The sequence below is a fragment of the Tachysurus fulvidraco genome, chromosome 2 (assembly GCF_022655615.1).
Source record: "Tachysurus fulvidraco isolate hzauxx_2018 chromosome 2, HZAU_PFXX_2.0, whole genome shotgun sequence".
Taxonomy (NCBI): domain Eukaryota; kingdom Metazoa; phylum Chordata; class Actinopteri; order Siluriformes; family Bagridae; genus Tachysurus; species Tachysurus fulvidraco.
In genome coordinates this window covers 5,819,595-5,891,683 of record NC_062519.1, presented here as the reverse complement: position 1 = coordinate 5,891,683, position 72,089 = coordinate 5,819,595, and the positions used below count along the sequence as shown (strand labels likewise).

At 37.2% G+C, this 72,089-nt stretch overlaps 1 long non-coding RNA gene across 1 annotated transcript; it reads left to right on the top strand.

Annotated features, from left to right (window-relative positions):
• The first annotated feature begins 31,392 nt into the window (after window positions 1-31,392).
• LOC125139808 lies at window positions 31,393-39,419 on the top strand. Its single transcript, XR_007138924.1, has 3 exons — window positions 31,393-31,493; window positions 36,177-36,336; window positions 38,752-39,419. It is a non-coding gene; the product is annotated as an uncharacterized LOC125139808 (long non-coding RNA).
• The last annotated feature ends 32,670 nt before the right edge of the window (window positions 39,420-72,089 follow it).

Sequence of the window (72,089 nt, the reverse complement as noted above, 5' to 3'; positions counted from 1 at the left end):
GTCCACTCTTTTTTCCCCTGATGAAGTATTTTGTTGTGTTTGCAGTGTGTTTTTGGTACAATTCTGGTAATTGTCTTGCCAGATGATGAACTCCCTCCCAATTTATGTATTTTTCAGTAATTTGCAAACAGACTCTTTCTGTAAACTGAATTCCTTCTGCTGCTACCATCATGATCATCATCATCAGTAAAGATTAGTGAGAATGTCTGATTATTAGAGCTTATGTTTTGGATCATGAACAGATCCTTGTTTTCTCCACACTTTGGCCTTTCCGTTATTTTATAGATTTTCATCTTGTTTCCAGATTATTTGTAGCTCCTTTCTGTATACCTTTGCAAAGTCAAATCAGATCTTCTGATTTTTACTGCTGATGAGAAGTTTGCATCTTGCAGTATGGCATCTGTATGGCATATCTACTCTAGTCTTGGAGTCTGCTTTGAACGGTGTGTGATTCATTTACTCCTGCCCTTTGGACATTGTTGGCGATGTCACTGACTACCGTTTAAGGGTTTTTTCTACACACCTTTCACAAGGTTTCTGTTGTTTTTCTGTTTTCATTTCACCTGTTTGGTATCTCTTACTCAGTACACCAGTTGTTTCTTGCTTTTTCAGGGCAATTGAGATTGTTGTATTGACCAGTGTGCCCAGTGTTTGTGCGATGCCTCTGATTGATTTTTCCTCTTTTCTCAGCTTCAAAATGACTTGCTTTTCTTTGCTCTCTGATCTTTATGTAACCTTTTTAATAACAAATCTATCTTCACAGATTAAACTAAAGGTTAAAACCAAGAGGGAATTTTCAGATTTTTTTTGTTGTTGTTGTTTAAATAATCAAAGTCAGAGGACAGACTGGATAACAAGAAACACCTCTCAGGCACATGTTCCAATACTTTTGCCCACTTAATAACTGCGTGATATGGGTGATACAAAATGTGTAACAGGAAATAATAGCAGTCATTTAAATGAAAACTATATAATTAAATTATAAATTATTTTTAGATTCACAGTAAAGTTCTGGTTTAACATACAGTTAAGTGCAAAGGTTTGCACACCCTTAGGGCGTAAGACATATAGTTTGTTAGATTTTCTAGATTATCCTTTATTAAGAAGCAAAAATAGCAACATTGATCATTGTGATAGCACAAAAAAATAGAACAGGTTGAGTTTGCCTTATTTGTGTGCGATATATTAACTAAACTCTCATGTTTTCCTCCATAACAGCTTCTACTCTTTGATTTGTTTTGTTGCAAGATACACCTACGATATAATCATATTTAACATCTTAGATTTCTAAACGTTTTAATTAATATAAATAGCTAAAAGTGCAAAGTTAAAAAGCTTTAAAAATCAAATCCTACAATAAGAATGTCCAATAAATCTAGTGTACCATTAATGTTTATTGGATAAATAAAATAAAAAAAACTTTGATATATTTCATTGCACCATAAAAACAAATTTTTGTAATGTTTTATTAAGGAGGGTTTCATGTTTTAACCCAGCTTAGAAAGAAAAATCACTAACTAGCGCACCAGGTACAAGTTTTCTAAAATTCTCTGTTCTAAAATGGGTTGTATTGCTTCAAAAGAGCTTTCCTGTTGAGATACAAAACCCAAGTGCTGTTGTTTGTGACTACAGTGCCCTGCTGTCTTTAAAAGCCAGCTTGAGTACTGCTACTAACATCCCACTAACAGACCTAGAACAAAGTCACGGTGAGGAGGAAAATTTTGAGAAAACTCAATATGTTGCTTTCTGTGATTTTATCATCCTTCATTTAGTTAATGAATTGTTAATAATACCATTAGCATATAACAAAAGGTAGCAAATAATGAAAAATAGAAAAGAGATCTCCTTTTTTCCTGTGACCTTTTACATTCAATGATCTAATCTTCCTTAAGCGCACCTGTCAACTGATTGTGGGAAGCCCTGGAGCGGCCTAACCTCACAGCGGAAAGCTGCCGTGCTGCACTGTGCTTTACTTCCCACAGTGCATGGAGAAATGCAGTAGACAGTGATATCTATATGTGCTGTGAATGAAATTGCTATAAAGCATACAGTGATTGCTAACCTCATACCTCATTGAAAGACATGGAGAAATAAAGTTTCCATGTCTGGGGCAGTTTGTAACGATCCTGCAACAGTGTTTACTTATTGAAGAACGTTCCAAGCAGAACCTATTAAGTCTAATAATGGGCAATTCCAGCATTATTGATGTGACATTTCCACTCTCATATGGTAACAGCAGAGACAAGCTTGGATCAATGACTCATTTTGTGTGTGTTTAACCTCTTCAGGACCATGCAAAAAATCATATAAACTCATCTATGTATGTAAAGAAGAAGCCTTTATTTTTGTCACATATACGTTAAAGTGAAATTCTTTTTTTCACATATACTAGCTTTAACAATGACAGGTCAGGGCACATACAGTACAGAACCTCTGTAGCATAGAGGGTTAAGGGATCTTCTCAATGGCAACTTTTTTAAGTTTTCTTTCAGTGCTAACTTTATTTTTAATAGTACATCAGAAATAGTATGGCGGAAAGCATAGCTGTTCCCTGTGCAACCTCGCATTCTTTCTCTTGCTTGGGGTTAATGTGAAAAATCACAAAACTCTTTCACAAAAGACCTGAAGACTTTCCTGTGGTGGAAAACATACTGACTGTTACAAAGGCCTGACATGGGAACCTCCTTCTGAAAATGTTGAATCAATGTCTACTCACAAATGTCACCATGTCAATAATATATTTGTCTATTCTTTCCCACCGCAGTACACCTGTCCCTTATGTTTCTAATTGTTTTCAGTATTTAGCCGAATCCTTGTCTTTTGTTTTGTCTGGGTTTGGTTTTGTTTGTTTTATTTATAAACCGTGTTTTTTTTTTTTTTTTTTTTTTTTACTATACTATACAAATACAGGAAAAATCTACTTAGTGCCTCTGTTAGAGAAAATGAATCATCACGTTGTGTCCTAGCAAACACAGACTCAAGCTCAGTCTGTTGTGTCCTAGCAAACACAGACTCAAGCTCAGTCTGTTGTGTCCTAGCAAACACAGACTCAAGGTCAGTCTGTTGTGTCCTAGCAAACACAGACTCGAGGTCACGGTGAGAACACAGTTTTAAGACAACTTCTCGGTACAATGTTGTTACATATCTATTATAATATAGAGCATGAATTTAAATGTATGAAAATAATTCATAGTCCAGGCTTTTGCTTTGTATACACTATACACCAGTCAGCAATAACCTCTGCATAATATTGTGCAGATCCCCTTGTGGTGCCAAAACAGTTCTGGTCCCTCAAGACATGGACTCCATAAGATCTCTGAAGGGGTTTGTCAAGTCAAGTCAAGTCAAGAAGCTTTTATTGTCTTTTCAAAAATATATATTGTAGCTGTTGCAGTACACAGTGAAACATTGAAATGAGACAGTGTTTCTCCAGGATCAAGGTGCTACATAAAACAAAGACAGGGCTAAGGACATGTAAGTAGTCTTAGCCACATAAAGTGCAACTGTGCAACCTGGTGCAAACAGTGCAGGACAAGACAAACAAGACAGTGCAGGACAAAAAACAGTGCAGACGTAAAATTACAAGACAATACAAAAAGTACAAATGCAATACACAAAAGACAATAAACAGTAACAGAAACAGCGCCGACCGACCAGTGTAAATACTGATTGTTCAAACAATATTTCGTGCAGTAACATTAGAATGAACACAGTTTCTTAGCAGCAGGTTTTGTGGTATTTGGCAGTGAGACATTAGCAGTAGATCATTTTAAGTCATGTAAGAGGCAGTGGTGGCTCAAGCTCTGGGATGTTGATCAGTGGATCGTTGTTCAAGCCCCAACACTGCCAGGCTGCCCCTGTTATACCCTTGGGCAATACCCTGAACCCTCTCTGCTCCAGGGACACTGTATCTTGGTTCATAGTGCGCTCTGACCCCAACTTCTAAAGTTGGGATATGAAAAGGAATAATTTCACTGTGCTGTAATGTCGATGAGACAGAATAAAGGCTTCTATTTTATTCTAAGATGAGAGATGGGCATCCATGGATCAGACTTGTTTTTCCAACACATCCCACAGATGTTCAATTAAATATCTGGGGAAACACATTTCTTTGTTTTTTTTTTTTGTTTTGTGATGAATTTTTGCAGTGTTGCAGGGATGCCCACTGGGAATACCATAGCAATGTGTAGCCTGTGTGTAAGTAACATTCACTTGAATGCTAGGACTAGTACATTGACTAGAGCATCACACTGCCTCAACTGACTTACTGTACCTTCTACGCAGCCACTGTACACAGCAGGCTGTGATGTACTGTGTGTTCTTACACCTTTTCTGTCATAGCCAGTGTCAAACTTTTTCAGTTGTGTGTGCTATAGTAGCTCTTCTTTGGGAGTGGTTCGACCAGATGGGTTGGCCTTTGTATCCCACGTGCATCAGTGAGCTTTTGAAGGCCAATATCCAGTCACCAGTTTAGCTGTTGGACCAATAACCATTGTTCATACTGGGAACACCATTTTTGGAGATTATTTGATCCTAATTTTGGTAACGGTTCAAAAAACAAAACCATATTAATTTTGCACTTTTATAACTAGTGAGAAAATTTGAGATCGGGATAACGTGCTAAGTTGAGACAAGCCGTTCAGATAAAGATCCGAATAAGTAATCCTGGAGATTGAACCTCAACATGACACAATGGCTGTCACTGTGAACCCGTTTCTTATAAATCATGGTAGTTTTCCTCCCAACTTTTCTGTGCTAAGTTTTTAAACTTTTCTCTCAGTTACAATACAAATGAGTAAAAGGGAGGATTGGTGTTATAAGCAGTTTCCTGTTTCCAGTTTGCTTCTAATACTACACTTTATACTAAACTGTTTCCTGGAACCAAAATAACACCATATTTGCATTCAAACAGAATTCTTCAGCTGCCCTGTAACCAAATTCAATCAACCATCTGAAACAGCCTTGAGAAAATTTCTCTTGGTAATGGACATATGTTTTACTTCTGCTTTAATAAGTGTGACTTTTACTAAGCATCAGAAAAACCAAACGGAGCATCTAAGCTTTTGCACTGTAATTACTCTAAAATACGCTGTTAGTACATTTGTGTACTCGGGCAACAGTTTCTCTAAAATTATTCAAAAGTTCGGATGAACTTAAAGAGATTCGAGCTGCAGTGTGTGCAAAGCTTCACTGTAGGACACACAGCAGTGCACGAAGATAATGACGTGCCTGCAGTGCAAGATTATTTGTGAATATTCTCTTTTTTACAGACTCATCTTCATTTGGGGGTCGTTACTCTCCTCGGTTGGCATCATTTTGAATTTGGATTAGTCAAAGAATAAGCAGTTGGTGCTCTGCATCCAGAATGGACGCTACTGTGTTACTATTAGAGCCACGTCCAGGTGATTTAAGATGATTTACGATTAGTTAGTTTAATCAGTATCTCATCTTACAGGTCGGTGAACAGATGCAAATAGACTTTTCATTTCAAATTGATATTTGATTATTAACTGAGGAATAAAACATAATGAGGTATGCTATGATTAGAAAAATAATCATGGATGAGGCTGTCAGACGTGAAGTAGACTTTTCATTCAGTTAATAATGACACCTCATACATTTTGTCATTGCCTCATCACCCACTTTTGTTTTTCTATCTGATAAAAATGCAAAAATAAATGCGAAGGCCAAAATTTCATTATGTTGGAAAAAAAGTTAGAGCTTCCCAAAGTGCTGACTCTGGCAAATCTTAAACATCTCTTTACGGAAAGCTTTACTAGATCAAATTAAATACTTATTCTTTTTCTTAAAGAATGTTTTATTTTTTCCCTATTCACCTTAGATGTAGTGAAGCATCTACTATGATGTACTGAGATGTACTATGCAAATCTGTGAATGCTTTACTAGAGAAAAAATACAAACACAGATACTAAGAACAGCATTAAATTTAGATTAAAACAACATGTACTGCTGAAATGCTGCTGTAAGAATAAATTAATCAGCCAATCAGCTTTGAGAATCAACAGCAAATTGTCAAAGCAACAGAAAATACCATGAATTGTTTCTTTTGAAAATGCAAGAATTTAATGTACACATCCTTTCATTTAAAGCAATATGCTTTTGCTCAGCCTTTTTTTCTAAATGTCGAGTTAAAGTTTCTCATGTCTTTGCGTGAGTTTCCGAGCTTTTATGCAGGGACTGATCATTTGCTTAAGCAGCTGCCTGCTTGACAAGTCAAGGAACAGGCACCTTTGCGGCAATCCCAATTAGGTATAGCGAGATACGACAAGAAAGATGAGCCTGCTAATTAACTGCTCTTGGACGATTTGCAGAATCGTTTCCAAAGAACTTGCAGATGTTCAAACACAGAGTTAGAGTGTCTGCTCAGCTTCAAAATGTTTCCAGCATAGCTTTTTTCTCCTTCTCTCAGTTTGCACATACAGCTAGTTTTCCTGCCAGAGATGCTCAAAAACCTGAAATTGGGCCATATCAAATCCCATGAGTCAGATGGGAAGAGATTTATCATTTGTAATTTTGTTCACGTTTCCTTAAGCCTTGCATTTTCACAGATCAACTCAACACCCTTCCATCTTTTTGCGCATTTTTGTTTGTATTACTGTATGTGTTTGCTTGTTCATTCATAAATGTTACATGCACCTGTGACAGTCCTGGAAAGAAACATGGATGTTATTTGCTCTGTATTGGATGTTGTTTAGACCTGAAGGCTCCAGTTACACCCACTGAAAATAGTTTATTTTTAATCTTGAGGCGTCACGTTGGGAACAATATAACAATAATGAATTAGTAGATTTAATTAGAGATATCAAGACAAAATGACTTCCTGTGAGGTCAGGAATACAAATTCTAACAAAATTGCTTTATAATACGGAAACCTCCATTTGCAGGGATTTGCAGAAGTTATTTGGTTGGATTTTATACAAATCTGATTTTATACTAAATCAGCATGCAATTATAACCCATAACTAGTTGGTGCTTTGTATAGCAGTAGGTATTAAGATTCCACACGACAAAACAAAGTAGAAACGTTACTTAGGAGCAGTGTTCATAATGCTTTATGACACCTGTATAAAACAATCATTTCAAAAAGCAAAAATCTCAATCTCGGTGGCTTATTTTCTAGAGTTCAGTTGCCATAAAGAAAACATCACTACGGTTCCTTCCATGTTGCTTTCTTTGTCTTGTATCCCGATCAATTTCCTGATTGGCTAATGTTCTCGTCATAGCCGATAATAAACTGTTTGCTGATCTTTGTGTTTTCCGTGGTCGCTATCAGAATATCCTCCACCTTCAATTGCACTGGGGGATGTGTGACTTTAGTGGTTAAGGTGTCGGACTACTGCTCAAAAGGATGCTGCCACTGCTGGGCCCCTGATGAAGGCCCTTAACCATCAGTTGCTAAGTATAAAACCAGAAAAAAATGTAAGTGGATAAGGGAGTCTGTCAAATGCCATAAATGTAAACTTACACTGTCATATGCATCAGCTTCCTTGTACAATAAAATGCTCATCATGTTATGGTTTTATGTTTGTTGGTGACACTTTTAACAACTCTTTACAGCCATATTGAGCAGAAAAGTATGTCTGACTTTATATATAGACTGTGATTTTGAATGGGACCATCCTGGAGACTGCTCTCATCGAGTGAGGTTGATTGGGTAATGCAGGGGTGGTGGTGTAATACCATACATTATTAGATATTGATTTGTTGTTGTGATAATCTCTAAAGGGGCAAGTGGGCCAAACGAAATTAATGTCACTTGGGCCTGCTTACAATTTTTATCCATGTCAGATAACATGGATGTTAATTGCATACCCCTGTTCGGAAGCAGCTGCACTCTTCATTCGTCCACTCTTTAATTTGTCAAGCATCTGTAGCTCATGTGCTATTTATTTTATGAGCATACACCACATAATACCACACACATATTGTAGTTTGTGTTTAATAGCTAGAAATGATGTCAATGTGTGTGAAATAGAAGTCAAGGGAAGAATTATTCATGCTGTGTGTAAAATGCAACACTGATTAAAATGGCCACGTATTGGAGGCAGTGATGGTTCACATCTGCTGTAAAACAAGCCAAACACATCTGTACAGGTCCTGAAGAATTCCCAAAGGCTGTATGTTGTGCTAAAGGGACATCTCTGCGATTAAATTAGATTTGGAATGGTCAATTTTATTCAATAAGGACTAATAATCTATGAATTGATTAAGATACAGAATCAAACGAAGCTGGATGCCAGTATGATAAGAAGGCAGCTCTCACAGTTACAAATTATCTGTGACTAGCCTTTGGTTCCCTAATAAGGCTCCAATTTGAATATCTACCCCCCAAGATCATTACAGGCTGTCACAAAACCCTACAGATACAAAGAAATCTGATAGACTTTTTTTTTTTTTAAGGATAAATAAGTGCATATTCATTTCCCCGTGGACATTGTGCCTTAATGGGATAAAAGGTATAATAAAAGATCAGGTACTAGCTGTTAATATCATGAAGTCCTGGAGGTAGATCAGTGATACCTCGGTTTCATCGTAGACATAAAACTATTATATATACCTCTTGTGCTTCCTAATATTTAATGTGATGTAATCTCATCTCATTTGGGAATTTCGTCATTTCTATTTTGTTTATGATGTATGCTTAAGCTTTTCACTTCTAGTTTCTTTTCCAAAAGCATTTTGAAAAATGAATTAGAACGAGAAAAATCTCAATTCATTTTAATTTATTTCTTTCACTATTGTGCCTTCTTATTCACCAGGATTGACCTGTTACCGATGTGTCAGCAAAGCGTGTTTAAATAAAATAACCCCAATACCAGGGCTGCATTTTACTTTATAAACACCTGCCATGTGTGTCACTGATATCACCGGTTGTGTGATGCTACAGTCTGGGCTAGATAGAAATCAGCTCCAGCCTCTATTTATATACAGAGTGTTCTTGAGTCAATAAAGTAATCCACTGTGGAAAGTGATGTAGCTTCTAAAAACATTATTTTAATGCATTTTTTTCGCTAAATAAGGCAGCCATGACAACCTTTTTTAGAGTATCTCTCTGATAGGACATGCCTTAATTTTTTCAGCCGTGTGACTTGTGGCATGCAAGTTGAGAAATTAATGAGACAACAGACTCAGGTGTTTAACTGATTAATCAAAACAGGAAGAATCCATAATCATTAAACGCAGTCAGGGTACAGAAACACAACTGCTGTCACTTAAGCAAGACTGATACAAAAGAGTGCATTGCTAATGAATCTATAAGCTGGGAGCAGGTGTAAGTGATCACGATTGGGCCACAAGCAAGCTGAGGCCTAATCTAAAATGATTACTCCTAAATGTATGCTCTAACTACTTTCTTAATTTGTCGAAAGGTACACTTCTATTATGTTCAATCGTATCGCATTACACATAATTATTCTTCCAAACACAAAATGAATGTAATAAATGCAGCTGATCAGCTTTACCGATGAAGATGAAATTGACAAATGATCACCGCATCAGATCTTCCAGAGAAACCCGCATTCCAGATGTAAAGGCTTCTGTCTCCATTATCTGTGATCAGAAAATACATTTTGATGCAGATGTTCAACGGGACAGAGCATGTAGATAAATTAAAAGCTTTTACCACAAACACAGATATAAGATCCAGCCACGTTTCATCAAACAAGATAATTCATTTTCATTTAATGGCTATTAAATAAAACTTGTCGAAAGGCCATGTTTAATAAGTGTGCAGTGCATGAATAGTGTAATTATTATCTGATGTTTTTAACAGTGGGCCAGAGGCAGGCAAAGCAGCAGAAAGGAAAATCAACAACATCAACCCATAACAAGAGAACATTAACCACAAAGAAACTCTTTTATTCGGAAGATGTTGCATTTAAGATGATGTAGACAGTCCCAAAGAGGAATATTGAGTAGCTTTGGGATAAAAGAGGTAAATTTAGGAAAAATAAACACATGGCATAATTGTTTTTTTGTGTTTTTTTTATACAGAAAAAGGTAAGTTCAGCTGTACAGAAATATATTTATAACTAATGAGCAATCCAGAGCTGATGATGGTGATGGAAAAACCCCAGGAGACAATGTAAGGGGGAAAACCTTATGAGTTACACTGGATAGTGTGATTCTAAATAATTTCCCTTCAATAACTGTGTGCTATATGGTGGTAATTCATTCACTCATTTTCTACCGCTTATCCAAACTACCTCGGGTCACAGGGAGCCTGTGCCTATCTCAGGTGTCATCGGGCACCAAGGCAGGATACACCCTGGACGGAGTGCCAACCCATCGCAGGGCACACACAATCTTTCATTCACTCACACACTCACACAATCACACACTATGGACAATTTTCCAGAGATGCCAATCAAACTACCATGCATGTCTTTGGACCGGGGGAGGAAACCGGAGTACCCGGAGGAACCCCCAATGCACGGGGAGAACATGCAAACTCCACACACATAAGGTGGAGAATCGAACCCCCAACCCTGGAGATATGAGACAAACATGCTAACCACTAAGCCACCGTGCCCCTATATGGTGGTTATGAAACCAAGAAATCGGTTTTAACATGAAGTTTGTATTGTTAAAGTTATCAATTGTGCACTGATGGACTTGGGTGCAGAAATGCTCAGTCACAGTCATCCTCATGGTTTCTAAGTGGTACCATCCACAGCAATCCCATGTAACACCAGGACGTCTGTGTGGGCTCATTCCCAACAGTGAGGAGCCTCCAAGTGACGAGACTTCAACTAGAAGGGCAGTGGTGGCTCAAGTGGTTAAGTGTCTGGGTTGTTGATTGGAGGAACAGGGTTTAAGCACCAGCACTGCCAAGGTGCCACTGTTGGGATATGTGAAGAAATATTTTTCACTGTGCTGTAATGTATATGTGACAAACTAAAGGATCTATTTACAGGTAGAAGGATGTATGGCAGGTCTGCCAATCGGTATGGGGAAAGGATCACTAGTATCTCCAGAAATGCATGTGTAGCATGCAGCATGTGCTTTAGAGCTTCAGGACTAGTGGATTATTCAGATTCAAATTTGATTGCTCTTATACACAACCATACATGTGCAGTGAAATTTAAGGGCAGGTGAGGAAGCATGCTGAGCCAGCCAAACTCACCAGGCACCATCTTGTTACTGTCTGTGTGAAGTTTCTCATGTTCTCCAAATGTCCACTTGAGTTGTTTAACTAGTTTCCTGGCTTAACTAGTTTCCCCCCCACCTCTGAAAAACATGTGATAGGCAAACTGATGCTAAATCATCCCTAGCTCTGTGTGTGTGTGTGTGTGTGTGTGTGTGTGTGTGTGTGTGTGTGTGTGTGTGTGTGTGTGTGTGTGTGTGTGTGTGTGTGTGTCTTTTGCAATGGAGTGGCAATGAAAGGTAATGTGTGAAAGTGTAAAAAGTTGACTTCGAATATTCTTTGGCCTTGGCATATGTAATCTTTTGGCCTTAACTCTAGGTCTAAAATACTTTTTTTATAGATTTTATTTTGCATTACAGAACTTTTTCTTGACAGCAAGCCACATCAGCGCATCTTTAATACAGGCAAACCAAGTCTGCTTCAAGGGGGTGTCCGTTAATAACTGAAAGTTATACAACTGTCAATCATTCCAGATTCATATATTGATTAGGATAGTTCACAAAGTTTTCTATGCAATAGGACATTTCAGATGAAAGTCCTTCATCAGCAGTTCAGTACAAGCAAAATATATAGATATAAAGATATACAGTATATTTGACTTGTCCTTCATTTGTATTTAGCCATTTAGAGTGCATCACTCTTCTATCCACCCCGTGGATATTTCTGTACCCTGAGCAGACTGCCCTTTACATAGCCCTTCATTTTCTTTCTTTAATTATAGCTCAGTGTCCTGTGTACCTGACCCCTTGTTAGTACTGTAGGATCCTAGACTTTCTGCAATCTAGAATCTGATTGATGTGCTACTATGCCTAGAGTCATGACCGGCGTGACTCGCCCTTCAATCTATCTCAGTGAGCATTCCAGGGCGAATGGTTAACAGATTTATATGACACATTTCATTCTGCAGAGTGTGTGCGGCCACTCGGGTTTGCAGTGGGATGATGGCGCCTGTTTGGCGGCAGGGTGTTTGCTCACTGGTCAGGCTTGGGTGACCTTGTGAGGGGTGGTGGCACCTGAGAGCCTCCAGCTGTCACTGCTGGCTCTCATGATCCCTTGGCTGTCCAAGTCAGGATGTTATCTTAATGATCCGGATGTGAAAGCACTCAGATGTGCAAACTCATTAGAAAAGAAGATTGTTTGGGGTTTGAGGAGAAGCAGAATGTTTCTGAAGTTATTTTTAATTGCTCAATTTTCAAGCAGTGATTTGAGTGAAAATGGTTTATAATATTCAGTCATTATTATGAAGTCTGGTCATGTCAAATTCACTGAGAGAACCTTTATCTGAACCTAAGATTGCTAAATACTCCATTCCTAAAAACCCTGCTGAAGAATACACTGAAAAGAGTACATATAATATATATATATATATATACCCTTTAGTTCACTTTTGAAACTTTATAACTTTCCTTTCCACAAGAAATCACTTTGCAAACTTCTCTACAAAACGGATCTTTTCAAGATTGGATGTTTTTGTTGTTCAAGTTCAAAAACCCAATATCTTCAACACTCCTTGAAAGGTCTGCCTCTATGGTGCTCTAAAAGGAACCTGAAACAAAATCTCCTATTGCATGGAAGCTTGAGTCACTATGGTTTCAAACACCTCCTCTCTGATTGAGTGGAAAAGTAAGAATAACAATCAGCTGACTCGTATAATAAATCGGAAACAAGACTGGAGAGTGCACTTGGGTCTTCGCTGTATATTTCATGGAACTTGTTGTACCAGGGAATCATTGAGCTCAGATGATTATAGCCAAATGTATTACTGTATATGACAACTGCTGCCTGTGGATAATGGCACAAAGGTGCACACTGAAATCTCTGGGGTCAATTTCCCTACTGTTATTCTTTAAAAAAATCATTTTCAATGTTGTTTGTAGGTTAAATTGTGTGCAGAAGGGTAATTCCTGAGCTTTTGGTAGGCTGCATCTAATAAGCATAGGCAATTGTGGATTCCATCGACAGTTATATTCCCAGTCTGGGCCATCGTGGCAGGTGGTGGAGATTAATCAGATGGCTAATCAGTGCTGTTGCAGGCGAGCAGCAGGGGAGATGCCTTTGGTACCAACAAAATGGCGGCGCCTATTAATTCTGCCGAGAGCTCAGCCTCAACAATCGTATTTATGCAAATCAACTAATACAAAGGATAGTAAGAGCAACAACATGGCTAATACACTCTACTTCATAAGAACTCACTGCATCAGAATGGGATTAATTCAAACTTCGAAACCTTGCAAAAACAAACTTGAACCTATTTGCTTGTACCTTTTTAAAGATCACTTTTATCATCATATAGTATTGTTATGTGGATTTTTAAAATGAAACTAATGTTTAAGCCTAATAAAAATCTGTGTAATTGTATAGCAAAAACTTTTTGAGGACCCTTAAACTGGGTAGTTGCTGACAATCCAGAAGGCAAGGTAGTATAGAAAAAGCCAAAAAGTTATAATAGCTGCAGTACAAATTATTTCTTATTTCTCTTTGGCCTTATGTACATATTTAAAATTGTATTTGTCAAATCCACAATCATACACAGAAAATAAATTTAAAAAAAAAATCAATGTAAAAAGAAATCCAGATAAAGATCTGTATTAATCTGATCTGTAATACCTTATTGTATAAAGTATTTAAAATAGTATAGAATTTTAAAATGAAATAAAATTATATAACAAATAGAATAATAAAGAAATAAATGCTACTAAATCTACTGTACAAAAAATTTGTACAAAACCTTTCTATCTGGAATTCTGTAAATCTGATGTGTGACAATGTCCATGGTTAAAATCACTACTGTATATAAATCAAATTGAATCAAACTGAATATGAAGAAAAAAAATTTCTTGTTACTACAACAATTTATTTTGTTTTCTGGAGCTTTTCATGAACCTACCATGTTTTTGCCTGTTAGCATTTTGTTGAAATTCACTTGGAAATTCTGCACTTCATTTAAATATGTTGACCTAAGATTTTTTTTTTCAGAGTGCAGAAAACCTGCAGAAGGTTTATTCTAATAATCTAATTATCATAAAATCTGAATGTCAAATGCACTGCCATCACCTTTAATCAGTAACTTGGACTTCTAAATGCTAAATGCTGTTGCCTTCCTTAAATGGCTATTGTAAACTATAAGGTTCCTTCTCATTTATTTTACCAGCAAGACTTTTGCAATATACTGTATATCCTAAATGTATTTTAAAAAAATGAATAGGTTAAACATTGTGTTAAGCTTATCCAGCAGGCTTTTATTTGTCAGATGATGGATAAGTTCATTAAGTTCGGGGTTATTTTAAGTATGCTAATAAATGCTAAGTATGGCCTCTGGGTCTTTATTTGTCAGGAGATGGATACACAACAGTTCCTTTAAGTTTACTCAAGATTTAATATTGTTGGATCCATGCAAATTACAATTATTTCATGTTTCTCTGCATGTATGACTTTGGATATAATTGTCTTTGTTTAAATAAGCATGACCACTAGGGTTTTATTCATCAGATGATGAATAAGTTAATTAAGATCAGCTTTTATTCCCCATGCATAATACAGACTACTTTTTACTTTAGGCCAAAAAGACCAGTCATGATTAACACTATTACTTTTTCCTTTTCTGTTCTTCTTTTTATTTTATTTCTTAATCCTTCTCATTTTTCTGTAATTTCCGATCTAGCCTCAGAGCACCAAGAAGTAAGCAACAATAATCATAGATATAAATCTCCCCATGTGAATGGACTGCATTCATCTGGTCCAGAAGAATCACACTGATCAGAGCAATGAAGCTAAGGTCTTCTCTAAAACCTCTCGTAAACCATGGTTCCAGGCTGCTCAATAGGTTTCAGCAAATATGTTTACTATATTCATTCCTGACATTTTTTGGTCATATTTTTATTTATATTTTTAAGTATTAATTCCGATTTTAGTAAGGGAATATTCATGTATTGTTATTGTAAAATGTTCACAGGGCATTGTAACACACACAGAGAACAGGACTTATCTACCGACTTTCATATACATGAATACCCATGATTCCATTCTATCTTTCTTCCAACATGCCACATGCCTGTAAAATAAATCTTACAAATAAGACAACAAATAAATCGACATCCTTCTGTTTCAAAAACTAGTTCAAATCTATACCTGGTTTCAAAATCTATACATAAGGATGAATAACATTTTTAAAGGTATCCTAAACCATAGTGTTTGTTAGTTATTAGTATAATAGTAAGTGTATTGAAGTTGACGCTGTAATTTTAATCCCTAAATTCCCAAAGAAACTGTGACCACGCTCACATAAACTCTTGAGATCTCCTGTCTACTTTTTTGTACCTGCCCACTATATTTACCAGTAAACTTTGCTCCAATACCCCAAGAATAAAATCCTAGAATGGAAAGAACGTGGGAACTTAAAAACAGGAATACGCCACTGGCAGCGAATCGTTTCCTTTTGCACAGGATTTATCTACAGTAGGTGAACTTTGACATCATGAACTTCTGGAAGTTGAAAGCTTGAACAAATAGAAAACAAGTGATTCAGCTGTGACCTTTCTGGAAAAACAAAATGTTCATATTTCATAGCAAGTCCCTGCTTTTCTATTCGTTCCTGACAGTTTTTGGTGCTTGTTTGATTTCTCTCACTGACTTCACATTAGGACATTCAGTGTTTCATCCAGAGCACATACTTGTACTCCAGCTGGATTTGATGAGAAATGGATGGAGGATGAAGCAAAAGGCTTAGAGATGCAATTATTATTATTATTGATATTATTGATTGTCCATCTTTCTACACTGTAAAACACGATCGCCTGATTAAAGGCAGGTGATCTCGACGCCTGATTTTCTCCGTTGTTTGAAAGCCAATGTTGACATTTGAAATCACCAAAACAAACACGCCCCTAACCCAAATGGGTCCCACCCCTGTATTGATAGCTCTGCCCACACATACATACATAACCCAGGCAAATAATGTAAAGAAATGTGTCTTTATCATAGCAGAAGGGAAAAACAATATGATTGAAGATAAACAAACAAGCAAAAATGATACACAAGCATAACATTCATCGGCATTTATTAGTTCTGTGAAACAAAGCAAAACCAACGTTACTCACCTATCGATAAGGAAAGAAGCAACCTCAGCGTCTTAAGTAAAGCCGGCTGCATATTCACAGATTAGAGTTTCCCGAGTCAATAACTCTTGAGCTAAACGCTGTTACTAGCAAAACACGGTTGTAGCTGCCTCTCTACAATACTACGATAGAAAAGAGGTGTTATTTGTGTAGTAACAGTGTTTAGCTCAGGAGTTATTGACTCAGGAAACTCCAATCTGTGAATATGCGGCCATCTTCACGCTGATTCAGTTCTCTCCAGTGCAGGAAAGCTGATACTATATTAACACGGGTGCTACTTTTTGTTTAATCGTAAGCCTTCCTTCACTTCCTTTCTTTGATTTTATCCTCCATGTCAATATTAAAATCGCTTTCTGCTAATGTCACACATGCGCACTGAACACTCTCTCTGCCGCATATTGACAATACCCGCCCCTTTCCTCTTATTGGCTACACATTTGTTTTGATTTTTGTTTTGTTTGTTGTTTCGACTCAGTTTTCTGAAGCATTTCTCAAACAACAGAGACCCCACCTTTAATTCATGTGAAATCATTTCTTTCAAATAACTCTATTTGTCATGACAGATTTTGAATATTAAACTCAAGTGTATATGCTTGCAGAAATTAAACTTACTTGTTTGTATATTGAATGTTTACTTGACTACTTGTGTGTTGAAACAAAGCTTATCTTCAAGTTGAGATCACGGTTCAAGTCACTTTTTAAGGAAGAAGGTGAACGTTAACCCTCTTGAAATGTTTAGTAAGAAAGATCAGTGTAACTTCATTTGATGATAAGCATCATCTAATGATGTTTTCTAAAACTTTTCATTTACTAACATGTACTTAAGCTGGTCGGTAATTATTCATGAGACTAATGTGCATTAACCCATAATTTGGTCATATTTATATGTAAGTATTATTTCAGATTTTAGTGCAGAAATATTCTTGTGCTCACAGGCCAGTGTAACACACACACAGAAGAGGACTCTATCATCCTCCATATACATGAATACCCATGATTCTCTGGTGCTCAGACTGACAGGAGAGAGAGTAAAAAAGAAATTCCAACCAGACAGAATAACCATCATCAGGATTCAAACTCAGAAGCCCAAACAGAACCTAAATTATTAATGTGCATATTAAACACACCTATTCACGTGTAAACATATAAGAAATATCATTTAAATGAAAAAACCATCACACTGCTGCATTGTGATTATTTTACAACAACAACATACTGCAACAATATTTTTTTCTGTAGATAATTCATCACAAGCTTACTTATTAAAAAGCCCAGAATTTATTGTTTAAAGAAAGTTCTCCCCTTTCAACTCAGACTCTCCTCAAGCTTTCTTCTTTCCCCCGGCCCAAGGGATTTTTTTCCTTGCCAGTGTCAACTCAAGGCTCTAAGCCCAGCTTTCTGTAAAGATGCTGTGTGAAGCTTCTGTGTGAAGCTGCTGCATGAAGCTACGCTGTACAAATAAAAATGAATTAAAATGAATTAAATATAAAGCCTGGTCTGGTATGGATGAATGTCACCACTAGCGGGTTTACAGCGATGAAGAAGAAGCTGTTCATCTCTTTTATATCTTATATCTCTCAAGGGCTGTAGCTGAGGTTGAGAAACTGTTAGAACTGAGAAACGCTAGTGCTGCCGTTGTTGTCCAGTGTTTCTTGAAAGCAGTGGACGGTTGTTTAATTTGAAAAGAATTGAATAATGGTTAAGGTCATTGCCAATAAGTGATAAATAGATTAAGATATATGGACCCGTAGACAGTTAAAGATAGTGGCACTGTGTTGCAGGCATCATGCGTCATTAATTGTCCATCATTATGTAAATGTTTACCCAATAAATGTTAAGCCATGGAAAAAAAAATCTGTCGACTTGACAGCTTTTCTGTGATAAGAACCCAATGTTTCCTTTCTAAGAAAAGAGCTTATGATTTGGGATAGGACCAGCTTTATCCAGTCGTCTCAAACTCTCGATGACAAAACCAACACTTTAGCTTGCTAAAGTCCATCAACCATGAAGGTCTGTGTTCCCATCTTAGCATTAGCCAGCATGGCTTTTCAGTGGACCTCCAGCTGATTGACCATGTCTCTCTGAGGGCTTTATTTAAAAGGAGGTTATATGGTTTGTGCTTTCGCTCCGAAGCGTGTAATGAGAGCTGAAAAAACATCACCGGTTCAATACTTTCGAGACTCCTGGCCCCTATTCTTTCCACCCTGATTTTTGGGAGCTTTTTCAATAAAGGACAAAGTATCTGTCATTGTTTGATACTGATGCAGTGTCTCACAGGAGTCTTCTCACTTTCCATCACTTCCCTCTCACATACAGCTGAATACATGGAGCCTTGAATAGTGTTTCATGTTACACTGTGTTTATTTTTAATTCCATGCCTTTCCTGTGCTACTCAGTCTGTGTTTTGCCGAATCTCATGTCTGTTTTCTATGCTTGCGGTGATTCATACATTATTGCAGGTTTATGAAATCATGATGCACAAATTTCATAATCTATATTTTTTGAAACCCTGAACTCACCTGAAAGGTATAAAGAATTTATCATTATTTCCGTCAAAATAACAAGTCAGAAATAGTGAAGAAAAAAGTCAAAATAATGAGATACGAAGACAATATAATGTCTTAACTTAGTAGCTCGTTATTTCTTACTAAATAAGAAATAACGAGCTACTAAGTTAAGACATTACTTGGTGTCTTATTATTGTGACTTTATCACATCATATTACTAAGTAAAAATGACAAGATATCTTGAAATAATTAGTTAGAAATTTCGAAATAGTGGGATCACGATTAAAAAAGCATACCCTGCAGTTCAGGGTCTAAGCGTATAAAAGGGTGTTTTAAGCATGAGATGTAAAAGGATTCACACATTACTGCACAATGAATCTTTTTGAAGAGTTAAATAATTATATTATAAGGTATAGTGCAAATGGGATGCTGTGAAGGACATTTTACTGATGTTTCAAATGGATTTTACTTTTATTAATTCTATATGTTTGTAAATGTCCGATCATAACCTTCGGACCATTTATGTTTATCAGCAGTTCAAGAGGAAAAAAAGGGCAACGTCACTCACACTGAGATTTAAGTCTCATTAAGTCTCAACCATTTTGTACTACAGTAATGAAAAGGGAGCGTGCAATTTGATAGCACTGTTCTGGTGGATGAGACATTCATTTGATCAGAACAGCTCTGTTTTAGATGGAGGGCATAATTAACTCTGAGAGATTGACCAGCACTGCCCCAGCTTTTCCATGGCACCTTCTGTTGTCCATTCTTCCAGAACCAATGGATTAATTCTACGGGTGGAGGAACACAAGACTTGAACTATGGGTATAATTAAATACTTACACTAGAGTCGGATCTTGACTTTCAGGAAATTGCCTTCTTTTACATGCTTTAGGGATGGGCATTTGCTTCTGAGAATCAATCTGTTGGATGAGAGAGTATTATCATGGGTTATGCTGAAAAAAAGAGGGGGAATGATTAAAAAAGAAAAATGTTTGAGAAAATGAGGTTTGTCAGTAAAGTGCAAAGCTAAACATAAAGCCGTCACAGTCTAGCTGAGCTGTTTGAAAACATCCTTTCTATCCTTCTTCTAAAAAAAGCCTCATGCCTGTAAGATACAACAAATAAATCAACGTTCCTTTGTTTCAAAAACTAATTTAAATGAATAAGGGGGGCACGGTGGCTTAGTGGTTAGCACGTTCACCTCACACCTCCAGGGTCGGGGTTCGATTCCCGCCTCCGCCTTGTGTGTGTGGAGTTTGCATGTTCTCCCCGTGCCTCGGGGGTTTCCTCCGGGTACTCCGGTTTCCTCCCCCGGTCCAAAGACATGCATGGTAGTTTGATTGGCATCTCTGGAAAATTGTCCATAGTGTGTGAGTATGTGAGTGAATAAGAGTGTGGTTGTGTGCCCTGCGATGGGTTGGCACTCCGTCCAGGGTGTATCCTGCCTCGATGCCCGATGACGCCTGAGATAGGCACAGGCTCCCCGTGACCCGAGAAGTTCGGATAAGTGGTAGAAGATGAATGAATGAAGTTGTTTCAAAAATAAGGATAAATAACATTTTTTAAAGGTATCCTAAACCATAGTAAGCTTATTGGTTATTAGTATAATAGTAAGTCTATTGAAGTTGACGCTGTAATTTTAATCCCCAAATTCCAAAAGAAACTGTGACCACGCTCACATAAACTCTTAAGATCTCCTGTCTACTTTTTTTTGTACCTGCCCACTATATTTACCAGTAAACTTTGCTCCAATACCCCAAGAATAAAATCCTAGAATGGAAAGAACGTGGGAACTTAAAAACAGGAATACGCCACTGGCAGCGAATCGTTTCCTTTTGCACAGGATTTATCTATGTGAACTTTGACATCATGAGCTTCTGGAAGTTGAAAGCTTGAACAAACAGAAAACAAGTGATTCAGCTGTGACCTTTCTGGAAAAACAAAATGTTCATATTTCATAGCAAGTCCCTGCCTTCCTTAGAGTAAAATTTTTTTTTTGTCATACAAAATATGGGTTGCCAGAGTCTATGTTTTTGTGCTTAGATTTGGAACAAGCTTGTAGGTGGAAGAGCAAACAATAGGATTTAAATCTAATCAATGTCTGCAAGCATATATTAGAATATGGAAAACAAGGGAACAATGTGAGAGAAGATTGTGTACAGATGTGTGGGAGATGATGTACAGAACAATTCTTGTTAAAAGTTACAGTACATTGAAGTGAATACCATCCCCGGGTGGTGGGATTGCAGATACTTTGAATCAGAAATCCATGTGCACCATGTTGAACTTGTTTCCTGACACAAAGAAGTAGAAAAATGCATCTCCATTATTTCTGGGATTTTTTTAAGCTGACAGTTTTTAAGCTGTAGATCTGCTGTAAATTCTGGCATCTTAAGTTCTTTATTCTGTTCTGGAAATTATACGTGGATCACTGGGTGAGAAATGGGAAGACATCCTGTATGGGGTCTCATTCATCTATAAACATGCTCATTCACATCTATGGCAAATTAGGAGTGTCTAATCAAATTATGTTTTATCAAGGAAACAGAAGTTCCCTTTTAGAGCGTTGAGGATGGACAGGATTAGGAACGAGCATATAAGAGGGACAGCTCAGGTTGGCTGTTTTTGGGACAAGGTCAGAGAGGATAGATTGAGATGGTTTGGACATGTACAGAGGAGGGAGATGGTTATATTGGTAGAAGGATGTTGGAGATGGAGCTGCCAGGTAAGAGGTTAAGAGTGAGGCCAAAGAGGAGATAGAGTAGAGGAGGCAGAGAATAGAGTTAGGCGGAAACAAATGATTCACTGTGGCGACCCCTAATGGGAAAATCCAAAAGTAGTAGAAGAAGAAGAAGAAGAAGAAGAGGAAGAAGAAGAAGAAGAAGAAGAAGAAGAAGAAGAAGCAGAAGAAGAAGAAGAAGAAGAAAAAGAGGAACCAGAGAACAAAGAGGAAACCCATGCAAACAGGAAAAGCAGTCAAACTCAAAAATGATATAAATATGAATAGCTGAAATAGCACTATTCGTTTATTGTCTCTCTATCTAAAGATTTAAATATGTATTTTCAGAAGCTGCACTTATCAGTAATTTAATATGCCTATGCCTCTTGTTGAATTTTTTTTTTATTTTATTTATTTTTTTGCATTTGAAATAAAAAAGAATATTGTTATAATACTCATCTTTATGATGGTAGGCATACATAGCATTTAAAAGAAATGCAGACAGGCAGCTTTCTGATGGTTTTCTATTGGCCAGATCAGATTCTCTGTGCTCTCAAGGGTCTTACAATAGGTTGTGCACTATTGAAGCAGCAGTACTCAGCATTACAGAAAGATTGAGAGAGAGAGAGAGAGAGAGAGAGAGAGAGAGAGAGAGAGAGAGAGAGAGAGAGCGCTCCATGGCTTGCTTTTTCCTATACCATCTGCGATGAATGAGCAAGTCTAATCTAAAAGAACCCCTGACACACTGGGCTAACTCAAGCTTGTAATAACTCTGAACTGAAGGAGAGACTTCAGTAATACAGTGGTGAAAGCTGTGCTGGCCCTGGCACATTGTGTACCCTAGGCAAGCTGTACCATTTCTATAGCCCCATTCCGCACCATTATTATTCAAACTTCCACAGCCATTTGATTTCATAGCCACTCACGTTGACTGGTAATGAATTATATTCTAAAGTAATTTGGTCTAATGTAGTTTTTTTTATTTTTATACTAGCTAAATTGAATAACTTATTATCATGAGTAGATTTCTTATTCTGGAGTCTTAAGAATATTTTAAATTCAGTAATACACTTTTAGACCAAACTCTGAAAGTCTCCCTAAAAGCCATATTAGCCCTTTTTAAATAAACAAATTTATACAAAAACCAAAAATGAATCCATGTTACACCATACAATGCAGGTAATCATCTCCTCTTAACCAGATCAGCAGCTACATAGATTAGTCAATGATCAAGTTGAGCTGGAGAAAATGTCTGTCTATCCTCCTGCCGTCTATCCATCCATCCACCCATTCATCCATCCATCTATCGATCTATCCATCATGCTGTTTATCCTACACAGGATTGACAAACCTGTCCCAAAGAATCTGGGTACAATTTGCAGAGTACCATGGATACGCATGTTGTTGAACTGAGAGAGGAGGCCAGAGTCAGTGGAATACCCTGAAAGCATGGGGAGATCACCCAAACTCCACTCTCACAGGGCAGAGCCAGGAATTTAACCCCCAATCCCAGTGGTGCAAGACAAATGTGATAACCATTAAGCCACTGTAATCCCCTTGTACAAAATGTAATTTTGTAAAACAAAAGACATGCCATAATGAGTACAACCATTGTCCTGGGTTTTCATAGTCGGCACTTATTTAGGCCCTGTGATGGGTTGGCACCTTGTCTACATTGTACCCCAAATGGTCCTGCGAGGTCTTTGAGATAGATTCCAGGTTCCTCACGATCCTGTTTAGGATAAGCAGTCCATGTAAATAAAAAGATAAATAAATGGACATTATTGTCTAGCTTCATGAGTTTTTGGTTGGAATGAGTGGAAAAACAGTACACAATATATGACACTGAACAGCTCATACGTATTGAATATCATCACACCCCAAACTGAGGCATAAAATATGTCCAGCTACACAGTGACAGATGAGAAACATTATCTACGGTAATCAGGGGAAGAAGAGACTATGAGACCAAAAAAGGAAAAAGGATTAAAAACAAATGGACTTGCTGAACATAAGCTAGTGAATAATTAATCCCATTGTAGAAATGGTATAATTACCCAGTTGTGAAGGCTACTGACTGACATGTGTTTGTAACCTGTTGTTTTTCTGCTGTGTATAGAATGCTAACACCTGTATTACAAGAGATAAAAACACTCAAATACACACAGAATGCAAGCAGAAGTTGCATTTGTTCTCTACACCTCTCTTCTTCACTAGGTAGCTAAAATAATTAACTTTTTCTTAATACGTTGGGCTTTGGGATGCCAAAAGATGTGAGCATACCCAGCAACTCTAACTGATTTGCACAATTAGTTTACTTTTTTTTTTTTTTGCATAATATCTCTATAATACTCAGAAAATTGTAAGACTTTCTGATATTCTCATGCCATATAACACAAAGCTGTACCAGTTTATCATTTATGTCACTGCTATTTAGAAATACTACATAGTGCTCATTATGCGGTTTGGAAAGCAGATCTGAATTTTAATGTGCATTGACAGGGGGATTTATCTGCACACTGTGTAAGAGTGCAATTCAACCAATGTTACAAAATGCACTTCTTCAAATAGCTTAACGTAGTATTTCTGTACCATGGAAAATGGTGCGTTACATCCTGTGGCTTTAAAATAAAACTGAGTTTTTGGTGGATCAAAGGGCTTACAGTATAACACCAGCATGTTTCCTCAGGGCTTGTATGCAATAGCATTCTTCTTAACAGGAGTGGAAAGCACCTGTTTAAAGCACCTGCTTCATGCAATCCCCAACTACATGTGAGCTTAGGATTTCAGCATTTTAAATAACTCTATGGCAAGAAAAAGGTACATTCAATAAGAAACAGGATTAATATGTATTCCTTTTTGGATGCTCAAAATTGAATTTACTTTAAATGCTGTATGTCAAATAACAGTGTTGGTGTAAGGAAAAATAAAGCCGTGTCAGTATAGAACTAATACTGTGACAGAATCTTGAGGGACATGGAAATTCAAAGTGACATAAAGACACCCATAAGACAGTCAGGCAACAGAGTGACTGACAAGGAAAATCAGAAAAACAGTGTTCACTGACAGAGCAATTCCAGATGATTTTGGGTTTCCAGATGATCTTGGGACATCTTATTCAGGAAGTAGAAAAATATCAAGACTTACAAGTAAAAAAAGAAGTACAAATGACCTGCCCAAGCATTTCAAGTGTTTCTTAGAGCTCTAGGCGGTCATTTTCAAGAAACATCTCAAACACCTAGGGGCTGTTTAACACAATGTAGTCATTGTAAAAGTTTTAATTCAGCTGTAAATTTGTAGCTTTGTCGGAGGATCCTTACTTGAATTTATCATTCTCATAACTACAACCAATATTAGTTTCTCTGTAATTACTAAATAATTCACCATAGCTAATGAATAAGAAGATTGTCAATACTGTTTAAAATAGAGGATGTATCCCTTTCAACTGGAATCAGCGAATGGAGGGTTAAACCATTCTGCACACAAAACTCTAGTTTAAAACATTTAAAAAATGATCATTATTTGGCCAGATCATATACATTTGAAATACCATACACACTGCTATCTATCATGTCACCACACATCACATGCTCTGCTTCATCGCCGACTACAAACATACAGTCACATACAATCACCTGTGTTTTATTATGTATGCTTGATTGAAGACTGTTTATAAGCATCTCTTTTTCAGTTTGCACTTAGAACATAGTGTACATTTAGTTCTCTAAGCATCCATCCATCTTTACCAAGCCTGTACCATTGCTATCTGGATCTGTCTAGCCTGTTTGGAGTTTTGAAAGCAACCAAGGTTGTCTTTTTTTTTTTTGTCAAACCTCAGCCATAGCTTCAGATTCCTATATCTTATGATAACCCGTTAACCCACTGACATCTTGTGCATTCCAAGATGCTTTTTAGCTCACCAGTGGTAACGAGTACTTATTTGAGCTAACGAATATTAACTGACTCTCTTTTTGCAATACCTATACTACCGACAAATAATTCCTAATTAGCTGTAGTTCTGTGGAGTAATCTCACAGCCAGTGATAAATGGACTACAGTGAATATGTATTTTCAAGAGATGATATTAGCACTTGGGTCTAGATCAGATTAAAGGGTCACTATATTTTCAAATGATTTTATGATGGCTGTCATGCTCTTGACTTAAAGTTAGACAACATTTAGTTTTCAGTTTATAGTTTTCATGGTTTGTGTTTGTAAATAATTCTTGGGGGATATTGATAAAATTCCATCAAATGTCTTTCATAAAAAGTTTAGAAATCAAACATGTAATTAAGGATTTTGCAAAGATATTTTTTAACCATTTATTTAAAAAATAAATATTCTTTTAACTCTTTTTACCAGAGGCCAAAAAATGTCCCACATTTCGTGGCTTAACTGAAAGTAGACCTTTTAAGAATATATAATTTTTAAAATGTATTTCTGGTTATTCTTTTGTTTTTTGTTTTTTTTTTTGTTTTGTTTTTTGCCTAGATTATTAGTGGCTTCATCTGAAACCTTTCTCCACAAAAGCTAATATTCTGTGTAAAGTCATCCAAAAAGAGGTAAAATGTCTTGCACTGATATCCAACAATGTTCTGACTAATTTTATATCTGATACCTGACTTGTGGTGATAAAATAATTCATTTGCTTACATTGATTGAAAAAATCGATTTCCAATCCACCGGCGGAATAAAACACCAATGTACTGGTAAAAAAAAGTTAAACATGTAATGGTCTGTGAGCCAACTAGAACTGGAGCTGTATGTCATACTGATGCAGTTTATTCCATGTTATTTAAGTTGTATCGTAAAAGAATAACATGGAATAAACTGCATCGATACACGCATCAACACGGAATAAATTGCATAACACAACAAAGTTACTAACCTTTAGCACTACAAGCAACAAATCAAAGTGGACGGAAGCAATCCTGCTGTGTCAAAATGGCACATGTTAATGCATTGCTACAAGACTCTAGAGTGATGCTGTGCCAAAGCTTTGGACAGCCAGCATGTGGCATTTAGTCAGCTGGTTACTCCTTCTCTCAGGGTTTGTAATTTAGAGGTCACAGTTCTTCGTCTTGTTTTTGTTGGCCTCAGAGCTTCAGAATCCTCTACAGCACTATGTTTGGAATTCTTGTTCTGTAATGTACCAGAACTTTGTGCTCCCCTGGTTATGCTTATTGGAGACTATTCAAATTGATTTTGACACCCATATTTATCAAGCAGCTCGGTGGATTCATGTGCAATTATTTTTAATAGAACATAAACTATATAAAAAAAAGTAATGCTAGAGAACAATTAATTAGTGATGCTAGTGAGTATACTACTTCTGAAATCTAACATTATTATGATAATAATATTATAATGGGGTGCCATTTGTGTAAAGGTAATATATAGAAATGCAGTAAATGGAATATCAATAAAGCTATCAATAAAGCTATTACATTTTAAACATATTTAAATATTAAAACATATTTCACAACAAATCTCTGTCCATATTTCAGATAAATAAGACAAAAAAGTGAAGAAAAGAGCTTTTTTTTTTGGTCCCAGCCCATTACATCTAGACTTAACAATAAAATAATATATTAATACACAATTAATAGACTGTTTATTTAAATATTTACTTTAATGCGACCTCATTTAAAATCTCATGCTTGAAATATCCTTATACAATCTATTAAAGAATCTGTAACATGTACATGTTGTTTCTTCCAGCAGTCAGATTGCATCATCTGGAACAAGGAGACCACTGAATTTATTCATTATTTTCACTGTAATTGTAAACCGTTTAGAAGGCAAATTATTATTGGAAAAGTTTATTTCCAAAGGTCCTCATATCATCAACCTGGATGCTGGTAAACAACATTTAGTGTTTTTACTTATCATTTTACATTCAACACTCAACGAACAGCAAAATATCAACTTAAAACCGTGAGTTATTGTTGCCTAAGATATAGATTTAATTTTTTATGATTAAATGCATGCTTTAAAAAATAATGGTTTATTTTGAGGAAATAAATGGCAACCTTATTGTGAAATCACCCTACCAGTGATCTGTGTCTACACAAATCCAAAAGTGGGTTGAGAAGCAAGTGTCGTGTCCCCTCTGATAAATGACAGTAATAAAATCAGGTTATTGCCAAAGACTCTTCTATTTCCATCTCTGTGTTTTTCCAATCACCACACTTCTAAATAGCATGTTTAGTTCTATAGTGCACACAGTGTTTAACTCTGGGGGTATCACAACCTGCAGTTATTAGTGTTTAATCACTGCTGTATCTACTATCAATATTTGATGTTCATTCAGCACAGAATGTGCTCTCCTTCACTGTAATCTTTGCTATTGGTCATAGCTCGAAAAGGACACATTTTTTTTGTTTTATACTGATCTTTTAACTCGATTGAAACATAGAGGGACAATAAAACAGTGTGGAAGATTGATGCTTTTTCGTTCGCAGCTCTCAGCCTCGCTGCGACTCGCCACATGCCAGAGACCTAGCTTGACAGATGGGGCCCTGGCTGCTCTGACCTTGCAGGACATTGATATTTCATGCCAAACCCAGTGCCTCCTGCATGTCCACGCACTTAAATCCCACACCTTGTCCAATTTGAGAGCTGCGTCAGTGGGTGGCATGGCAGATTTTGACATAATGGCAGCAGACAGATTTTGGGGAGGCTGAGTCACGCTGGGTGGATGAGATGTACTGTAACTAACAATAACATTATAATAGCGGTAGACCGTCCCACATTCTCCCTAAGGGCTCTGTGCTGAGAAAGTCATAATATAGGTGGCTGGTTACTTGGTCAATAATATTGTGTTTGCAGAGAAAAAATATAAAAATGTTCAAATAAGCTACAGTTATTGTTAACTGTTGCAATGTGTATGCTGACTCTGCGATCATTAAAATCACAGTGCACCAATATTGTTCAGGCAATAAAGCTGTGATTGGCAAGGACTGCTACAGTTTTTGCTTCCATTAAATTTGTCAGCTTCTGGGCTTCTCTGTGGTGTAGCAAAAAATTCAAATTGCTTACTTTATTCAGGAGATGGCAAGTTTAGATCCCAAAGAGGTGAGATGGCATACTCCCTCTGCCCTGCCAATCACAATACATCATTAATACACTCGTCTGTTTAAACTCTAGACACTGTTGTGTGCAAAGTATACTCACGTACTCAGACACATACACAAGCTCAATCCGATTGAACGGAGACCGTTGACTTCGGAGCATTGTCTGGACCATTCTGACACATTCAGGTTCTTGGATTTGAAAATTAAGTATATGTTTTTTTTGTTTTTTTATCGTGCTTAAGGTTTTTGTCCTCTTAAAAGGTAAACTTCCACCATTTCACCCTAGTCTCAACTCTCTTGCAGACTGGAACAGATTTTCTTCTAGCATCACCCTGTATGTTGCACACAACTCTGCCCAGTGTTTACAAAACAAATGCTACCGTCACCATGTTTCACTGTAGGGATGATCTCGAATTTCTATTCAGCCTAACAAAAAATGTTCATCATATCAAACAAAAAAACTATAATGAAATGATTATATCTTTTTAATCTGTTTAATATTTGAATAGTTGGGTTATGGTCACAAAACAAATCTGTGCTATGTGTAAAATATTTTTGTTTTACGCTGTGAGGAAAAAAGTTTGCACAACCCTCTTGAGTCAAAAACAAACTTTTTGTTGACTTCACAAACAGTATTCATGAACAGTGATGTAAACTTTTTTGTAGAAACATACATTCATGCATATTCTGTTTGTATATATATATATATATATATATATATACATATATATATATATATATATATATGTATATATATATATATATATATATATATATATATAATTGATGGATTTGGGCTCCGTTCTTACAGCCTCTGGTACTTACACACAGGAATTTGAGAAATGTGGCATTCTGCATCGAAACACACCACCTGATGTCTGAATGCTGCATTGAGGAATGAAGAATGAGTGGGCGAGCACCAGCACACACATACGCACACATATACACACACACAGACACACAGGGAAGCAGAAATATGTTCGGTTACCAAGCAACCCAGCAAATTGGACATCGAGCATGCTGTAGAAGGTCCAATGTGAAAACACAGCAGCCGTCCTGCTGATGTGCCGTCTAATGACAAGGGTTCCATGTACTAATGGCTATACCACAATATTGAATCAAATGTTAGGGCTAGGTGAAAGCCAATCCCACAATGCCCAAAATAAGATAAGAGCATTTTTCATCCCTTAGGATACATGAAAGAACCCTAATCAGGAGTCAAGATGAGGACATGTCAGATTCTTGCAGCATAACAGAGACAGATAGCCCCCTATGCTAACCTGTTACAGCAAAGTACAGGGCTTTGGTTAATATAAGATGTGCAAATGAAACTCCTTATGTATCCAAACCATTGTGCGACCTATTACAGGCCCTGTATGTGTCTCATTTCTTAGACCTCTAAAGTGTTCCTTGTTTCCAGTAAAACAAATGAATGCATAGTTATTATACTGTAAGTTTCATTTGTGTACAGAGACTTTCACACAACACGTCTGGCAGCACTGCACTATCATCATTGATGCTCTTTAATTATTTACATGTTATTTTAAGAAATAACTACAGAAGGGAAATGTATTTTATGGGAACCAGACCATTTCCCAACAAACAAATATAATGGATAGGTGTTGAGCAGAAAATAGCAGGTGTCAATAAAGCATTCAGACAAAACAACCTTTCCCAATCAGAGTCATTGATCAAAATTATAAATAACCAAATCCAAGTCAACACCTAATTTTGTATTTTTTTCCACTAATTACAGTATAATCTTTCTTGTCTTCACAGGTTTGCTTAATGAAACTGCTCAAAGCTCATTATAACCCATTCCTTGCTTGTGTGTGCTTGCTAACCAATTCTCAGACAGAATTATTTTCAGTCATAGGCATACTGTGATTTATAAGTGCAATTATATCTTACCACAACTTTTGTACAGCATTCATTTAGCATCTCAGGGAGCTTTTATTTATTCGTTTACTTATTTTATTTTATTTATTTATTTTTATTGTGTGTGGAATTTTTTTTTTTTGCAAGATATAGAGCGAAAGGAAGAAAAAACCGAAACAACTTAAGACTTTGGCTTCCGGCAAGGGTTTCCTCTGGTGGCCGTTGATTTGTGCTATCGTTACAGGCCCACCTCTAGAAACACCTCTTGGTGCTCTCTTTCAGGGATGGCCTCTGGGTCTGGGTGCGGAGGGGTTGGGGTGGGACTGGTGGAATTATCTGATGAGTTTAGAGTCTAAGCAACGACCCTAGATTGTTTCTCCGGCCTGTGTTCCTTCCCAGTTTACTAGATATTGCATGCGTCCCCCTATTCGTCGCCAGTTGAGTTTGGGGCTCACTAGGTATGCCGGGGTAATATCAATCTCTAAAGGGCTACAGTTGGTCCTGATCAGTGGAGGTGCTGGAGTGAGCGGGTTTGAGGAGGGAGGTATGGCAGGAAGGAGAGATGCGAAGGAGAGAGCTTTAGGCGGTTCTTTGTTCCTGGTCGTTTGGAAACCATGAACTGGAAACGGGTGAAGAAGAGGAACCACCGTGTTTGCTTGGGGTTAAGTCTCTTGGCACTTTTTATGTATTCAAGGTTCTTGTGGTCCACTAGGACCTAAAATGGGTAAAGTGCCCCCATGGGAATTGTAATCCTCAGAGGAAATCAAAAGATTGTCTATGTAGGCTATGAGGCAATGATTCAGGAGGTCTCTGAAGATTTTGTTAATGAATGATTGAAAGAACAATAGTTAACCCGTACGGTGTCACGAAATACTCTTTGTGAGGTCAAGAATGCCATCCATTGGAAAGAAAAAATAATAATATATACCAGCCCTTTAGTGTCTGTCTCAGTCAGTCATTGTTTTGTGTTTGCACGGCCGGATGTAGGTTCCTATGTCATTGTTATATTAGAGTTGTCCCATGTTCGGTGTAAGTATAACTGTATTTTATTTATGTTACTTATTATTTGATCTTTTTGAATCTGAGTGTTTAATATGAAACATTTATATAGATGCACAACACAGTTAAACTGAATTTGGTGGAGTTGATTGATTGTAATTGCAGCCAAAACTTTTTTTCAAAATGTTTGATTCAACATGTTGAGCTCTTGTGCTTTATTTTGGCGAAAACTACCTAAATTGGTGAAAATGCACAGAAATTATATGAATTAAAAAATAATGATTTTTTTATGATGGTTGTATATCACTTTCTGTCATACTTTATTATGTTTGACGTACGTGAATCAGAGGGCTTTGAATGAACGTGGGTTGTGATGACATTGCACAGCCATGTAAAATTTGCTCGATTCTGAGTTTATTTCTGAGATTCCAAAGTCCTGGAGAGACTGGAACTTTATTTACAGAGCTGTTCCATTATTTAGGCACATGTAAAGAAATTCTGTAAACTAATGATGAAAGGATTCCAAGCATCAAATTAACTCCTCTGTTGAGCCAGTGAAAAATATCGAATAAATAAATGAAATAATTCCTTTGTGTTTAAAATTGCATGAATTCTCTGCTAATTATGAGGTAGGTTGTTTCAGTCTTCTTAAAAAACATGTTACACTTCTTCTGTCTTAAATCCCAGACTGTCGTGACATTTATTTTAATCAGAAATGTGATGGAGTGCTTATGGCACGGCATTACAGGTGAATAGAGTCATTTATAAATCAATACAAGCTCCAGTTAGTCAGTTGATTGCCTGTTGACATTCTTACAAGTTTTTTTTTTGTATTCTACTTTTTTAGAACTGTACAAGCATTTAAGCAATTAGGCTTTGTCTAATTAAATATGTATACATTTCCATATCATGTCTCTGAAAGCTGTTACAATTGAAATATTTATTTCACTGTGAAGACAATCTGGAGAGGAAGACTTCCACAGAGCAGTTTGTTGGAATATCTTTTTTTTTTCCCATGCACTGTTATAAACTGTCTATTTAGTATTTCTATATATTAGTATTTAATCCCAAAAAAAAAAAAACCCACTAATTATTAAAGCTTATGTCCTTGTTTAGGGGGGGCACGGTGGCTTAGTGGTTAGCACATTTGCCTCACACCTCCAGTGTTGGGGTTCGATTTCCCGCCTCCGCATTGTGTGTGTGGAGTTTGCTTGTTCTCCCCGTGCCTCGGGGGTTTCCTTCGGGTACTCCGGTTTTCTCCCCCGGTCCAAAGACATGCATGGTAGGTTGATTGGCATCTCTGGAAAATTGTCCGTAGTGTGTGAGTGTGTGAGTGAATGAGAGTGTGTGTGTGCTGTGATGGGTTGGCACTCCGTCCAGGGTGTATCCTGCCTTGATGCCCAATGACGCCTGAGATAGGCACAGGCTCCCCGTGACCCGAGGTAGTTCGGATAAGCAGTAAAAAATGAGTAAGAGTGAATGAATGAATGTCCTTGTTTAAATATTATATTATATTATATATATTATATTATGTTGCCAGACCTCCAGAGGTGTTTTCTTATCACCACCTTGTTATTGTGTCCATGTACACAGTGCCACTCTTTTCCTATCCTCTTTTCCTAACATCTCACCTGTTTCTTGTTTACTTTGATGTACTGCTTTATATATGCCTGTCTGCTGTCTTTGTGATGGTGAGTCATTGTTCTCACGCGCGAGCCGTAAGGTCGGACATTGTTCTAGGTTTTTATGCAATAGTTATGTTTTGTTCATGTTAACTAGGTTTTCATGACACAGTGGTGTTTTGTTTCTGTCATGTTTGAAGTAAGAATCGTAATGTTAATAAAGCAGTGCACATAGTGAATCCTGCAATAGGGCCTGATTTGATGGAGATCCAGGTTCGATCGCTACCGCCGGTGGGATCCATCCGCAAATGTAACAATAATGTGGGGGTCCAAAATAATTAAATACACCACTTTTTTCTTTTGACAATTTAATACTTCAATTGAAGAGAAATGTTCTATTTCGTTAGACAAATAATACTGATTTTCACCCTATATTCTGTCCCTGTATATGAAAGGGTGTGTCACACACTACAGACAATTTGGAGATGCCAGTCATCCTGTGCTGCATGCTTTTGGACTAAGGGAGGAAACTGGAGTATCCAGAGGAAACCTCCGAAGAACAGAGAGGCAGCAATCAAACCCCCAACCCCAGAGCTGCTAATCACAAAGCCACCACGCCCCCCCCACCACCACCACCACCACCACCACCACCACCACCACACCCCATCCACATATAATCCAGAATATATTTGTGTATGTATGTAATGGAGGAAAAAGTACAATTTTATTTCAGCAGTGCTTCATATTAATGAGACCTATCAGCATAAGGAATGGAAAGAATTCAAATGAACAATGTGAACAACTAAAATATTGATATTTGTAGTAAATCATTGCTCTTAAAACTCTGTCAGCATTTGTTTGGGGTTTAATAATGCTATTTAGAGCAAATCAGTCACAACTACCCTCACAGTGACTCATACATCAAAATGTCACAAAACAAATCAAAAACTTAAAAATGGCTTGCAGGAGTCGATCAGTCAAGGCAATCCACAGTTCAACGTGTGGCAGTCTATAAAATATTCCCTGTGCCTCTTCCTGCAAAACCGTTTTGATATTTTTTCTATGGGCGATTAGGAGGTGAAGCATGAATACATAATACACATTATCTTAGACATGTGCCAAGGTTTTGACAAAATCTTTCAGGATGGGGTTAAGTCAAATATTAGCAGGCAGGTATTATCTGGTAGATAGATGCACGGAAGTCCAAGGATATTGCCAAGAGGGTAAACAAGAAGAAAATGAGAAGACAGAATATAAATAATCCTCAGTGGCCGTTTATGAGAAGTGACCCTGGGAGTTTAAATCTGGAGGCTTTATTTGACCAAATGATGGGAGGCAGATAACCTACTGCAGGGAAATTGGGATTGACTGAGCTGTTCCTTGTCTCAATCATGAACAATTACAGCTATTAGAGATATCTTCACAAACATAAAGCTTCATGATCAATAATTCACTTGTGTTTCAATACAACTGCGTTAGTCAATATTCGGAGATGTTTGTCAAAAAAAAAAAATCTTTGAGTCTATTTCACATTATCTTGAGGCACAGAGACAAAATGATACAGAGTGATTCAGGGAATGTGATTATTCATCAGGTCAGGTGTGTGAAATCCGTTAGTCATGAACACACTCATCTGATTTCACAGATGGGCCTGGTAACTTTATGCATAAAAGCACAGAAGGGAAAATTTGGCTGATGTATAGAGAACGTTTGGCGAGAGACGAGCAAAAAGTTTTATACATGGTTCGAGAGCACTTTGAATGGAAATGCAAAATGCCACAAAATTGTACTGAAGCACTTCTAAACATTTTACTCTGGTACTTTTCAGTACACAACAACACCAAACCCAATTTACTTGCACATGTGCTTCAATAAAAAAAAATTATGTTTCATAATAATGCAGAGCAAGTGAGTGGTGCATGCTTTTTGATCGATGGGTTGGATGTTTGTGAGGTCAAGAGTTTTTTCTTCAATAGCTAACTTCCTGTTTGTCACACAGAAATGACTACAAAATGTACTTACACCTTTATTTTGTGATATACTGTATATATATACAGTATTATAGTACAGTGAAATTCCTTCTTTTTGTTGCGGTCAAATCGCAGGGTCACCCATGATACACCCCTGGAGCTGAGAGGATTAGGGGCCTTGCTTAAAGGGCCCCAACAGTGGCAATTTAGCAGTGCTGGGGCTTGAACCCCCTAAAATCATGTGAGCCACCACTGTTCCAGATCTTCAAGAACTCAAGGCCCATTTTCTGTCAGTCACAATTTTTGCCATCTCCCATCCCTGTATCTGTCCAAGATTCTCATTAATGCAATATCTCAAGATCAAGTGGATGAATGTGTGTAGGATTTGATTTTAGGATCTGACTGGAATTCTAAACAGGTTCAAGGCCATAGCAAGGTCATATGTTTGTAATAGTTCTCTAAGAATTTTCTTCCTGTTTGTAGTATGTTAAAATGTATTTCAGGGATACAAATTAAACGAGAGCAATTCGACTTGTTTAATTTTTATTAAGGATTGTTTAATTTCTATGCACAAGCTAACAGCTACCAGACTCCTAATCCAGGCCAAATTTACACTGTGTAGTATATATTTAACCAAAAAAAGAGACTTAAGTTCTGGATTATTCATTATTTGAAAAAAGAAAGCAACCATGGCCTAGTAACAGAAATAAAAGCAATACAGTACATTGTAAAAAGCAAGCTACAGTAGTAGCTAGCAGCTGTTCTTTGACATAATGCAGAATTTACTATATAAATATATACTATGTAAATATACTGGTTTCATTGTCTGTAGATTTTCAGTAGATTTTTAGTATTTTTGATTAGTATTCTATTTCTTAGACATTTTTTTCACTGTCTAATCTGTGATTTAGTGCCAAATATTCACCTCAAAGTGCCAAATCCAAACTGTCCCAAAGATCCATATCATAAAAAAGTCTCCCTGTGGAAAACTGTTATAAAAGATTGGTCAGAATTTATTTCTATTCTGATTATTTTCAGTTTGTTAATGAAGTCATTAATTATTTAGATAACTTATACTTTAAGTTATACTTGAATAAATAAGTCATGTTTGTTTGTCTCAGCTAGCTGTCTGGCACTATCTGACACTGACGTTTGGAAAACTGAAGCTGATTTCCTGATAACTAGCTCACGATTGCAGGAAATCGAGACACGACTCCAGTTTCGAACACACTACTCCAATGGGTGACTTACTGCTCTTGGGCAGCAGAGCTGTCACAGAAGGTAAGTGAATAAAGATGGAAAAAGTAGCATTTCCCAGATAATGAGTAAAGGCCCAGTGGCTGCCGACACATACAGTCCCACTCTCATTTGGCCCACATTCTGCCATCGAATGACAGCAATGAGCTCATTTGGATCTGCCAGAACACTGCTACAACTGGATCCTGATAAGACCTTTTCTAAGGATATGGATCAGAACCCTCGGTCGGGTTTCAGTTTCAGTCCAAAATCTAAAACAAGCATTAGGTTGGATTTGTGCATTAGGTTGGATTTGTGACAATTTATGTCATTTTTTGACCTAAATGGGCCATCACTGGCACAGAAAATACTTGCATTGCTCTGATCCTAATGTAGCTGCAGTTCACAGTTCAAACTGTGGTCAGTGGAATACACCCTGGATGGGACTCCTGTCCATTGCAGGACACAATGCACATCTCATTCATGCTTGATAGGGGTGATATACAGTAGGTATTGATATACATCAATTTACACACCATCATGTTTTTTGGGGATTCAAGATGAAAGGAGAACCGTGATCGAACCCACACAGAGCAGATACAAAATTACACTCAAACACTAACCCAAGCTCAGTATTAAACTTCAAGACAGCAAGACTACCTCCTGCCCTACCATGCTGTTTAGCACGATTAAAATCCACATATCTCCTGGTTCAGAAGGTAGCTATGTTGTTACCTAGCAAGTTAATTTTGATAATCTTTGCTACTGCTAAGTCTAGCAGACCTAGCACTTGATTAAAAGTTTCATTTCTGCATTAACCACTAAGAAGCTTTGCAACCATAAAAGCAGAATGCACCAAATTCCTGACCAAACATAGAACACTCACAAATAAATAAAATAGTACATCAGTGTCTTTTTAGTTAATGATAATGTATTAGTTTACTTGTTAAACCCCTGCTCCTGGCCTGTACAAATCATTGCTGTAGTAGGTTGGAGGTTGTTGTCCTCAAAGACCACATTTAGTTTGCATCTCATCTCAGAATGTCTGGATACTTCATGGCACGGTATTCCTGTTAAGTTATCCTTATGCCTCTCCAGAGAATAAAAAAATTAACTTTGGCGTAGAATTTAGAAATGTTTCGAAACTTGAAAGGAAAAAGTCACTTATGAGTGACTGCACCACCTGGGCAAAGGCAACCTTCAGGAAAGCTTTCTAGGTCCGCCATGCTTCCTGTTATGTTTTCCAAGCTGAACCTTTGCATCCTGGAGTATTGCTCCAGTTCTGACTGTGTGTGATGAAAAGGAAGAAAACGAGTGTGACAGGCTAATGGGGCCTCAGATTTCATCTGGGAGTGCAGGTGTGTTTCCTGACAAGTAGACACTAAATAAAAGATCGTTTGATGTTTGTTCCAAAATTTATAGATGGTAAAGCTGTGATCAGCCTCTGCTCTGTGACGCGTGTTTGTGTGTGTGTTCAGTGAAGCAGAAGGTACACTTTCTAATCAGTGTGAACCGTTAATATTTAAATAGCAATTAATCATCAGGAGCCACTAGAGTGCCAGGTTCAGACTGGACTGTTTGGTTAAGAACAGATGGGTGGAAGTGTAGTTTTTTTTTTTTTTTTTTTTTTTTTTGGGGGGGGGGGGGGGGGGGGTGGGGGGGGGGTCAGTTCTTCATTGATCAGCAAGCATTTAAAATATAGTGGGATTATTAACCTATACAAGTAATTTAAGTTACCAGGAAAATACCCACACCTCCCTTTTGTTCTGACATGCAGACTCTGTCCTCGCACTCATTTGGCACCCTGCTGAATCATTGGGGTTTTTTTTTTTGTCATCATGTGGGTTGTTTAATTAAATATAGAAAGATCATTTTGGTTATATATCACAGAATTTGAATAGTGATCAAGCCAAAGCTCTTAATGCCCCTGAGTAGCTAGGGCAACCTGTCACCCACCTGACCTAAAAAACGTAAGTAATAATTTTTTATTTGTACAAAATTTTAGTAAATGTTACGTTTACATTCATTCTTATAGTGGGAGCTCATCCCTGGGGAAGGAGCAGACATATTAATTTTTTAACAAATATTAATACATTTATACATTAAAATACTAATATCAGGCTCATTTTATTTTGCATCCATTATAAAAGGTGTATTATTTCCAAATTTTATTAAGAACACACAATCGCACCAAAAGTCCGCTCTTTGCCCCAGAAAACACGGTGCATCACCGACGCCAGCATCGCTGACACGACGCCAAAGCCTTCAACACCAAGGTCAGCTCCATTAGATCAGAGTGCAAGGCAGGGTGGCAAAACTTCTGCCAGAATTAAGTAAAAAAATCATGACTACTGCTATGGCATTCACCCTCCAGCAGAAGACCACAGCAGAGAGCCAGACTCAGCAGCTAGAGGAAGAACTAATGTGTTGTCTTCCTCTGCTTTTTTTTTCCTCCACCAGCTCAACAACACTTCAACTGCCTGCTGAGACTCAGCCATGATCCTGTGACGGTGCCTTTATCTCACCGCTGCTGGCTAGTCTCCCAACCATCCCTCAGCTGTGGACCTCCCGGAGCTCCCTCACCAAGGCCTAAACCCTCACTGCAAGTTTGCTAGTCCACGATTGCTGCAACTTTTCTTCCCATTATTTGCACAATAAATTAATACTGTGTTTTGCACCCTAACCCACAGCTCTGTGCTGTCATTCCGTGTTCACCATACTAAAGTGTTCTCTAGGACATTTTTACACTAAGGCTAATAAAACATTCTTGAAAATGCAGAGCTGTAATGGAAAATCTGAACCCTTGCTCTACTAAACCCCACACCTTACACTAATCACCCCATAATTTCGGCAGCTAAAATAATAATAATTATGTATAAGAAATCATCAAGAAGTGTCAGTTCAGCCGGGTGTGAAAAACATCTCACATTGAAATCTTACAAAATGTATATTAGACTTGTGATCATAAAATAATTAATTTGTTTATGCTGATTTAAAATAGCTGATTATTCCATTTCCATTTCACGGGTGTAATGTAGCCAGTGTACTAGTATAAAGATTTCAAATGATTCCATACACTAGCCTCTATTTATGGTCTTATTACATTGGATAAAGAAATAATTACATTATATCTTTTACCCTGACTATATGTTTGCACTTTATGCTTATAGCTATGAGTTTTTTTTATTGTTCATGCACACACCCACACACACTACATTTACTCCTCAGGTACTAAAGGTACAAAAGTTGAGCATGTGTACCTTGAAAGTCAGACTCATAGAGAAGCTGAAATTCATTTCACCTTTAAAAGAAAAAAAAAGCTTACTATATGTTCTATAATTACAAACTTGACTTTCCCAGCAGATGAAGTACTCGGTCCTACGTAATCCTTCCTTTAATAAGCTTATGCTTATTCTTCAAGCAGTCTTCAAATATTGAGAGGTACTTCTCAATTGCGAGGTGTTAATACTGTGGTGCATAAAAACCCATTCTCTTCATAAGACACAAAGCATGAAATCTGCAAATTAAGAATTTCATTGAGGTGCCTTTCCAAGGCCACTAGAGTTTTGAGCTTTGAATAATTGATCATGCTCCTTGACTAGGACTCTATTCTGTAGCTGGTGGCGTTTACGTGTTTCTGTTTTTTTTTTTTTTCTTTCTCTGCTTTAATAGCATCAACACTGGAGGCTTCATTTGGGATCACAGAGTGTTTATGATTAATGAGTCAAAGTTAATGTGCGAGGTGTCATGCTGCTTGAGACTACTAGTGAGCAGCATACCTTGACACATAAAACAGTGAGATTGGGAGAGATAGAAAAGGAAAGTAAGTGAGACAGAAAGAAAGGAAGGAAGAGGGAATTAGAGATATTTGGTGGGAGACAGAAAGATAAAGTAAAAAATGTAAGAAGCAAAAAGGCCAAGATATAATATCACACATTTTTTTGGTATTTTTATGTAGTTTCAGTAAAGGCAGAGTTGCAGGTATAAGTAAAGTAAGTAATAAAACAGAGACTCCTTACAGAAAGATTCACCATATAAATAACATCTTCAGTCATTTTTTTTGTAACCTTCCCCAGATCTGTGCTTTGTAACAGTCTTGTCTCTAAGCTCTACAGGCAGTTCCTCAGTGACCTCATGGCTTGACTTTTGCTCTGATATTTATTGTCAGCTATGAGGTCTTCTCTTGAGAGGTGTTTGCCTTTCCAATTCATGTCCAATCAATTGAATTTACCACAGGAGAACTCCAATAAAGGTGTAGAAACATCTCAGCATCATTCAAGAGAAATGAGAGGCATCTGAGCTAAATTTGAAATGTTGTTGCAAACGATCTGAATAATTAGATACATGTGATATAATTTTTTTTATTTATACTACTTTGTTTTCAATTTGAGCATGTGATTCTGAGTGTAGATCATTCAGAAAAATATAGAGTATAATATAGAGTAATATATAGAGTAATACATACAGTAATATAGAGGAATATAGAGATTAATAGAGTTATATAGAGTAATGTGGAGTAATATAGCATAATATAGAGAGATATATATATATGTAAGAGGTGCCAATAATATTGCACCTGAACATTATTGTTTGTGTAGACAGAAGTATAAAGGAGCAGGTGCCTCTGAGGTGCACTTGACCCAAAGTGGGTTAAAAATATAGAATGAGGAAGAGATCAAAAGAACGGAAGAGCATGCGAAATAGAGGACAGGTAGTGACAGGGTAAAAAAGAATTTTTGGCTAGATGTAAATGAATCGCAGCAAGCGACAGACTAAATATACCACCTGTGGTGTGTAAGGCTGTTTTACTTACACACAGGAGGCACAGAGGAACCATAAAATCCAACTGTTGCCTAGGTAACAACACTATGCAGCCCTGGTGAAGGAACTCACTGCGGCTGTAGGAGCAAAACACTGTGACACTGTGAGGCAGTGCGCTGTGCGCTGTGGTCCCACATCTGCAGCAAGTTTCTTTTCTTTTTTTTATCCTCATCCAACTGAGTTTTATATGAGCAGAATCGTGTTTGCAATCTCCTTACAGTGTCAATGTGTTTTAATGAGTCATCTTCTTGCTCCTGTTTTTGCATGTTTTTAAATACCAAAATCAAATAATTATCTAATCTGTTCATCTGTCCACACCTGGAACATTTACTTAATCCATCCTGACAGTACTGACTTTTAAAGTTACAATTTTATTTTATTCAGGACACAAGGACCCGTGAGACAGAAAGAGTGTGTGTGTGTGTGTGTGTGTGTGTGTGTGTGTGTGTGTGTGTGTGTGTGTGTGTGTGTGTGTGTGTGTGTGTGTGTGAGAGAGAGAGAGAGAGAGAGAGAGAGAGAGAGAGAGAGAGAGAGAGAGAGAGAGAGAGAGAGAGAGAGAGAGAGAGGAAAAATAGTGGAGATAAATGGGGAGGGGATGTGTGGCTGGATGTAGAGAGGACTGTGAAGATAAAGAGATTTATAGAGTGAGACAAGGAGAGAAACCGACAGCCAGAGAAAGTGGAGAAAGGTAGATGAACAAGAGAGAGAGAGAGAGAGAGAGAGAGAGAGAGAGAGAGAGAGAGAGAGAGAGAGAGAGAGTATAAGAGAAGAGAAAGAAAGAGTTGAAGCAAAAGGGTGGCATTATTATTATTATTATTATTATTGTTGTTGTTGTTGTTGTTGTTGTTAGTTATTAATTGATTAATAATAAATTATTGTTATTCAAATAATAATGTATTTAAATACATACCTAACAATAACCTGACAGTCGAGTTTAAAATGCAATGGGAAAATAAAATTAACCAGTTTATTTAAAAAAAAAGGTTATCAAAAGAAAATGACTGGCTCTCATTTGAATGACGTCCATATTCATAAACGTGTAATCACTGAAAATATTCAACAAAATATGAGAGAGAAAACAGAAGCTCTAATGAGTCTGCTTAAAATCTGCATACATAAAAAGTTCCAGTCTTCCAGCTTGTATTATCTGACAGCGTCTCCCTCACATGGTCAGCCATCATGATATGCATGCAGTCTGTAATCTTCTGCCTCCTCTCTGCGAGTTTAAGGCTGTTTCTGTGCTTATGGCGCAGCTCCCCGGAGCTCCTGTCAACCTTCTGCACAGAAGCATTTGTGTTTCCCGACATGCCAAATGATCCGTCTCAGGTTTGACGAGGTCACCGGTGGGTCATTCCATTAGTGCACTAATGTGAGAACACACATCATGTGTGTGTGTGTGTGTGTGTGTGTGTGTGTGTGTGCGTGCGTGCGTGCGAGTGTGTGACAGTATAAAGACGTTCAGTTATATCTGGAATAGAAAGAGGTAAAGGATACAATAGAGGCGAGAGAGAGAGAGAGAGAGAGAGAGAGAGAGAGAGAGAGAGAGAGAGAGAGAGAGAGAGATTATTACTATGACTAAATGAATATATTTGACTATATACTGTGTTTAACATTATAAAGTATTTCAGTTATATCTTGAATAGAAAGAGGTAAAGGATACAGTAGAGGAGCATGAGAGAGAGAGAGAGAGAGAGAGAGAGAGAGAGAGAGAGAGAGAGAGAGAGAGAGAGAGAGAGATTATTAATATGACTACCTATGTTCATTTTTATGTTCCAATGTTCTAAATACTATGTTTATTAATCAGAGTTGTTCGTTTCTTTGCCATAATGCTTTGGCAATACTGTATATATATATGGTCATGCCAATAAAGCTTGTTGAAATTGAAAAAAGAGCGAGAGAGAGAGAGAGAGGGAGAGAGAGAGAGAGAGAGAGAGAGAGAGAGAGAGAGAGAGAGTGTGAGAGGGGGGCACAGAGAAAGAGAGAAAGCGAGAACAGCAACCATTTCTCCTCCAGCTAATGAGCTGCATGAAGGCAAAGGTAAGCACCTATTTATACAGGGACAAATCAGCAAGCAAGATATTTGTATTCCACTTAAAATCAACAGGAGCATCCAGGCTTTTATTCTACTGAGAGGAAAATTGTTCGATCTAGTAATTTCTCATCCTGTTGCAACACTCCAGGGACTCAAAAAAATAAAAAGCAAGAAAAAAAAAAAACTTCTAACAACAGTTCTGAAAGGGCAAAGCAGCCGAGACTGGCAGAAGTTCTTTTTAGAAAGCAAGCAGCATTTCAAATCCTTCACACTCACACTGAGTCACATTAAGAGGAGTAAACATTTTCACTCGGGCTTCACCTCAGGTTTGCAAAACGCTTTAGGCAAAAAGGGTCTTGAAGCTCAGGTTGCCTTGAGCAAAACATATACTCTGTGTCCTTGCCATGTTTTCTGTTGTTGTTTTTTTTCTAACCCAAAGTTTGACTTTATTTTAATCAGTAGGACTTAGTTATAAGTGCATTCCATCCTTTCACCAACTGAATCCTGAGCACTTGTATCGTGTAGTCGTGAAGTCATGAGGTGAACATATTTCATTCTTTTAAAAAAAATCTATACAAATATATGTAATAAAATCAGATTATTATAATCATGCATTTTTAAAATCATTAAACTTATTTAAAAAGACTCATCATATCTGTCTACAGGAAAGTCAGCTTCAGGGTCTCATGACACTTAAAAGTCAATATAGTCGACTGCACAAAAATTGAATCAATAGAACCAACAATCTATAAAGCAATTTTTTTCATTTTTAATAACAATGCATGTTTAAAAATATCCCAAAAGCCTGGACAACTGCTACACAGTTTCAGTCACAGTCAAGATTTGAAAGGTTCTAGAAGATAAAATACAATTTAACTGCATTGTTTGTGTGTAGAAACAATTTAGTTATTTGGTCGCTTAAGGAAAATACGAACCACTAACATACTTTCATGTTGACTAGCAATGTAAACAGCTAGCAAAACAAACTAGAAGGGCTGTCCAGTGTCACGCATTGAGAGTGACAGTCATGCATTTCGAGCTTTTCTCACGCTCTCCCGCCACACATTGTATTTCTAACTCAGAAAAACTTTTTGACTATTTATCATATATTTAATATGCCACAGCACCCATAATGTATCAGTTTGCACCACTGTCTCTATGGAACCGGGCAGGAATCAAGCGCGTCTCCCCTGGAGTTCTTAGTCGAGCCTGACACTTATCAGCCAATCAAAAAAAAGAGGCTACACAATAGCCAATCAGATAATAGCACTATTTTATCTGGGTAAGATTTAACACAACAACCAATGAAGAAAAAAAAAACATATTCATTAGAGAGGGTATTTTCAATAGTCGGTTTGAACAAAACCTCAACACGAAACAGCTGGTCTCTGGATGGGACATTGTCCTCAATCATGACCCTAAAAATGGCTGGGTTGGAAATGTCACTCTTGCCTGTCTTCAAAACTTGAGAGCCCTGAACTAGATACCCAGCTAGCATCACTGAGGCTAAGGTTACTGCTTGAAGTTACTACTCTCTGAACTTCAGCACAGCATGACTGACATACAGATCAAATATTTATTAAAAGATTTAGTAATTAATATAGTATGTTGGTTCTAACTAAAGATCCTTATCTTTGAATCTTGCTATCTGGTTGCTAGCACTTTCCTCAATTTCCTTTAACTTTCTATGTAATTATATTTTATTTAAATCGATGGCATTATAAATAAATAAAGAATACAGAACAAAATTGCTTTGCAAGAAACATATTTTTAATGGGAGCATAATCTACACACAGAGAGCATTTGATACATCATTGGTGATAATTCTGAGATAATATAGCTTCTGTATGAACAGTAATGCAGTGTCTGTAAATATATGTATTCTAGCATCTCCACTCCTTTTTATATGACACTTCTACCCAAATCCTAAACCAGTTTGAACTTGTTAGACGATTTCCTGCCTTTTTTTTTAACTGTGCCTGAATACCACATGCCGTCTACAGAGATTAACGTGACCCGATATCTTCCTTTGATATGTTTTAAAAACCCTGATGGCATTCAAATAAGCAGATTTTATAATTCAGCAGCTGGTAAATTTTTTAAAGACAGACTGTTTTAAAGTCATTTCAAATAACTTCTTGTCGGCCAGTCCTGCATATTCTGACCTACATACTGTATCTCAAAGCTGTTTCAAACCCTTTTTCAGATCATTCCTAAGAACTTCATACTGATATCTGATTATCTCCTTGCAACAATCGTTTGATACTGTGTGATGAAAACTAAAGCCGTATCCTTTAAGTAAGGCCTTGGATTTTGCTCAACAGGCCTGGGGATTTTAGACACCATAATAGAAGCGTTATTGATTTGTTCCTGTGTTTTTGATCTCACATGAGTTGAGTAATTGAGTGGGTGGGGGGAAAAAAACGTTTTAAAAAATAATAAGAAGGATTATTTTTTAAAACGTTTTTTTTCTTTATTATATATTATATATAATAAATAAATAAAATTATATATATATATATATATATATATATAATATAACATTTTACTTTATTTATTTATTATATATATAATCACAATAATAATAATAATAATAATAATAATAATAATAATAATAATAATAATAATAATAATTCAAAAAAGGTATAAAATCACAATATCACAAAAATAATAAATAAAATGAAATAAATGAATGGATAAATTATTCATTTTTTAAAATCAATCTTGTGAAAAATAACAATAAACGAAACAAATCAAAGGAACGTTGTGCAATATAAAATTCACTTTTCGCCTTCACCTATTTAAATTGACAGCCAGTGTCTTATTGAGAAGCTGATCATGTAATTCCCCCCTCCACCCTCATCCTTTTTGGCAGACATAATGAAACTCGTCTGGAGGCTACAATCAGTGCGCTGTCTCATGCTCTCTCAGTGGCAGGATAAGACAGAGGAGCACCTGGGGTCTGTAGCCACTACAAATGTTGCCCTGCCAAATTTGCCACCAGTGAGTGATATATTCCAGCTAGAGCTTGGACTAGCAGCTCCACCTGCTGACGTTTTCTTCCTCCCATCTCAGATGCAGAATAGGCTTCCACTTGTCATCTCGGGCAGATGGATGACGATGTAATATTCACAGCTTTTTGCATTGGTGCGCCAGCTGAACCATTAAGAGGCAGGATCATGGCGTATTAGCATACAGGCTTATGGGGATTTGTAGAGTTTCACCTTGAGCAGCTTTACTAAGCATTAACTCTACAACTCGCTCTAGGACTCTTGAGACAGACCTGAGATTAAAACTACACTGTTCTTCACACCGTGAGGACGGGAGGCGAAAAATGTTCATCAGCGCTAATTGTTGATTGCCATTCCATTAAGATCACATTATTTTCTTCATTATTTACATTTTTACTCGATAAGCACAGTTGCGCCGTAAGGCAGTAATGGGAACAAGACGTCCTTAATTACATTTCAAGACTTATTTCTATCTGGCCTCTGAACTATTAGAGGGAATAATAAGCAAAAGAGGGAGCTATTGGTTTTGGGGACAATAAAGTAATACATGGAGGAGTGAAAATGGTGCTACAGAGACTCTCTATGGCTCTACAAGCTGTTCCTGAGCTGCCTAATGGTATATCATTTCTATTCAGTAGATGTACTTTCTCCTGTCTATTTAAACAAAAAAAATCTTGATCAGGATGCTCAAACTTTTTGTTCAGCACAATGAGGAGAGTCAGGAACTCATAATTCAATTCTGAATGCCTTTTTTTGGACTGTTCTGGATGACTTCTATGTTTAAGATTGCTCTGTTGGTTGGAGGGATGGCATTTCTCTCTCTGCTGTCAGTTAGAGCAACACTAGCAACTCATCGGTGTCATTGAGCTCATGTATGTGAAAGAGTGTAGATAAAGTGTTCAGCTGATTTATCGTGAGCGGTGGTTTGAAAACATGCTGTGGCTGGCTTTGTGTCTCATAGAAACTTTCTGTTTGGGAGCTGTGATGTAAAGGGAAAGTGGGATTGAGTGGGAAGAAATGAGGAAAATTTGGAAGAAAATAAGGCCCAACAAACCAAATATCTGAATATCTGAATAAAATAATGCAAAACTTTTCGAATTCAGATAAGCTTAAGATATTATTACATTCCTACTTATCAGGTTCCAAGATTTCGCTCGGCAGGATTTGGTTGTTACAATAATTGTCTGAAATGGCATATCGGGCTAGACTCCTTTTTTTTTTTTACTTCATCGGTGCTGCCAGCAAATCTGGAATTTCCAGACCATCATGCTGAGCAAGAAGAAGTTTCCTGTCCAATTAGTTTAGTGATTTAAAAATCCCAAGCTGAGGAGGTTTAATTCTGTCTTTACTATGTAATTTTTTCCAGACCAGAAATGCTAAGCAGTGTTCTTTAAGATTTATGTGAATATGGTTAAGAAAGTATGTCAAATAAAGTGTTGATGAGTACGATGCGTTCAAGCATTCAGGCTGGATGCCAAAGTGTAGTATAGAGTATAAATATTATGATGATAAACATCCCTCAGTGTGAAATAAGAACATATAAAAACATTTTAGGGAAAATATGAATAATCAGTGTTAAGTAGGTTCCTGTTTTTGGCTGAAAGGTGTGTTTCATTCTAATAGGGTTACACGTAAATCTCAGGGTTCGACAATTGCGTTCTGAGATGCTTTTCTGGTCACTGCGGTTGTAAACTATCATAGCCATCATATATTATGGTGCTATCATAGCCTTGCTGTCTGATCAAACCAATCTAGCTATTCTTTTGGCCTGTATTCGTACAATCGTACACACTGTATGTGTGTTATATTATCTATTCAGAAATGAGCATTTGAAACCTAGCACTCTTTAACAGGTTTGTGTATGTACAGTATGTACTCGTAAATCATATTCTCTATGGCATTCCAGTAAGGATCATGCACCGGCCCTTCCTTTCTTTCCTGTCTCCTACGCCATCTGAGTTTTTCCATCCCCGGCTCTGATACCCAGCTGAGTTTTGCAATCATCTATGAAGAAGTTCACACGAGTCAAACGAGATGAAATCAGCAGCACAAAAGGCGGAAAGCTCCGGTAATACCCTCAGGAGCCGTTAGGTTGGTAGCGCAAAGAACGTTTCGCTCTGCTGTCCTCGCTCACCTTAAGACTTAGCCAGGGAAAACTTAGAGCGAACGAGAAAGCAAAGAGAAATTCTTCATAGTGTGTGTAATGAGATGAAAACGTTCTTTTCCCGGTTGTGGCAGAGAGGCCGGCTGGGCATCTACATAAGCGCAAAAAAAATCAATTGCATGGAAAAGGTATTCCTGCAAAGAGACTTATTACAGCAGTTAGACAGGGATTACAAGATAGTGGATGTCGCAGAGGACAAAATATGCCCACCATTTCTACTATTGATCAAATGCAGCATGGACGGCTGTCAGATTGATTACGTGATAAAGCTCCCATCCAAACAGTGAAAGTGTCTGACTTTGGAGTCATTTCTCTGTAACCTTTTCAATCATACCATATTTTGTAGTTTCACTCTTTTTTTTTACTTTTTAAAGTAATAGCTTACTTTGTGCTACTTAATTCTTAAAACGTGATATCAGCCTGATATCACGATGTCGCTTGGCCTCACAGGCAAAACCTGGCGCTATGTAATCTTGTGAAAATGTCCTCCGATTGCTTTCACCGTTCAAACGCTTTGCTTTTTTTGAGGTGAAATTGACTGAAAGAGGACGAGTCGCTTACAGCTTGAAGCTGAGCCTCAGAGTACGGTAAATGGAGTCTTTTCTGGCAATGTCAAGCTGTGTTTTTTTTTTTTGGTGGTCTAGTATCTGCTCCCACCATGCTCTTTAGGTCCATTTGCTGGTTGTGGAAAGCATTAGTTCAGACAGAGAAAGGACAGGAACTGAGATTGAGCTGCCTATGGAGTAGTATTTTCATTAGGAAGAGGTGCTCTCAGAAGCCATTGATGGGTCAGGAATCAGTTTCTTATTGCCTTACGTCTGAGTCTCAGGAGTGAGATACCCTCAGCAGAGAGTGTGCTCAGTGCCGTTTCTGACGGCTGGACAGAGCTTGAAAGACACACACTGTCACACATCAGTTGCGGCCAATATGAATAATGCATGATCCTGCAGTTTCACTCTACTGTAGCCATTTGTCAAAGTTATTGCGTTTCAGCCTCACAATGACTTCACACCACAATCAAGCAGCTAAGCAAACATGAGGGGGGTCTTTTTTGCCTCACAGAAGAAGTATTAATCAGAAATTAGTATAAATGTTTTAGTCATATAAATCATTTACACCAGCAAAGCTGTGGAAAACAAACCCACAAATGTCATGCTTAATTAAAATCACTGAACTTCTCTCAATCTGGCAAATTCAACATTTAGATATTTTCACAATGACACACTCGGTAAACACACTTCCAGTTACTCAGGTACTCAACCCTACAGGTCACTGTATATACATATAAAAACTATAAAATATATTAAAAGCTTTCACGCTTCAGGGACTGGAACTAGACTGTCATGTAACCACATGTATTGAGATTTACAAAACAGCTTGTTAAGGTTTGTGTATAGAGGGTTGGCTGTTTTCTGCTAAATTCCACATCAAAATAAAACAAGATTGCATACAAAGATTTTAAAAACAGATTGCTACACAAAGGACTACACAATGGACCATCTGATAAGCAAATAGTCTCAGGGAGACAAAAACAACTTTCTGAGATATTAGCAGTATAAACAGAAGACAACACACATTGTGTGTGTGTGTGTGTGTGTGTGTGTGTGTGTGTGTGTGTGTGTGTGTGTGTGTGTGTGTGTGTGTGTGTGTGTGTGTGAGACCATTCGGGAATGTGATACGAAGGGTGTGTGCTGGGAGTTGTGGTCCATGGCAGCCATCTTTGTAGGCTGTGATCTATGGCTATGTATCTATGGATCTGTGAAATCTAGTCTATGAACTGGATTTTAATGCTGACTGAATTTGCCATTAACTTCTTCTTCTTCTTCTTCTTCTTCTTCTTCTTCTTCTTCTTCTTCTTCTTCTTCTTCTTTCGGCTTTTCCCTTCAGGGGTCGCCACAGCAAATCATCTCTCTCCACCTATCCCTATCAAAGCTAGAGAGCTAAATCTTCACAGATGTTTCATTTTATACTCCTATGCCTGAAATGATGAAAAAAATAATCACCTTGATAATAAAAACAGATAATAAGTGTTTATTCTCCCTCCTTCAGAAGTGTCTCACGAGTCACGAGTTACAAAATCACTAATTAGTTCATTATTATTTCGGTTTCTCGACTGAGGTGACTCTGAGGTGTTTAAATAATCCCGGCTGAAATACCACTGCCGCACGCATTACCATATCAGTGTCAAAGCTATGTTAAGATTGGAATATAATCCAAATAATATCTGCAGAGCGTCGACACTATAGAGGAACCTTTCCATTAATGGGCGGCATAGAAATCGCTGACAGACAGAACTGTGCACTATACAGTATAGTGAGCCCATAGGATAAAAAAGGTTGAATATATCTTTGAAATATGTTAGTGAGAGTAGTTCATGTAGGTTTACCTAATAAACTTTTGAGATATAGGTTTCTAGTCTGCATATAAAAAAAAAAACTTGGCTTCCACTTCAAGCAGATTTTTTCATGATGTATAAACTAATCTGTCGTTTTTTATGTGTTTGTAATGTTTTTCAGCTGCAGTAATAGGAGTTTTTTGTTTCGCAAACCTTGCCAAGGCCACAGGCTGTTTGTGTTGAGAAATAATAGATACACAGTAACTATTTGTTAAAGTTAGCGTGTCCTGTCAGTTTCATTCATCAGCAAGGAAAGAAATAGCACCTGTCAGACTTCCGCCAGCGTCAATGGTGTTTTTTGTTTTTTTCTTTTCAACCTCACATAGTAAAACAGATTCCAGAGCAATTGCGCTGAGTGATATTTATCAACCGAGGCAGAATACATTTTACAGGATGAAAAGCAGATTATTTCTGAAATGCCAATGCACGTCCACTACAGCTGTTCCCTTTTGTTATGTGGGCTGAACTTATTGTTCTTAGCAGGACAGATGGAAATGTATTTCTGCAGCTAACCGAACGGTACAAACTCACGGTCAGGCCAGACGGCTCGGTCGAAATGTCACAGAAGACCTTTCTCAATTGCAGTTATAACAGCAAAAGAGTAATCTTCTGGGAGTGATAGGCAATTAAAGAAGCCCATTTTTGAGAGATGCTATCTTTCTTTTCTGAGTGTTGAAATCTTTCACTGTTCTGAAGAATGGAGTTTGGAATGGAGTTCAACCCCTTTACTTGTATATGAGTGTGTGAGTGTGTGTGTGTGTGTGTGTGTGTGTGTGTGTGTGTGTGTGTGTGTGTGTGTGTGTGTGTGTGTGTGTGTGTGTGTGTGTGTGTACGTGCTTGTATGCATGTATATGTTGTGTGTGTGTGTGGTGTGTGTGTGTGGTGTGTGTGTGTGTGTGTGGTTTGTGTTTGACAGAGTCAGAGAAAGCATAAAGAAGGAAACGAGATATTTAAGAAAGGATTAAAGCCAAATTAAGGCAGAGACAGCATTAATGCATGTCTGAGCCTTTAATGCAGACATCATCATCCTTTGTTTTTTCAGTTTAAAACTCTGGAAATTATTCCTAATGTCTTAAAATTAAACTTTTTTACAATATATTTTAATAATTACAAGAGGCTAGAATCGTGATTTATATTATAAATATGTAATATTTTGACTGTGATAAAATGGTTTAAAGATAATTTCAAACAATGTTTAAGAACATAATCGAGAACTAGATCAGTGATCAAGCTGAATTTTAGCAATTTTTTTAATTGGTTATATATAGTTTTATATTACGGTTAAACGGTTAATCCTTTAAATGGTTAAAGCATGAGTGATAAAAGTGTAGATTTTTTAGCCTTACCACTAAGAACAATCTATTATTATGTCAAGTCAAGTCAAGTCACCTTTATTGTCACATCACCACAGCACATGTGCCATGGTGAGTGAAATTCTTGGGAGTGAGCTCCAGAAATTGCAGAACCATTCACATACAGTCGTTAAGAAACATAAATAGATTTAAACATAAATAGTTTAAATAGAATGGAAGGATAGGGTAACTTAAATATACTAAACAATCACTCTTTACTTCCGTGTTCAGCAGAAAAGCATCTCAGAATGCACATCATGCTGAAGTTTGAGGTGGACGAGAGCGGTGACCACATTGGTTTCCACTCCTGTAAGCCAAGAACAAGCAACAGTGGGCACAGGATCAGTGGGCACAGTGTAATGAAGCTGAAGATTGTAAAACATTCCAATCTCAGTGATCCGGTGCCGACTTTTGCCTGTTCTTGGCTTACAGGATTGTGACCCGATGTGGACTTCTGCTGTTGTAGCTCCTCCACCTCAAGCTTCAGCATGGTGTGCACATTGAAATGCTTTTCTGCTCAACACTGTAGTACAGAGTCCTTATTTGAGTTATTCTGTCCTTCCTGATCATTCTCTTTTGTCATCTTTCATCAGCACCATTACGTCCTGTTTAAATTCGAGAGGCTCTTTTTATGTGAGACTGTTTATGGAATTCTCAACTCAGCCCTTCTGGCACCAGTAACCATGCCACAGTCATACACCGCATACACTTTTTCCCTCATTTTGCTGCAGCACTAACCAAAGCTTTTGACCTGTAGCTGCATTATATTATTATTATTATGCACCGCTACTTTGCACTTATGCAGTATTAGTCACTGTGTCACATGCTCTGAGTCAGCTATGTGTTCTTGCCAGCTCTGTAATCACAGCCAGGTACAGTAATCACCATCAAAAATGCCTCTACCATGTTTGACAGGTTCATAATTACATCTGTAAAATTAACCACCCATTTCCGCCCAGGGTTTCATATATAGCTCAGGCATAGAGCAGTGCTGCCTGCAGCTTGATATAAACCGACCCCTTGTGAAAATTATTGAAATCAAAGCTATTAATAAGCCTGGGGCACCAACAGCAGGTCAACATCCCGTCTTGCCAGTGCCTTCAAAGGGCATTGATGAAAAATAGCTGTGGCCTCTACGCCTGGCATAATTACAGCCCATGCCTTAATCATGGAACTGTGGGATGCACATAATCTAGCATTTGAATGTTGATTGGCTGCAGTATGATACTAGGCTGTGATTGGATGATTGATGGGGCCCCCCTGAGAGCTGACAATAATTTCTGTCCTTGCTGGTGTCTAGGATGCAGAGATGATTAAAAACTCACACAGGAAGGCTTGGGAAGGAATCCTGATGCGAATTTTCCTGTTTTTTTTCTTCTTCTCGTTCTGCTTCAAAGGTCGTTGGCTGAGATAAAGCACAAGTCACCTTCGTGAAACTTTTCTGAGCTTCACAGTTGCTGAATTTTAGTAGTTCAAGCAATCAGTGCTGGCTAATTTAGCAGCATTTGATGCAGGTGTGATGAAGTCAAATTCTGTCTTGGGACACATCAGCATTTCTGTCAGGGCGTTAATGTAAGGCTATTCTCTCTTTTTTTTTTTTTTTTTTTTGTAACTTACTAATTAATGAATTATGTGCCTATGCAGTCAGTGAAAACGTTTTAAAACTTTTAAAACTTGTCAACTTGTCAACCTACCCTGCTGTAAATTTATGTAAAACTTCATTTTCAGTCAAATAATTTTTTTAGCCTTGCATGCTGCAGATGTGTGAGAAATAAAGCTTGTCATCCACCTTTACTATGGGGGGAAAAAAAGTTCAGCTTCATTTCCCTTTCCATTTTCTCTTTTCACTGTAGCCTGTAATGCCCCTAACCGTGCTAACAACTTCCAGGAAATACAAAAACAGCACATATTCTTATTAAAAATAGAATAAATACTTGAGAATCTATATGGGTTCAGCATGGACTGGTTATTGTTTTCATACCAGTTTTTTTTCCCCCTTGTGCACAATATTGAATATTGCTATAAATGATTATAATGCTCTAAAACTGTGAAGTTAATGAAATAAAAACATTTCCAACAGTTATATTAGTGGGTGTAAAATAAAAAAGTCAACTAAACTCTATTGAGTTATTTTTGCTTAAACATTCTCTAAGTATTTAAATCGATAGCTTTTGTTTGGTATAATTAACCAAACGTGTTTGAAGTAATATGGATTTACCAAGTTTGTTTAAAATATCAATATAAATATACAGTGAACAATTATATTTTTAACTCGTAATATAACAAAAAGTTAAATCTTTAATATTTGTGGTGGAAAAAATCCTCCAATTAAGAAAAACATAAATCTATTAAAACCTATTTTCAAAATGATGACATTGAATGAGCTTTACTGTCCATAAAGAGCCTCTGAATATCCTTAAAGGTGTATTAGAGCTTTTTTGGGGCTAACTGAAATTTAGTGTTTACATTTGGTATACCATCAAGATTGTGCAAACAATTTCTACTTATGTTAAGGGCTACCATGGGAATAATTTAAGCTCAAAATCATTTTTACAGTGAATGTAATGTTAACATGTTTTATAAAGTTAAACACAAGAACACTGCCAAGATGTTTATTTATAATGATATTCTGTAATAAATAACGTGTTCATAAGGAGAGCACTCCGAAGCACAGCTGATGTCCAAAAAGTCTTTTAAAACTTTGTATAGTTTGTATACCACACAATAAGGAACACTTTCAAGATGTTTGTCGAGTACATAGAAAATAAAATAACAGAACTGAAGATCCTACAATTTTCATAATTGATATGATACATAACAAACTTCGTTTTTAACATCGTCAAACAAAATTTCCAACCAAACTTGTTTCTTTAATCAAAGATTTAAACAAAAAAACGGGGGTAAATTGCATCGTTTTCTAACTTGAGATGGTAAATATCAAAACTCAAGAGAAACATGTGTGTTTTTTTATTTTTGCCAACTCACAACCACCACTTTGTCTAAAACTTTAATGCTTTAAGCTTCACCCACCATAAGCATCATTATTGGTTGCACAGTAACTAAAATACAGTAACTTTAACCCAGTAACTTTAACATGGTAAACTTTAATACAGCAACTTTAGTAGCAGTAACTTTAGCACAACAACTTTAGCACATTAGGAACTTTAGTACATTAGTACATTTAACAAAGTAGAAGTAATTTTAGCACAACTTTAGCACAACAACTTTAGCACATTAGTAACTTTAGTAAATTTAACTTTAATACAGTTAAAAGTAAAAGTAAAAAGTAACTTTAATACAGTAGCAGTAACTTTAGCACAAACATGTTAGCACAGTAACTTTAGCACATTACAGTAACTATAACAGATTAGCAGTAACTTTACATCATATTTTCTTTTAAATACAAATCTAAATAAATATTTTTTTCAAAAATAATTGTACTTCTATTTTCAGAATCAAAAATCGTATTTTTAGATCACTTGCTTTTATGAAATTTTAAATGTTTATGAGAGAAAGACTTCTCTAAATAAATTTACAATCGGATTTATGTTAGATTTTCTACTAAAAGTAACTAAAAAACTAAATAAATATTCATATTTTTGTAGTTAAACAATTAAATATATTTGTCTTTATAGAGGAATTTGTAACATTTTTAAGTTTATTAAGCATGTAAATTAACACAGATTAATTTAACTTCTCATTTGCATAAATGTATTTTTTATTATAAATGTAAATGCTATCATTTGTTAATGTCCAAATGGCTTTTTTCACCGGTAGTGAGGTGCCCCAAAGTATTGGCACCCCAGTCTTGAGTCACTTGCAGAAACTCGGTGTGCGTCTCCTGGTCAATGGACAAGCAGTAATGTCTTATGTAGTTCCAGATAAAACTTCAAGATAAACTTCATTTTTAGAAATGACAAAATGTGAGTGTTTAGAAATAACAAAATGTCTCCAGGTATCTCCAAACACCCTTTTGAAACCTGTTCATCATGCATAGATGACGGTCATAGCATCACACTGTTCAGCTCACCAAATCAGCTCCTCCAGCAAGCCAGGAATTGATTGCAGAGTAAGCAGAGCAGCAGGCCAAGTTTGATTGTCCCTAATCAAGTCCAATCATCTCCACTCAGACCGGGTGAGCCCAGCCAAGAACCACCTGACTAGCCTGATAAGGTTTATCTGTTAAGTCCTGTATTTCTTCAAAATCCATTTCCTAAAGTTGGCAGAAATAGTAATTGATCTGTATGTCAGAGAGGAAGGAATCTAGATCATACAGTTAAATGATCCCACTTTCCTCACCCACCATTAACCTTGAAGATCCTTTAGAGTTTTTACATAGTACCAAATGACTGAGATTAAGTGGTGACATATTGCATTGAGATACATGATCACTAGCTAAAGATAAAGTGGAGAATCAGTCTTGCTTAGTGGTGTTCTGTTAGTCACAATGACTTCATCTTAATCTTATCATCATAAACACACATGGAGATCACAACATGACTCTCCATATATTTGATTTGTTTTTTAATTACTTTGGTGCTCTTGTGCTGCTGAGGCTTCTCAGCTTTTCTGTGTCCCAGAATGTTCCCTGCAATGCTACATGTTATGCTATGCACATGTCAATCTAGTTGTGTGTCGTGGAACCGAATGAAGTCGTCATCAACTAAAACGCATGCTCAGGGTCCTGAAGACGTGTAGACATGAGTACGAGTTGCATTTACGCTCACAGACAGTTTCCGGTTCAGTACCGTAATGTGTTTTCTGGTTCGTGTTTTCATTGCTTGTTTCAGACTGAGCTGCCATTGTGACAGCTAATAAATCACAAATAAAAGTACACACATGAAGTCATACCAGGATGAACAACTTTGCTGAGTTTGGCACATGTAGCTTAAAAGCTCTAGGAGGAGTAGTGTGAGCCTTAAGAAATGTGAAGCGTGGGTTGTAGCAACCTAGTGGTTACGGTGCTGGACAACCAAGCTGCCACTACTGCACCCCTGAGAAAGGCTCTTAACCCTCAATTGCACAGTTATATAAAATTGTAAGTTGCTATGCCGTAAATGTTTGGTCTACGAAGAAGCTTCAATATCAGAACAGAATAAACTGCTTGGTAAAATTCATCATGACGATTTTGGCTTGACAAAACAAGTGCATTTTTAAGTAGTTAAAGTTGTGCAGTTTTTAGAAAAAAAGATAAAGATCATAACCAGAATAAAGATGTTTAGATAGATAGATAGATAAATAGATAGATAGATAGATAGATAGATAGATAGATAGATAGATAGATAGATAGATAGATAGATAGACAGACAGACAGACAGACAGACAGACAGACAGACAGACAGACAGATAGATAGATAGATAGATAGATAGATAGATAGATAGATAGATAGAAACAGCTAGGGTGGCAATAATTTTGGGTACTAGATAGATAATGTGCCTTTCTGCCTTTTATCATGCTTTGGAGAAGAAAAATATTAGTGCATGAGACTCAAGATTAAAGTTGAAAGAGTTATGGAGCAATTGGACGGACGATTCCACAGATACAAAACCAAGACAGGACACTGAGACATAAAAATAATTATCTGCTTTTCAATGTAACTAGAAAGTCACTCTTTTTGCTACATCACATTCTGTATAATGGCTTATCGTATTGGTTGCACTTTGAAAACTATGACTAGGTCAGACTTTCGTTTAAAAAAATTTTGAGTGCAGTCTTGTGTAAAAGCCTGGTTTTACTGCTGATCGTTTGGAGGTGGCTTCAAGAGTAAACACGGATAAGTTTGTGACTACCGCTTTATTTTCAGAAGTTTTTAGTTGCATGTCTGCTTTTATCTTTTTAATTGGGTTCAGCTTGTTTGTGATGCAGCCTATTAATCTTTCAGAAAGAAAAACAAATTTTTTTCGCCAGTGTTCATTACAGCACTGCAGTATCCTGTGAACTTTTCTATCTGCAATCAGAATTTAATAAAAAAAAAAAAAAGGATCAATTAGCTGACATGCATTATGTGAAAGTTTAAAGGTGCCTTCTCTCTAGGGCCCATGTAGTTACAAGGACAATTGTTGTTATTTATTTATATTTTTATCATAATTGGATTTTCTTATTAGAGAAACCACAGGATAACCTTTAGACATACAGTACCTGTTGCTTTGTTTAGTCATGAATAAATGGTGCATTTTCCAATTGTGCCAAAATGTTATCAGTATTAGGGGTAATGTAAAACCTTTCACTAGGTTGCATGCTAAATAAAAATGTTTAGCTGATAAACATTAAGACTTTGTGTTAGTCACTGATAACAAGTCTTTTATAGTCAAAGTACAGGTGAAGAAATTACAATGGAGGTGATTCATTTATAATCAAAGGTGTGAGTTTAGTGTTAAAGTATACTTTATTACAGTCCTAAAATATCATTTCAGTGGTGTCATGAAACTGACTGACAGGGGTTTGATGATAAATAGTCACAAGGAATATAAAAACTAGTCACAAAAATAGTACTGGAACATGCACAGGGGACACAGCGGATCATCCAAAAAGCATGAGGCAAACAGGGTAGGGTCAATCAGAAGCAAAACACCCAGCTAGATAAACATCGCTTATTAACCAAACGGAACCGAGAAGACCCGAACTACTGTATCTCACATGTGTGCATCGACTCGAGTCCTTTTCCAACCTTTTCCTCGAGTCTCTGTTTGCCAAGACCGCTTGCAACATCGTGTTACTGGCGGTAAGCTAATTTTCCTTGAAAGAGACCTGTCAATCAATTTTGAATCCACACTGTAGCAGTTATTTTCTGTCTGACTGGTGCATGCAGGGCTGCATCATTGTGTGCAGCATTCGGGTCCAGTCGGGTTAAAAAAAAATTGCCAACCAGTCGGGTCAGACTCGGGTCTAATTTTTTCGGGTTTTGTCGGGTCGGGTCTTTCTTAAAAAAAAAATTATGCATGTCGGGTTCGGGTAAAAAGTGATTCGGGTCACTTCAGGTCGGGTACATTTCTTTAGACCCTAGTTAGAGCACAGTATTATGGGATGTATTATGTGTACGCCTGACTAAAGAGATAAGTTTTTAATATACATTTAAACTGGGAAAGTGTGTATGAGCCCCAAACACTATCAGGAAGACAATTACAAAGTATGGGAGCTAATTACGAAAACGCACTACCGCACTACCGCCCTTAGAAGACTTACTGTAGATACTGTATTCTACCAGAAGTCCTAAGTTTTGTGATCTCAGAGAGCACAAAGGATTGTAACTTGTTAGAAGATACATGGGAGCTAAACCATCAAGATTCTTGTGCATGAGTAGCAGCAGTTTGTAATCAATTCTAAACATAACAGGTAGCCAGTGTATAGATGATTTTTGATTTGTGGAAATTCACAAAGTGTGAATTTATTAAACAATATACTGTAATATATACAGTAAGTGTCACTCAACAGTTCGGTAAGTGCAACAAGCTGCTACTTATGGAGGTCAGAGGCATGGTTCAGGAGTCCAGGGTAGGTCATCAGTCCAGCTAGCAGCAGTGGAGCATGAAGTCCCAGGAGTGTGGCGTGAATCTCAGGGTGAATCTGAAAACTAAAATAGAAGCGGAAAACAGCATAACCATCCGCGGGTTTGTGAACTTCCTCAATGTTGCTGCTGAGCCTGGCTCTCTGTGGCACTCTTGGCCACAACCATTTATTGGCTGGAGTTTTTCCACTCTGCCGCAGCTGAGCTGACTTTGGTTCTGAGCTTTTTTTTTTCTCCGGCTGTCAGCGGCACTGTCCAGGGTGCTGAACCGTCGCTGTTGTCCTCTCACGGTCGATTTTTCGTAGTGAAGAGCGGCTTTTATCCAAATAAGTGCTTCAGTGCATGCACCGCTGTTGTACTATCTATCAGATAGCTGCTTTCTATTGATGGATTTGTTTGTTTGTTTGATTTTATTTTTAAATAATACATACATTACATAAACAAAAAAATTATTTAGTTAAGTTAAAGCTAGCCGCATTCAATAATTATTTCATTTATCTATCAACGCATCCATACATCGTTTGATTGATTGATAGATTGATTGTTGTTTGTTACTTTGTTCTTTTTTGGCCATATATTTTGAAATGAATACATTCATTTCATGCATTAATTTGATGTAATGTACCTGATGTTCTACACTGTATAAATGTGCTTTACATTCCACAATAAGCTTCCAGTATCCCAGTATCCAGACTATCACCCTACACAGGAGTTTGAAGGATTTTGTTTTGGATTCAGTTACTGGCACACAAGTGGTTAAAAGCAGCAGCCACTTAAAAGCAAGAAATACCGCTTTTGCCCGCAAGACAATAATTGTATTTCTTTTCCCACCGTAAATAGCCAGGTACATAAAATCAATGCTGAAGGACCCGGCTCTTCAACCTGTCTCTCCTCCAGTGACCTGATCACTGAGCCTCCTCACACCCTGCAGCCTTCATTACAACAGATCCATTTTAGAAATCCACCCTAACATTTTACCTGTCATCTATCCATGGTATTCTTGCGGAGAGAATCCAGCTTAACCTAGAGAAGTTGTCCAAAATGAAATGATGAATTTAAATGGCAGTGAGATTCACATGTGTCCTGTGTCCATATGGCTCTCTGGTTTCTTCCTACCTTTCAAAATCAACAGCTGTGTGTGTTTGTGTGTTTGAGTGAGTGTGAATGAGTGTGAGTGTGTGTGAGTGTGTGTGAGTGTGTGTGTGAGTGTGTGTATGTGTGAGTATGTGTGTGTGTGTGTGTGTGTGTGTGTGTGTGTGTGTGTGTGTGTGTATGTGTGAGTATGTGTGAGTATGTGTGAGTGTGTGAGTGTGTGTTTGAGTGTGTGTGTGTGTGTGTGTGTGTGTGTGTGTGTGTGTGTGTGTGTGTGTGTGTGTGTGTGTGTGTGTGTGTGTGTGTGTGTGTGTGTATGTGTGTGTGTGTGTGTGTGTATGTGTGAGTATGTGTGAGTGTGTGAGTGTGTGTGTGTATGTGTGAGTGTGTATGTGCTGTAATAGTACATGATACATCTGGTGAGTTTGGGCTGTGCAATAAGCGTGCGCATATTAATTTTTTTCAGCTTTATTGCGCAATTCTCGAACGTTTCACACTCTCACACCTCAGGGTGTCAGTTTACAGGCATTTTTTCAAAACAGAATTCTAGGCAGAGGGGTTCTCTTTGTTATAGGACTTTTGAACTAAGCATGCAGTCCTTTTATACAAAGTTATACAGTAAAAAAAATAAACAAGAAAAACCTGAACAGACGGACATGTCCGTAGAAAAATATTCATATAAAATCCATTTTTGAGTCTTTTGACTTCATTTTTTTTTGGTGAAAGCCAAGACATGTGGCTATGACCCTATTGTTGTTTACCAACCATCATTAAATACAGCAATGTATGTAATCAGTTTATCATGTAAACAACTCAGACGGAAATAAAAATCCTCCATTCTAGCCTCTATAACTCTGTGTCAGTAAGGCTTAGAATCAAGCTGACACTTGTGTCGGAAACTAGAGACTCTCTTCTTTCCAAGACCTAGCTCACCTCTGTGTGTCAAAGTATATGGGAGCTGTACCACTTTTTATGTGGGTATGTCATCTAGGCGAAAATCATGAAAATGGGGGGGGGGGGGGGGGGGGGCGACAGGTAACAGGTTAACTTCCTATCCTTGGTATATTCCCTCCTCACACAATATGTGAAGGATCCACTACAGATCCAACAGGATAAAGAGTTTTCTGAAGATGAAAACATTCAGACACAATAATTTCTAAACTGACAATATTTACTAAATCTAAAGTACAGAAAACACATAATACTCCCACATGAACTGACATTTGCGTGTGTGGCATTTGAACACCATCTGGATTAATGTAGGCTGCTGGGTTTTGCTGGTTGTCCCTGTAGTTACAAATTCAACATGCCACAGCAGTCTCTATGAGCAGTATTCCTGTGGAGCTGCTGATCCATGAGGACAGAGCTGTTTGTTCACATAAGCAGCATGCTCGTGCACAACAAAACAGAAGGATGCAAGATAGGCAAAAGTAACACGAGAGACATAAATCACATGTATTCTGTGTTTAAAGATAAGTATTAAACATTAAAATGACCCTCACTGAGGGGACATGTGAGTTTGGCAACGTTTTGTATGCTTATTTGCTTTTGAAAAAGATGGAGGTGATGATGTTGCACAAAGGATCCTCAGCTCAGGGTGGAGAAATGTGACAAGACAACTTCTGATGTCTTTGGCACGTGTTCATCAAATGTTTTCAGTAACACGTTCATTTATAAACAAACTATTTATAAACATATAATAAACAGTGTAATTATAAAAATCGACGATTACTTAAAATTAAAATTAATTAATTAATTAATCACTTTAAATTTATAACTTAAATAACTTTAAATTTATTAATTAAATAACACTTTAAATTTGTGATTGAATATGATTGAATATTGCTTTGAATATGTAAGAGGTTGTGGTTTATTATGTACAGTTTTGGTATTAACTTTTCTATGATCTACGTTTTTTTTTAATTGTTCAATGTTTATTATGCCTAAAGTTACAATGATAGATAGATAGATAGATAGATAGATAGATAGATAGATAGATAGATAGATAGATAGATAGATAGATAGATAGATAGATAGATAGATAGATAGATAGATAGATAGATTCATTCATTCATTCATTGATGGATTCATGTAAGTGTGGATGGATGGATGGATGGATGGATGGATGGATGGATGGATGGATGGATGGATGGATGGATGGATAGATGAGAAGGAAAAAACTAACATGAAGAAGGATATGTCAATAAAACAAAAAAGTGCAAAAGAGGAGGGCTGGATGGATAGATGGATGGATGGATGGATGGATGGATGGATGGATGGATGGATGGATGGATGGATGTTAGGATAAATGCATGGATGGATGGATAGATGAATAGATGGCCTGATTGATTAATGGATTGATGAATGAATGGATCGATTCAGCCCCAGCGACATCAAATAGGTTTTCAAAAATCACCAACCGTAAGGACCAAGACTGCATTCATCTCAGGATCTCCAAGCACTTAGAAAATATTTTTTTCTCTGTAGCTTGATGAACACAGGCCCTGACACATCTTCTGCTCAACATGAAACATATTAAACAGCAGGCGAGGCACGTTGCTGTAGGCCTGTGTGTTTACCCCGCAAAGCAGCCAGTTTAGCGTAAAACAGGCGCTGCCCCTCTGTCTGAATAAATTGTGTTTGTTGCAGTGGAGGATGCTGCAGCTGCCACCACCTGCTTGGTGCCATGCAAAAGCTCCTGTTTAACCAGCACATAGACTAGACATCTCGCCACCATATTGGACATAATTAAAGGGCTTGCAGTTTCTTGTTTTTTTTGCTGCCATGCTTTGATGTGCCTGAGGACAGCACCTGCTGAGTTCACAAGCACCTGTTCAGTTCTCACTCATCTGTTCCTTCACTAGGGAAATAAATGAACAGCACCAGCAACAGCAGAGAAACACTATTTTATATGATATGTGATATGAAGTGAAGTCCAGTAAAGAAATTTGAGTTATTAGTAAAATAGGTCCATCCATCCATCCATCCATCTACTCATTCATTTTCTATAACTAGTTTATTCTATTCAGAGTGACATTGGATGGACACAAGTGGCATTTTAAACTGACTTTTGGATATTTGTGTGTGTGTGTGTGTGTGTGTGTGTGTGTGTGTGTGTGTGTGTGTGTGTGTGTGTGTGTGTGTGTGTGTGTGTGTGTAATTCTACTAAAAACATTCAAACATTAGAGCAATGCATTTAAGTAACTTGCTCAATTTATTTAGGTATTTAATATTTGCATAGCTAAAAAACAAAAAACAAAGACATTTTGTATCAGGTATGAATATATGTGTAAAATACTTCCATTGTAAGCAGTTTTAAATTCCACCTTTAAACCTAAAGTCACAGAGTGATGGATGGTTTAAAAAATCTTTTAAAAATTCTCTGTCTTCTCTTGGAAATGTAAAAAGCAAAAGTGAAGTAAACCAAGAAGAGTTTTCCTGCAGAAACATTTCTATTAAAAAAATCATGAGATTTTATGCTATTTGTTTCATTTAAAATTACACAGTATATCATTGTTTAACATGTTTTTTTTTAATATTAGGATCTGTTTCTGACACGAGCAGTTATACTTCAGGAAATATTATATTTTCAAATCTGATTTGTCAAAATTTGACATAATTTCCATAACAGCAGCTCTGACAGTAGACCTAGCAGTCATTCGAATCACACTCACATCATTTTAATGGCCTTGAATGTACGTCATTGCTTCTACATTAACAGATGGTACTACATACTGAACACTAACAATCGATAGATAAAAGAAATGTGTTGTTATTAACTAAGAAAATGTCCAGGTTTCTGTAAGAAGACATACAGTATAAATAATATACTGAGTTATTTTTTTTTTTTGTAACCGTCAGAAAGCCTTCAATCTTCAAGATTTTTTTTAATGTTGCTTAACTTTAAGAGAAATAATTAATGAGACAGACTCAGCTAGTATCTCTGTTTGTATCTGCTATAATGTAATAGATTACAGGAAGTAACTCCTTCAATAATAAATGGACAAAAAAAATAACTAGATAAATATATAAAACGTTGTTGATTATTTTCCTATAGCAAAGTTCCCCAAGTGTTTTATTTATTATTTATTTATTATATGTTATTTATCCATTTAAACATAATGTTGTAGTTTAAATGGACTTTCATACTGTGATGGAACATGTCCTCAAGCCACTCCCTTGTCTCTCTTGTGTTGCTATGACAGCAGATTTACTGTATTTTTGTCACATGTACATTACAGTACAGTGAAATTCTTTATTCTCATATCCCAACCTGGAAGGTTAGGGTCAGAGCACAGGTTCAGTCTTGATACAGAACTCCTGAAGCAGTGAGGGTTAAGGGCCTTGTTCAGGGGCCCAACAGTGGCAGCTGGGGCATAAACCCTGATCAACCACCCAGAGTCGTAACCACTTTAGCCACCACTGCCTCCACAAACTTTTTTCCAACACAAGAGCTGGACGTTATTATATAATGTTCATGTATGCTGCAACAATAAACAACAATAATACATGATTTAATAGACATTAAAACACAGCAGAAACATCCGGCACCGTTTTATAAGGCGACTCGTGAGAATTTATGTGTCTCAGGTTCTTAGAAATGTAACCTTGTCATACTACCTGAGTGAAAGTCAAATTTTATTGGTCATCCATAATAATAATTTACGACTCACAGACCCTGACTGTTAAACTGTCCTGACATGATACTACTAATCACTCGCTTCTTTTTATTTTTTTCCCAAAGTAACATAAATTTCCTAGCAGATTTTGCAGCAACTACCCTCAAATTTCTTAAAAGATGTACTGTAAGACTTTCTCTATGCTCGTTTAACTCATAACAGAATAAAAACAAGTCTTCACAAATGGATTCCATCCATGTTACCCATTCAGCAAAGCACCTATCTTGCCCTCGCTGATAGAATTGGGGAAACAGTGAGCCATAACCTATTGTTATTAAACTACCACGCAATAATCTTTATACCATTACACTGTGCTGCTTTCAGGGAAGAGTCAATATCTGTGATAGAACATGATGGTTGGAACAGAAATGTGCAGTCATTAGGCTTCATGAAACTGAAATGGAGCCTGGAGCGTTCAGCTATGCATTTTCAGCACACCAAGGCGTAAGTGATGAAGAGTTTGTCGGATAAGAGTCTCGCACTGTCACAACTCGGCTCTCTGAAATTGCTCCCTTGACATAATTGAGAATGCATCGAGTTCCTCTCAGGAAGTTTTTTAACATGTGACTGGGTTTTGATATTGATTAGATGTTAGGGGGTGATTGGAATATCATAATATTGCCATGATATGGGACTTCAGAAAACAGGATTCGCTGCTTCATCAGGTTGTCGTCTTCCATCGTATTCCACGGTCTTGATTTTAACAAACGTCACGGCACGGTAGGTGATAATCACGGCAAGACGTACCATTTTTAATGCAGCGGTCGTATGTTGCCGAACGCTGTTTACGACTCCTGTAATCTTATTGCGTGAGCTACTTGAATAAGCACCATTCTAACCCCATATCAAACAAGTGTACGGTTAAAAGTGCCGTCTGTAAACTGTAACATCTTTCTAGACAGAAACTAGATTTAGAAAAGTATTCGTCAAGGTTCATAAAGGTTTAATTAAGACAAGACTGGCTCAAGACAAAACAGTAGCTCATGTGCCTGAGACTAGCAGATTAAAGATTTCCAAGGCTATGAATTATTTATTTGTAGTTGCCCAGTGAACAAGTAGGTTTAAAATCCATACAAAAAAAAGAGTAGTCCATACTGACATTTACAAAAGAACATTGTGGCACTGAGTGTGTAGTCAAGCACTGATCATGAATGGGAGGAGGAGTAACAAATAACAAGCAGGTAATGAGTGAGTGATTGCAACTGGTACTGTATTAGTAGAAGAGGATAATCATATGCTTGTTCTTTGCCTGCATCTGTATAAAGAAGCTAATTAGCGTGCCATTTGTGATTATGTTAGCTACCACATCTTAGCTCGGTTAGTTACTCAGCTATTAAAACACAGGACTCGGTGTCACAACCAGGGAAGGAAGGAGACGGACCCGTACACAGGATAGCTTCAAATGAATGGGGTTTAATAAATGATAAAGACAAAAACAGTAAATGAATTCCATGCCGCCATCGGCAACACGGCTCACTTAAATACAAAAGACAATGAGAAACAATTAGGATCAGGTGTGGAGACAGGGAGGAGCAGACGAAGGCGGTGCAGATACGTGACAACAACAACAACAACAACAACAACAACAGTAGCACATGGCCAAAAGTCCAGGCTGATCCCTGACACTTGGGAGTCATTTAGAGGTTTTTATGCCCATTGTTCCAGCTAATGAATTTATTTTAATTGTTTGTCCAATTAAACCTTCAAAAAATATGTTTTCGGGTTCTTCAAAGTGCTTTACAGACTTTTTTTAGACATGTTTTTTTTTACCTTTAGTTAGGAGCCTGGTATGAGGCTAATCATTTATTGACAACTGATGTTTCACTTCAATTTACAGATAGTAGAGGGCTCTAAAATGACAAACTGCTTCTTTAACATTTTCCAGCAATCCTTACCTAACCTTTTGGCACAAATACTAGCACTTACTAATGTCACTTATATTAAAACAAGGTAGCGGATACATTACTTATTCAGCCATAACAGAATCAATTAAAATTATAATTACAGTTTTAACTCCTGCCTTGTTTATTTGACATTCTCTTAAATTAATGCCTGGCCAAAAGGCTGATGCCGTTCCTCTCCATTACGCTTTTGCAATTCAGTTAATTATTCAAATGATTTTTTGCAAAAATCACTAACCAATCATGTGCGCCTGAGCAGATGAAAGCGCTTCACGTGGACATGCAATGCTTCTCTATTCAGCCTAAAGAATGCAATACAATTACTAGATAAAAATCTAAGTTAATGAGATAATTTGTCAAAATGCCAGCGCTGTGCTTGAGAGCAAGATTTAAAACTGTACTATATATCTTTTCTTAGTATTATTTAAAGTAAATGTACATTTTAATCATGCAATGTGTTTCTCTAATCAGTTTTAATTAATAAAGCAAAATATCCAGGCGGAAGTTAAACAAGTAGAGATGCCTCCTGGTTATTGATGGCGTAGATGATTTCTTTGGTTCATTCATATCTTCCCTCAGATTATGCAGGAATCCCAGCCTGCTTGATCAAGCGGTAGGTTCATATAGAAAGACAGAAGAAACAAATGTGCCAATGTACTGTAGAGTGTGTTTGCAAAATGTATGGTGGAGTAATGTTGTTAGGAATGTAATTGTATGGCATTTTTTGCAGTTTTATTTGGACGTCATTAGTTTATCCACATGACAGTTTATTTCATATATTCATCCATTCATCTTAAGTAACCACTTCATCTTGTTGACATTTTACAATTTAGAGCAGCCATCTCCAGCTAGCGACGTGTTTATTGCGGCGCGTTTAGTGGGTGCTTAGAAACGCATATGAGCAGAATATCACAAAGAGAGTAACTCTATTAAGAACTCTATTAAGTTCCAGTAAAGTTTAAAGCTATGTCGATATGTGTGGTCTGGGAATACTGGGAAACTAACTGTTGCTGTGTTCTAGGTTTGTGGTGCTGTGTGGCTTTGTCCTTTTACGTCTATTGATCAGTCTGTTCCATGGAGGCACCAGACATGTTTGTCCACCACATCCCACAGATGTCTGGAGGTCATCTGAGCAATTTGGAGGTCATGTCATCACCCTGAACTCTTTGTCAGGTTCCTTGAACCATTCATCAACTGTTTTTGCAGTGTTGAAGGGAGCATTAATAGCCATTGGTGGACTTTCATCTACGTTCTTGGATGACGTTTGATCAAGTAGGCGACTAGCCTCACAAGACCAGTCCTTTTGGAGATGCTTTGTCCCAGTTGTCTACCTATCACAATTTGGCCCTTGTCAAAGCCACTCTCATCCTTGCGCTCGCCCATTTTTCCTGCTTTGGTCCAACGTTGATAACTGACTGTTCACTTGCTGACCACCTCCTGATGGGTGCCATTGTAATGTGACATGAAAGTTATTTGCATCACCTGCAAGTGGTTTTACTCTAATGACTAATCGATGTACAATCAGCTACAGTTGTTTGTGCAAATGTGCTTATTAATTAGGAGATTAAATAAACCACCCTAAATACATCTACAGATCTACCAGCTCCAATTGGACTCTATGATACCAAGAGGAGATCTGAACTCCATGTGATCTTTACACCAATTCAACACTTGTTTGACTGTATATTTGTAATCTCACCCCCAGTTCCACCCATATGAGGATGGGTTCCCCTTTGAGTCTGGTTCCACTCAAGGTTTCTTCCTTACCAATTTAAGGGAGTTTTTCCTTGCCACTGCTGCCTGAGTCACCTCAGACTTGCTCAAAGGGGATAAATAAATAAATAAATAAACAAACAAACAAACAAACAAACAAATACATACATACATACATACATACATACATACATACATACATACATACATACATACATACATACACACATACTATGAACTATATATATCTTAATTTTTTACTATATTAATTATTTTTTTCTCCTTATGTTTAACTTCTGTTCTATGTTTATGTTCTGTAAAGCTCCTTTGAGACGAAGCCCATTGTAAAAAGTGATATACAAATATACTTGAATTGAATTGAAATACATCACTGACTGAGACTTTTGAACTGAATTGAGCAGAACTGGAGTGCTGGCATTTCTACCTCCGATGTGTTCAGTGAGGTCTTAAAAATAAAAAAAAAACTATACATTTTATATCTGGAAGCATATACACCTTTGTGTACAAGTACTTGCCAGCTTGTAAACTTTATAGATGTGTGTGTGCACACGTGTGTGTGTGTTCACGTGTGTGTATTGTCCCCTGAATATTTTGAGGTGAATGCCCTCCCTCAGGTTGCACACCAAATTCTGTATGTCCTGTCATGCTTTCTGCTTGCTGACCCCATCCACATCTGACACTGTGTCAGCTCAGTGCATGCAGCCATCCATCACACACTCCAAACCTGCTCCGGACACACACTCTCATGACAAATCATGAATGTTATGGGGTTTGCTAATATGCTGAATTAAATGGGGAATGTAAACCAATAAAAATATGATATGCAGATAGACAGCAATGCCATGATAATGTGTTTCTAGTGATTTCAGGTGAAGTTAAAGGTGAAGTTTGGAATTTTGAGAGCCCTCTGCTGCTCATGATGTGAACTGCAACTGCAGTGAAAACACAAACAGGGGCACAACTGGAAACAACTGACACATTCAGTATAAAGGCAATAAAATTCACTAAGCTTCTTACCAGAAATGCAAATAATGACAATATAAATATGACAAGTAAATGACATAATTGAAGCGTTTACTGTAGAAGTAAAGTTGAAGATTACGGACAATAGAAGCTCTTGTTAAGTGTAACACCGAAGTGCCAAATGTGCATTACAAGTGTGGAAAAGGGTGTGCGAAGCACGTCTTGGAGGTGGTTGGGTTAGCACGTTAGCGCAGAGTTAATTCATTAATACTGGTTCACTAGTATTAGCACATTAATACTGGTTCACTAGGTTGCAGACTAAGGAAACCTTGAGTCAAAAAAACACTTGGAATAGCATAAACTATATGTCACCTGTTGTTTGAAGACAGTCAGGTATTCGATGTAAAGTTCATTCCACCACCTAGGTGCTAGTATAGAGAAGGGTGACAGTTGAGAGAAGAAAGCTTGTTTGAAGCTGGCTGGGGTGACAGTACCGTTTTTATGAGTTAAATCTTCATGCTAGGAAAAAATATACTCTAGGAAAAAACTTGATCCTGAGGGAAGCCTTTAAGGTTTCTATGCAGAACCCAACCACAGTGTGTTCTCAGAAAGGGAAGATTAGGAAGCCAAGGGGGCTAAACTCTATGAAGTGCCCACTGAAAAACCCTTCTTTTGAAGAGTGTAAATGTGTGACTCTTTCAGGTGGTCAGGTATAGTCCTAAAAATTACAGGTTTTCCTCGACTGAAATTTGTTGAATATGTGCTGTTTGTACATGTTGCCTATAAAGCATTTGTGCTGAATTTGGAGCTCTATTTCAGAAAAGACATCTGAGGTCCTGCCATTGAGCTCCACGTGTGCCAAGTGAACTACTGCAGTACCAGATATCAGGATCTTGAATACTGACCATGGTGCTGTTTCCTGAGCTTGCCCTTTCTCTTCATACTTAATGTAAACAAATGCTTATGGACCAGTACTAAGCATTAGCTACCACTCTTATTGCTAGCTTGAACTCTACCCTATATAATCCTATATTATTATACTTATATCCCGATTGGTTTTCCAGATCATCGGCCCAGTCTTGTTTAGACAGTTCCTTCATTTTCTTGTGTATTTTCTACCAAACATTGGGATCTTCCTAGAACAAATGGATTTATATTGAGATCATGTGACTTTTTATTTTTATTTTTCTATCCTAATGGTACCTGGTTTCTCCTGTGGGATCCATGCATTCACAACTGTTACTTATTTTAATTTTAATTTTTATTATTTTGCTATATTCATTCAGTTCATTTTGTGGAGCGGCATGATATATAATCTCAATTAAATTTCATTTCAGTTCCTGGTTGTAACACTACAACATGTGGGGGTGAATATTTATGGAAGACACTGCAAACTGTGGTCTGTATTTAAGCTCCATCCACTCCCATTATAGGACAAATAAGTCATTACATTGTATATAAACTCAAGAGACAAACTCCAATGAACTAAGTCTAATGAAATGTCAGTGAGAAAAGATTAATGAGAGTCGATAGCGTACACTTTGGGCAGAAGTTGATTAAATTGTTGAATAGTTTGTGAACATTTAGGAAAATGCATTCAAAATCTGAACCGTGTTGAAAGTATTCCCATGTCTAATCTATTTAGCATTCAGTATTGAATGGTTAGAATGAAGTCTACACAAGTCAGCTGAATGGCTCAACAAATAGCTGCTTAGGTAGAGTTTCTACTATTTATTTTTACTGACTTCTATCTCAGACATTTATTCAAGATAATGTAGGTAGACAATATAGTTCAAAGCAGACAACTAAGCTGAAGTTTTCATTCATTTCATATGCGATGCTCTTGGCCAGCATTCAATTTACTTGACAATGTTCAAAAAAAGAAGTCTGCTGCTTTTCTCTTTAAGAACTGTGAGGGGAATAATGCATTATCATCCAAATGGATGGACAGACGGGTTGCCATTCAAGCCAAGAGCTATTTTTCTTCTTTTCATCCAATATCCTTAGGTTTCCCTCCACTCTCTCTCTCTCTCTCTCTCTCTCTCTCTCTCTCTCTCTCTCTCTCTCACACACACACACACACACACACACACACACACACACACACACACACACAAGCACATACATACCGTAAATTAGCAAGCAGCAC